General features: G+C 43.2%; 1 protein-coding gene across 2 annotated transcripts; it reads right to left on the bottom strand.

Annotated features, from left to right (window-relative positions):
- Positions 1-27,349: 27,349 nt before the first annotated feature.
- REEP2 (receptor accessory protein 2) lies at positions 27,350-71,601 on the bottom strand. Of its 2 annotated transcripts, none has more exons than XM_073651440.1 (8): positions 71,407-71,601; positions 55,571-55,643; positions 49,732-49,808; positions 46,436-46,556; positions 44,184-44,297; positions 40,475-40,622; positions 34,047-34,204; positions 27,350-32,909 (listed from the first exon to the last, which is right to left on the bottom strand). In XM_073651440.1, the coding sequence occupies exons 1-8, from the start codon at positions 71,436-71,438 to the stop codon at positions 32,835-32,837; spliced, it is 798 nt and encodes a 265-aa protein (XP_073507541.1). In that variant the 5' UTR covers positions 71,439-71,601; the 3' UTR covers positions 27,350-32,834. The 2 variants fall into 2 exon arrangements, with proteins under 2 accessions (XP_073507541.1, XP_073507542.1); XM_073651441.1 differs by having other exon boundaries at positions 34,047-34,186; positions 71,407-71,598.
- Positions 71,602-72,089: the final 488 nt, after the last annotated feature.

Genomic DNA, 72,089 nt, shown 5'->3' with positions numbered 1-72,089 from the left:
TCATGCTAGCAGGCAGGTAGCAGAGGAGCGCTCCCAGGTGAGCGGGCAATCTGGTCCTTAGACAGACTGACAGGAGTCGGTAGGCAGACCGTCGGACCTCAGGCTAGCAGGCAGGTAAGCAGAATATCAGGCAGGAATCAGATAGCAAACTGGCAGGAATTTGGCAGGTAACTGGCAACGGGACCTGAGGGCTGAAGCAGAGTAGTGAACAGTGCAACAACATTGCTCGGGCACCTCCATTTTGGAGGAGGTACCTTATATATGGTGAAGTCCTTGGCCGGGGACTCCTTAGGACGGCGCGCGCGGCCCCTTTAAGAGGGAGGGAGCGTGCGCGTGCGCGCGCGCCCTAAGCACAGTGGCCGGGAAGGAGCGCGCGCTGCCAGCAGAGCGGGAGGAGGACGCCGGGCTCGGAGCAGAGGGGTGAGGGGAACAGCGTCCCTGCCTAGCAGAGGGCAGGGACGCCGGCGCTACAGTACCCCCCCCTTTAGGCCCCCCCTTTTTTAGGCCAGAGAGAAATTTAGCTAGGATGAGAGGGGCATGGATGTTCTCCCGGGGCTCCCACGTTCTCTCTTCAGGACCAAACCCCTTCCAATCTACTAGAAAAAAGGTCTTCCCTCTTACCCTTTTGGTGGCCAGAATGTTCTCTACCTCAAATTCGTTTTCAGCTGAAACCGGAGCAGGAGGCGTACCTGTAGACTTGGAAAAAGAGTTAAGTACCACAGGTTTGAGGAGAGATACATGGAAGGAGTTAGGGATCCGCAAGTTGGCCGGGAGTTTCAATTTATAGGCCACCGGGTTGATCTGACTGATGACCTCCAGAGGACCGATGAACTGAGGCCCTAACTTATAGGAAGGAATCTTGAGCCGGACATACTTGGACGAGAGCCAGACCTTATCCCCTGGACAGAATTGAGGAGGATCCAGACGTTTTTTGTCAGCATGTCTTTTCATACGCTCGGATGACAGAAGGAGTGCGGATCGGGTACTCTCCCATATGGAGGAAAATTTGTTAACAAGAGATTCCGCAGCCGGATTGTCCACCGAGGTGGAGACGGGAAATGGGATCCGAGGATGCTGACCGAAGACAACAAAAAACGGGGATTTGGAGGAAGATTCACTCTGATTGTTGTAAGAAAATTCGACCCATGGCAGGAGATCCACCCAGTCTGAATGGTGGGCATTAACGAAGTGCCGGAGGTAACTGGTCAGGTTCTGATTGATCCGCTCCACTTGACCATTAGACTGTGGGTGGTAAGCGGAGGAGAAGTCCAGGGTGACGTCTAGCAGTTTACAAGTGGCTCTCCAGAAGCGTGAGGTGAACTGTACCCCACGATCCGACACGATGTGGAGGGGCAGGCCATGAAGACGGAAGATGTGGCGGATAAAGTCTTTAGCCAGCTCGGGTGCAGACGGGAGGCCTGGCAGGGGAACGAAATGAACCATCTTGGAAAAGCGGTCAGCGACCACCCAAATGACCGTACAACCGGCAGAGACGGGGAGATCAGTTATAAAGTCCATTGCTATATGCTGCCAGGGGGCAGCAGGTACTGGGAGCGGAAGGAGGCGACCGGCTGGCAGATGTCTCGGAACCTTGTTGCGGGCGCAGGACACACAGGCAGAAACAAAGTCTATTACGTCCTTGTGCAGGGTAGGCCACCAGTAGTGCCGGGTAATAAGCTGGAGGGTCTTCTTCTGACCGGCGTGGCCAGCTAGTTTAGACGAGTGACCCCAGTGTCGGATCTTCTCCCGATCAGGTACTGATACGAACGTCTTACCGGGAGGGAGACGATTTAGACTCACGGGAGCCACCTGCATTACTCTGGCGGGATCGATGATGTGTTTCGGTTCTTCCTCGAGATCAGACACCAGAAAGGATCGGGATAAGGCGTCCGCCTTGATGTTTTTGTCAGCCGGGCGAAAATGAAGAATAAAATCAAAGCGAGCAAAAAACAAGGACCACCGAGCTTGGCGCGGGTTAAGTCTCTGGGCATGCTGGAGGTAAGCCAAGTTCTTGTGGTCAGTGTAAATTATTACCGGGTGAAGAGCCCCTTCGAGCAGGTAACGCCACTCCTCCAATGCCAGCTTGATGGCCAATAACTCTCGATCTCCTATGGAATAGTTGCGCTCAGAAGAGGAGAAGAGTTTGGAGAAGAAGCCACAAGTTACCATTCTCCCGGAAGATGATTTTTGGGTAAGTACCGCTCCGGCTCCAGAGGAGGCGTCAACCTCCAGGAAGAACTGCTTGTTGCCATCTGGGCGATGCAGCACCGCAGCGGAAGAGAAGGCCTGTTTTAAGGAAAGAAAGGCCTCCTCTGCTTCGGGTGGCCACTCTCTGGGATTAGTGCCCTTACGGGTGAGCGCGGAAATTGGGGCAGTCCGGGAAGAGAAGTGCGGTATGAAGAGGCGATAGTAGTTGGCGAAGCCCAGGAACCGCTGAATGGCCTTCAACCCCTCCGATCGGGGCCATTTCTCGATGCAGACAGTTTCTCTGGATCCATTCGAAGGCCGGTCTGAGAAATAATGTAGCCCAAAAACGGAAGCGAGGTCTGCTCAAAGAGGCACTTCTCATAGTTAGCGAAGAGGTGATTCTGCCTGAGCCTGAGCAGGACCTGACGAACGTCTCTCCGGTGAGTCTGGAGATCCGGAGAGAAGACCAAGATGTCGTCCAGGTACACCACTACGCAGGAGTAGAGAAGATCCCGGAAGATGTCATTGACCAACTCTTGAAAGACGGCAGGAGCGTTACAGAGACCAAAAGGCATTACCAGATATTCATAGTGGCCGTCCCGGGTGTTGAATGCAGTCTTCCATTCATCCCCTTGATGGATACGGACCAGGTTGTACGCCCCATGGAGGTCCAGTTTGGTAAAGATTCTAGCCCCCCTCAGACGATCAAATGATTCTGGAATGAGCGGAAGGGGGTACTTATTCTTCACCGTGATCTGGTTAAGGCCTCTATAGTCTATGCAGGGACTGAGAGAGCCATCCTTCTTTTTTACGAAAAAGAAGCCTGCTCCCGCCGGGGAGGTAGATTTCCGGATGAATCCACTGGCCAAATTCTCCTCAATATATTCGGACATCGACCGGGTCTCAGCAGCGGACAATGGGTAAATACGCCCACGGGGAGGCGTAGTACCGGGTAACAGGTCGATAGGACAGTCTTATGGTCTATGAGGGGGTAATGTCTCTGCCTCCTTTTTATTAAAGACATCAGCAAATGACCAATAGGGAATCGGAAGTCCAGGTAGATTAGTTGGGGTAGGAGAAGGACGGGCGGGATGAACAGGAACCAAACAAGTCTTATGACAGTCCTGTCCCCAGCGAAGGACTTCTCCGGTCTGCCAGTCAAGCACGGGTGCATGTCTCTGGAGCCAAGGTAGACCTAGTAAGAGGGCGTGAGAGAGTCCAGGCAGAACATGAAAAGAGATGCTCTCAGAATGCAGCATTCCCACCTGCAGAGTTACGGATTCGGTGATGAGTTGGATGGGACGTGGTAAGAGGCCCCCATCCACAGCAGCGACAGATAATGGTATAGCCAGAGATTTGGTGGGAATGCGGTATTTTTCTACCAGGGCCTGTGAAATAAGATTCCCGGCCGCTCCAGAGTCAAGTTGGGCTAGTTCGAAATAACGATTCTCCCCGCAGATAATTGAGACTGACAGCAGCAGAGATGGAGAGGATTTATTCTTGTCTAGGTCGACCTCTCTGAGCGAACCTAGACACAGGCGTTTCCCGACCTCTCCGGGCAGGTACGGATCCGGTGCTCCTTACTGCCACAGTAGAAGCAGCTCTCCTCGGCACGGCGTAAGTCCTGACGGGTTTTGACCATCTTGGTCTGGTCGACCTGCATAGGCTCAGGAGAGTGTACCTGGGGAGAAACGGAGGGAGTGACGGATTTCTGAAAAGTAGGAGCTAGACGTGGAAACCTCCTCTCACGGGTGACTTCTTTGGCACGCTCCTGGAACCGTAGGTCAATCCGGGTGGCAAGAGTTATTAGGTCATCGAGAGTGGTAGGAATGTCTCGACCGGCAAGTTCATCTTTGATACGGCCGGACAGACCCTCCCAGAAGACAGATACCAGAGCGTCGTTATCCCAGGCCAGCTCCGAGGCAAGGGTACGGAACCGTATGGCATATTGGCCCACGGTGAGACTTCCCTGACGGAGGCGTAGCAGAGATGATGCGGATGAGGACTTCCGTCCAGGTTCGTCAAAGACTTTCCGGAAAGCCGTGAGAAAGGCAGGCAAGTCGGACACCAGGGGGTCTCCTCTCTCCCATAGAGGATTTAGCCAGGCCAGGGCCTCCCCGGTGAGATGGGACATGATGAAGGCAATCTTGGCCCGGTCGGAGTTAAACTGGTGGGACAGGAGTTCAAAGTGCAGGGTGCACTGATTTATAAAGCCCCGAGCCTGAGCGGAGTCGCCTCCGAAGCGAGGAGGTGCAGAAAGCCGGGGTCCGGGGTAGGATACCATAGTATTGGTGGGCAGCGGAGCTGCCGGATTGCGAGTCATGGCTCTGGCGGTGGTTGCTGGTGGAGCAGTCAGAGTGTCCAGGCGAGTATTGACATTCCGCAGGTGACCCAGGATGGACTCCTGTTGGGACCTCTGACGGGACAGTTCATGACACAGGTCCGAGAGTGAGGGAGCTTGGGTGCCACCGGGTTCCATGGCCCGAGCAAACTGTAACGGGTCTGGGAGGCGGAACCTCTGAGCTACTATACAAGGGCGCGGTCCTTGTAAGGGAGCGGGTGGCGACCAGGGAAGACGGGCAGGCAGTCACAGCAGGTGACCGGGACAGTCTCTGAGTGAACGGGCTGGAGGTCACGGCAAGTGACCGGGGCAGTCTCTGGATGAACGGGCAGGAGGTCACGGCAAGTGACCGGGGCAGTCTCTGGATGAACGGGCAGGAGATCACGGCAAGTGACCGGGGCAGTCTCTGGATGAACGGGCAGGAGGTCACGGCAAGTGACCGGGGCAGTCTCTGGGTAAAGGGTAGGTACGACCTGTGATGGCAGAGCCTCCAGGTAGGCTAGCAGGCAGATGGTAGATGTGAGCTCCCAGGTGAGCAAGCGAGAGTCTCTGGAATGGCAGGTGGTCACAGCACGTGACGGCGGAGCCTCCAGGTAGGCTAGCAGGCAGGTAACAGGTGTGCGCTCCCAGGTGAGCGGGCAGGAGTCTCTGGAATGGCAGGTGGTCACAGCACGTGACGGCGGAGCCTCCAGGTAGGCTAGCAGGCAGGTAGCAGGTGTGCGCTCCCAGGTGAGCGGGCAGGAGTCTCTGGAATGGCAGGTGGTCACAGCACGTGACGGCGGAGTCTCCAGGTAGGCTAGCAGGCAGGTAGCAGATGTGCGCTCCCAGGTGAGCGGGCAAGCTGGTCCATAGACAGACTGACAGGAGTTGGAGGGCAGACCGTCGGACCTCAGGCTAGCAGGCAGGTAGCAGAGGAGCGCTCCCAGGTGAGCGGGCAAGCTGGTCCTTAGACAGACTGACAGGAGTCGGTAGGCAGACCGTCGGACCTCAGGCTAGCAGGCAGGTAAGCAGAATATCAGGCAGGAATCAGATAGCAAACTGGCAGGAATCTGGCAGGTAACTGGCAACGGGACCTGAGGGCTGAAGCAGAGTAGTGAACAGTGCAACAACATTGCTCGGGCACCTCCATTTTGGAGTAGGTGCCTTATATATGGTGAAGTCCTCCGGCCATTGGCCGGGGACTCCTTAGGACGGCGCGCGCGGCCCCTTTAAGAGGGAGGGAGCACGCGCGCGCCCTAAGCACAGTGGCCGGGAAGGAGCACGCGCTGCCAGCAGAGCGGGAGGAGGACGCCGGGCTCGGAGCAGAGGGGTGAGGGGAACAGCGTCCCTGCCTAGCAGAGGGCAGGGACGCCGGCGCTACACTAACTTGTCAGTATGTGCACTAGATTCACTTGTAAAATGTCCAGCATTCCACTAATCTGAATCTCAGGACATCTTTATCTCAGGAGTCCATTGTTTCAACAGCCAATAATCTCATTAGTTGAGTGTAGATTGTAGACACAGTGGAGCCGTCATCACAGGGGGTCTTACAGGCAGTCTCAGATGCAGACTTCTAGAATATTCTTCATTGTTTTAGCGAACAGTAAATGCTTAAGGGAAAGGGTATCATGACTTCTGGGCTGGTGGGGGACTGTCCCCAGAGAAGGAGAGGAGAGACATGTTTTAGTTTTGGTTTTGTGTGGAAGGATTGAAGGACGAGGATAGAGACCGTGTACTTGGAAGGATGGATGGATAAACATGTTACCATTATGGATTATGTCGTTTGGATTTAAACTTTCTTAAAAGGAATGCTGCTACTGGATACCTGTGCTTTCATCGTTTTATCTGCCGTCTAGAGGATCATGGACTGTGGCTACAGACTATACTGACTGGAGATACGAAATCTGTGGGCCAACCAAAAGTTGGCAGACAGTGAGTATGGCCTTATACAAAGCCAGTGGAACTACTGAACCCAGATTGGGAACTTGTGGACTGAGAGAACTGTATGTTGGCCATTTACCTGGAATTGCTTTATTACCATGGCTGTGATCAATAAAATATTGTTGCATCGTTAACCTGCCTAAGTGATTACTTACAACCTACAACCTCAGATCTCTACAGAGCGAGATGCAGAAAACTTCTCTCCCGGGTCGTCTCCTTAGCATGTTCCAGAAAATGGATGTCAATCCGGGTAGCTAAAGACACCAGGTCGTCCAGGGTGAAAGGGATGTCACGACCGGCTAGCTCATCCTTGATCCGTCCGGAAAGGCCCTCCGAAAAGGTGGACACCAGGGCTTCATTGTTCCAGGCAAGTTCAGATGCGAAGGTTCAGAAACATCCAAAGCCGGGTGCCTCAGCGCGACTGGGTTTTGGTGCCACCGGGGCGGGTGCCGCTCGGTTAGAGCCGAACACAGTCGGGTGGACAACGCATCCAGGCGTGAGTTGACTGTCCGCAGATAGAACAGGATAGTATCCTGTTGGGATCTCTGGTGACAGACCTCTTGGTACAGGTCTGAGAGCGAAGGAGCCTGGGAGCCACCGGGTTCTATGGCCTGTGCAAACTGATACGGGACCGGGTAGTGGAACCTCTGTGCTTCAGTGCAAGGAGGGACCAGAGGCGCGTAACTAAGTGCCTTCTCGGACCGTCCCAGGTCACAGGGCGGCTTAGTCGACTCCGTGAACCAGGGAGGGACCGGGTAGGTGAACCAGGTGCCACTGCGGGACGACCTTGTGTGAGAGCAGGCGACTCCCACGGGTCAGATGACAGGAGCTGACCGGTACAGCGAATGAGCACGGCAGGAAGGCTGGCGGGTGATCGGGGTAGATAAGCAAGCAGGTATGGCTAATAGCCAGACAGGTGCTCCGGGTAGGCAAGCTGGTGACCTCGGCAGATAGCCAGATCGCTGCTCCTGTTAGGCAACCTTGCGGAAAACGGTAGGTAACTGGCAGGTGCTCCAGGTAGGCAGGCTGGCGGGCACGGCAGATAAATGGCAGGTGCTCCAGATAGGCAGGCTGGCAGGCACGGCATTTAACTGGCAGGTGCTCCAGGTAGGCAGCAGGCGGGCACGGCTGATAGACAGACTGGCGGGCAGGACTGTTAGACTGGAGGGCAGGACTGACAGGCAGCAGGACCTGAGGGCTGAAGAAAGTGTTAGCAAACAAAACAACAACCTTGCACAGACACCTCCATTTTGGAGGAGGTGCCTTATATAGGGGAAAGTCTTCCGGCCATTGGCCGGGGACTCTTTAGGACGGCTTGTGCGGCCCCTTTAAGAGGGAGGGAGCGCGCGCGTGCCCTAAGCACAGTGCCCGGGAAGCTGCGCATGGTGCGCGCCACAGCAGCAGCAGGAGGGGAGCAGGAAGACGCCGGATCGGGACCACGGCGGTGAGGGGAACGGCGTCTCTGCCCGGCAGGAGGCAGAGACGCCGATGCTACTCTGGCGACGCCAGAACGCTTTGTGTCCATCTATTTCTGTGTGTTTCTTGAAGTATATTTGGAATCATTGTCCTGCAGGAAGACCCATGATCTAGGATGCAAACCCAGCTTTCTGACCCTGGGCACTACATTGCAACACAAAATCCTTTGTGCATTGCATCATGAAATCTGAAGATTGCCACAGTCAAGGCACCCAGTGCCAGAGGCAGCAAAACAATCCTAAAGCATCATCTTTGAACCTCCACCATATTTGACTGTAGGTACTGTGTTCTTTTCTTTATAGACCTCATTCGTTTTTGGTGAACAGTAGAATGATGTGCTTTACCAAAAAGCTCTATCTTGGTCTCATCTGTCCACAAGACGCTTTCCCAGAAGGATTTTGGCTTACTCACGTACATTTTGGCAAACTGCAGTCTAGCTTTTTTATGTCTGTGTCAGCAGTGGGGACCTCCTGGGTCTCCTGCCATAGAGTTTCATTTAATTCAAATGTCGATGGATAGTTCTCGTTGACACTGATGCACCCTGAGCCAGCAGGACAGTTGGAATTTGATTGGGGCTACTTATCCACCATCCAGACTATCCTGAGTTGCAACCTTTCATCAATTTTTCTCTGCCGTCCACATCCAGGGAGATTAGCTACAGTGCCATGGGTTGTAAATGTCTAGATTATGTTGCGCACCGTGGATAAAGGAACATCAAGATCTTAAAAAATTGACTTGTAACCTTGAGATTATTGAAATTATATATCATTTGGTTCGGAAGTCCTCGGACGGTTCTCTTCTCCTCTCTCTGTTCTCCATGGTTAGTGTGGCACACAATGCAAAGATTGAGTCAACGTTTACCCTTTTTATCTGGTTTCAGGTGTGATTTTCATATTGCTCACACCTGTCACTGTTTAGTTTGACAGGAGCAATCCCTCATAAACCCATATTGATGCTGGGTTATGAGGTTATGTTTAGGGCAATACTCCAGGATTGCATCTCTCAGAAAACACTCAAAGATTTTGCTATAATTTACAGGCTCAGAATTTGTCCCCTTTTTGAATATTGGCACTACATTTTCTATGTGCCAGCCCTGTTGTACAGACCCTGTCATTATTGAATCCTTAATTATTAGAAATAATTGTCTGTCTATCTCCGTATTTATTTTCTGAAGTACCCTGGGGTGTATGCTGGGTAATTTGTCTACTTCAGTGTCTTTTGAGGCGCTGCTATACTTCCTGCTGGGTTAAACAGGAGACATATAATTGAGAATTTATGGTATCCCTAATCATGTCATCTGTCATTGGATTTTCTTATATAAATACGGTCTTACTTTTTATGTAGTTGAAGAATATTTTTGGATTATTTTTACTTTCTTTGGCAATGAATGTCTCTGTCTCAATGTTTGCTGTATTGTTTTATACACAACTTGTCTGTTTTTCTATAATTATAAATGCCTTGTCACTACCCTCTTGCTTTAACTCTCTAAACTATTTGTTTGTCATTTATTGTAACCTTGACAGCTCTTTTCAAAGTGGTTTTCTCCTATTTCTAGCTTGTTTTATATTGTGCACAAGTCCTGTTCATGATACTTATAAAAGTGTCCAATTTGTTTTGTGTACTTTAATTTTTAAGGACATTGTCCCAGTTTATGGCACTCAAGATCATCTCTAGGCCAATGGAAATTCACGCTCCTGAAGTTTAGTGTCCTTGTAGCAACTGTGCTGTACATCTTATTATAAGTGAAAACGTATTTTTTATTTTTTCTGTCCGACCAATTGGTGAAAATTAGGTCTAAATGTGCCCCCTATTGTTGAGCCCTGCACTGGTTGTGATTGGTAATTGTATTTTATTATTGTATACAACCTGTTTCCTATGCTGGACCTGCAAGTTTTTGCCCTCAATGTATATCAGGGTAGTTGAAGTCCCCCATAATAATTAAATATCCATGATTTACTTCTTCATTCAATTTTCTTTGTTAAGGTATTTTCTGCTTCTTCAATTATATTTGGAGACTTATAACAAACCTCTATCAGTATTTTATTATTCTTTCTTTCTCCCCTTATCTCCACCCACAGGGACTCTACATTTTTATTTGCCTCACATAAATTATCATATAGGATGGGTTTTAGGGAAGATTTCACATACAAACAACCCACCCCCCCCCATCCTCGCTTATTTGTACGGTCATTCCTAAACAGACTACAGTATAGCCCTGTGAATTAACAGCCCAGTCATAGCTGTTCTCCAAATTCCTCCATCTTGTTGGTAAGGCTTCTGGCATTACTGTACATACATCCTCTCTGTATGAATAGTTCTGGTCCCCACCACCACCACTACTTTGATTACTTTGGCCTAGGTCACTGACTAGACTTCCTTCCCTTCACGAACAGTAATTGCCCTCCCAGTCCTTCGTTTAAACAATCCTCGTACCTTCTAGCCATTCTTTTCCCCAGCACAGCTGTAGCCTACCCATTTAAGGGCAGCACCTAGAGCCGGTAACCAACAGAGAAGTCTGCCAAGTTGTCCAGGAACCCAAAACCCTCCTTCTGACCCCAATTCCTGAGCTTATTCACCTCCCTAATCTCCTGCTGTGGCACAGGTAGTATTTCAGAGAGTATTATCTTTGAGGTCCTTGACTTAAGCTCTTACGATTAAAATCCCAGAAAAAAAATAAGGACCTTCCACCACCGGCGAACCCCCCCCCCTCGATCTGCTGTTCTCTGATAGTGTCTTCTGATAGTGGCCATGGCAGGGTGCTGCACATCTGCCTCCTAGTCAAATCAATAGGAGGCGGATGTGCAGTTCCCTGCCGCGGCCACTATCAGAAGACGGAGCAACTCAGCAATCGAGCACTTCTGGCTGACGGCCGCCGCCACCGAGAATAGGTTGATCAGCGGTGCCGGTTGTCGGACCCTGACCGATCAGACATTGATGACCTATCCTAAGGATAATAATCTTTTTATTTATATAGCGCCAACACATTAAGTAATAATAAACACTAAGTAATAAAAATGCCTTAAAACATTCTCTCTCTCATTATTCTGGCATTTGACAAATATTAAAAATTATGGTAATCCTAATTGACCTAAAATGGGAAAGGTTAATTTTGATTTCATGTCAGATATTGAGAAAAACATATATATGTGTCTTTTTATATAGTGTATGTAAACTTCTGGTTTCAACTGTAGGAGCAAAGTAATGGCACCTCAGTAACTGGCATTTTTGTTCCCCAGCTATGACATGATAATGCAAGATAACTTCACACTGCCCCAGTTCACCCTATCGTATAGAGCCAGGGCTAGTGCGTACAGTAGTGTGTATATATATCTATATAGCTGGGCGGGGGGCAGGGTGACATTTGCCTCACGAGCCGGACCCCCAGGGGTATTGATATCGTAAAAAATCAACAGTAAACCGTAAATTAAGGGTATTGTTGAGAAAAGAGATCTAAGGGGTAACGTTCCTCCATGAGACAAGAGAGAAATTTTGATTGTACGCATGTATTGGTGTTGTCAGACCAAATGATAGATGACTTGATTGGATTTGTTGGCAGGTATAGAACCGTCTCCTCCCACCAAGTCATGTATAGGTTAGCCAGCAAGGGTGAGAAACTTGCGCCCATGGGGCAACTTAATACCTGAAAATAAAAATCATTGTCAAAGGAAAAAAAGTTATTATCGAGTAGAAAGGACACAGCCTTAAGAATGAAATCTTTATGTGGACCAGTACAGACACCATATTTTTGCAGATGGTATGAGATGGTTAGAATTGCTTGAGTGGGGGGATGCTCGAATAAAGTGCCATTACATCACTTGTCATCCAACTGTAATTGGGTTCCCACAAGTGTGATGCACTGAATTAGACCTGAGTTTAATACTATATATACAGACTGCATCTTGTCATTTTGAGTGGGTGCTTGTGATCCAAATTCCAGAACGACTCAAGTATACTGTGGTCTGTGCTCCCTGTGTGCAGCAGGATAGGTCATCAATGATAAAGTAGTGGACAACCTCTTAAAAGGGAACCTGTCACTAGTTTTTTCATGTGTGTATTAAGACTAGCACCTTATTCAGTGTCATTGCTGCATTCCATAAAGAGGCATATAACCACCTGACCAGTGGCGTACCACCAATGGCGGCAGGCCACGCCACTGCTATGGGGCCCATGACCCTGGGGGGCCCGTGAGCGGGGAGGGCCCCAAAGCAGCGGGGGAACGAGTAGGATAGGTGAGTATTGGGGGGGAGGGAGGTTGCTGTGCCGAAGGAGCGGTGCACACGCAGTAGCTGCTACTGCAGCTACCATGTGTGCCCGCTGCTAAAGGGACATGAACATTTCCTCTTCTTCACTCCCATGGGGGTGGAGAACAGGGAATATTCATTCTCTTTAATAGCTGGCACGGAGGAGCGCTGAGCCGCGGCTCCTGCTGACAATGCCCGCTACTAAAGAGAATGCATATTCGCTCCTCTCCACGCACATAGTCCCGGCGTGGAGAGGAGTGAATATGCTGGCAGCAGCAGCTCACCTCGGCATCTGAGAGTGCGCGCTGCTCAGATGCCGACATGTGCTGCCTGGTAGACAGGACACACCAGCGCTGGAGCAGAGGTGAGGAAGGAATGTGAGTATAAGTGTTTATTTTTTTTTGTGTGTGCAGTGATGGGGCCACACATACCAGGATTGGGGGATGATGAGGCCACACATACCAGGATTGGGGGGGGTGAGGGGGCCACGCATACCAGGATTGGGGGGGGTGAGGGGGCCACGCATACCAGGATTGGGGGATGAGGGATGCCACGCATACCAGGAATGGGGGATGAGGAGGCCATGCATACCAGGATTGGGGGATGAGGAGGCCATGCATACCAGGATTGGGGGATGAGGAGTGCCATACATACCAGGATTGGGGGATGAGGGGTGCCATACGTACCAGGATTGGGGGATGAGGGGTGCCATATGTACCAGGATTGGGGGATGAGGGGTGCCATACATACCAGGATTGGGGGATAAGGAGTGCCATACATACCAGGATTGAGGGATGAGGGGTGCCATACATTTCAGGATTGAGGGATGAGGGGTGCCATATATACCAGGAGGGGAAAATTTACCAGTAGCTGCTGCATTTCCCACCCTAGGCTTATACTCGAGTCAATACGTTTTCCCAGTTTTTTTGTGGTAAAATTAGGGGCCTCGGCTTATACTCGGGTCGGCTTATTTAAAATATACGGTATTTTAAAATCAGTGAGTATGTGGTGCCCATAATACTGCAGGACTGTGGGGGGCATTATACTAAATGAGGGGGGCATTTTACCCTATGGCAGGGGCATACATAGTAATCATGGGGCCCCATAGCAGAAGCTCTAATTGGGCCCCCCCCCCAAAAAAAAAATGTAAATAATTGTCGGGGTCACCAAAGATCAGATCTCACAACTTTCCATCCTTTACATAGTAATTTTCCTCCTGCTGACGTCCTAGATCTCTCTTTCATTGCCCCATAAAGGGCCCCCCAAACACAGTATGAAACCCCCATGGTGAATTCCTCCACATGCACAGTATAATGACCCTACTGTACCCCACCTCAACTCCCAGGGTAAAGTATGCTGACCCCAACACAGTATGATCCCCCAACTGTGAGCCGCTAGAGAGGATGGTACATAATAAGGGACGGCGCTATACATGATAAAAGAGGAAACTATATAGCTAAGGATGGCGCTATACATAATAAGTGAGTACACTATATACTAAGGGATTGTGCTATACATAATGTGGCTACATTCCTGCATCTGTGTGCAGTGTCGGTGTGCTGCCCTGTTTTACTGACGCATTGAGCATGTCCTATTCTAATCCTCAAAATCGGATCAGAACAGGCCATTCTCTGACCCTCTTAGATCTCATTCTCAGATCCGTGATTTTCATGGATGTGTGAATGGATCTATAAAACTGTACGAGTCCGTGGACCATCCGATAAAAAGATCTGGCAGCACACGGACATTTCACACAAATGTGAGAATGTGGCCTAAGGGATTTTACAGATAACATTATCACTTCAAGTCACACAGTGCAGATACAGAATAATATTTACATTCAGGCACTTACCGCTGACGTCTCATCTGATCAGAGTCGGTTTCTGCTGCTTCTTCTCCATCTGGTCAGACCTTCATGTCGACATCTCCCAGCCACGACTCGTCTTGTCACGATGATCTCCAGCCTAGAAAATAACAAGGTCATACATTGTATGCATACATGTGTCTCCCCCACACTGCGTCCTCGAATACAGATATGTAACCCCCCCCATTAATATACTATTAGCCACTTAGTAATCAAAATATAAAGTGATAAGCAGCACTGTGCCCCCCATTAACTATAATCTGCACTGGCCAATAATATAAATTATTCAGTCTCTGTGACTCTCCCCAATTAACTGTAAGGCTATGTGCACACGGAAAACGTACAAGGCTTCACAGTACAAGCAAAGTGAAACCCCCATAATTGCTCTCTCCCAGCACCCCCATCATTGCTCTCTCCCAGCACCCTCGTCATTGCTCTCTCCCAGCACCCTCATCGTTGCTCTCTTCCAGCACCCCCATCATTGCTCTCTCCCAGCACCCCCATCATTGATCTCTCTCAGCACCCGCATCATTGCTCTGTCCCACCACCCCCATCATTGCTCTCTCCCAGCCCCCATCATTGCTCTGTCAAAGCACCCCCATCATTGCTCTGTCCCAGCACCTCCATCAATGCTCTCTCCCAGCCTTCCCATCATTGCTCTCTCCCAGCACCCCCATCATTGCGCTCTCCCAGCACCCCCATCATTTCCTCTCAGCACCCCCATCATTACTCTGTCCCAGCACCTCCATCATTACTCTCTCCCAGCCCCACATAATTGCTCTCTCCCAGCAACACGTCATTGCTCTCCTCTTCCCCACTATCCCCATCATTGCTCTCCCCAGCCCTATCAGCCCCATTATTGCTCTTTCCTGCCCCATCATTCCTCTCCCCAGCCCCATCAGCTCCATTATTGCTCTTCCCAGCCCCATCAGCCCCATTATTGCTCTTCCCAGCCCCATCATTTCTCTCCCCAGCCCCATCAGCCCCATTATTGCTCTCCCCAGCCCCATCATCCCATCATTCCTCTCCCCAGCCCCATCACCCCCATTATTCCTCTCCCTAGCCCCATCAGCCCCATTATTGCTCACCCCAGCCCCACCATCCCATCATTGCTCTCCCCAGCCCCATCATTGCTCTCCCCAGCCCCATCATTCCTCTCCCCAGCCCCACCATCCCATTATTCCTCTCCCCAGCCCCATCAACCCCATGATTCCTCTCCCCAGCCCCATTATTGCTCTTCCCAGCCCCATTAGTCCCATTATTCCTATCCCAAGCCCCATCACTCCTCTCCCCAGCCCCATCAGCCCCATTATTGCTCTCCACAGCCCCATCAACCCCATTATTCCTCTCCCCAGCCCCATCAACCCCATTATTGCTCTCCCCAGCCCCATCAACCCCATTACTCCTCTCCCCAGCCCCATCAGCCCTCTCCCCAGCCCCAATATTTCTCTCCCCAGTTCCATCAGCCCCATTATTGCTCTTCCCAGCCCCATCATTCCTCTCCCCAGCCCCACCATTCCACCATTGCTCTCCCCCCACCTCCCCTCCCCAGCATTTCAGTAAAAAAAAAAAAAAAAAACAACAACTTACCTCAGCTCGCTCCCCTGCAGCAGCATCCTCCTGGTTTCTTCCTGACCCAGGCGCGCGCTGCATGATGACGTCACGCCTGGGTCAGGGAGGAAGCAGAGGACGAACCCTCCAGCTCCGCTGCTATTCTCCTCCTGACAGCAGCGGAGCTGCAGGGATTGCTCCCTGACCGCTGCGTACAGGGAGCAGCTGCACCTTGCGGGCCCCTTGGTGCAGCTGCATGGTGGGGACCCGGCGCAGGTGCACCGGCGTCGGTATGTCCACCCCTGGACTGCTATGGGGCCCCCCCGGCTCACGGGCCCCATAGCAGTCGCGTGGTCTGCCGCAATTGGCGGTACGCCACTGCCCTATGGGGTGTGTAGTATACTGTATGAAGGACTATGGGGAGTGCATTATATTCTATGGAGGACCATGGGAAGTTCATTATACTGTATGGAGGATTATGAGGGACGCATTATACTATATTGAGGACTAGCTATTGAGCCCGTTCTACGCCCGGGTGGCGAGCATTTTTATTGGTATATGATCTCCCATGCTGGTATTGGTGCTGCCCCCATCCTGGTATTTGTGCTCCCCAATCCTGTTCCCCCATCCTGTTATGTGCTGCCCTCATCTCTATACTGGTATGCATGGCACGCCTCATCCCTATCCTGGTACGCATGGCACCCCTCATCCCCAATCCTGGTATGCATGGCACCCCTCACCCCCAATCCTGGTACGCATGGCACCTGTCACCACTAATCCTGGTATGCATGGCCCCTCATCCCCCAATCCTGGTATGCACGGCACCCCTCACACCCAATCCTGTATGCATGGCACCCCTCACCCCCAATCCTGGTGTGCATGGCACCCCTCATCCCCAATCCTGGTATGCATGGCACCCCTCATCCCCAATCCTGGCATGCATGGCACCCCTCATCCCAATCATAGCATGCATGGTGCCCCTCATCCAGGTATGCATGGCTCCCTCATCCCTATCCTGGTATGCATGGCACCCCATCCCTCATCTTGGTATGCATGGTACCCCTCATCCCTATACTGGTATGCATGGCACCCCTCACCCCCAATCCTGGTATGCATGGCACCCCTCACCCCCAATCCTGGTATGCATGGTACCCCTCATCCCCAATCCTGGCATGCATGGCGCCCCTCATCCTGGTATGCATGGCTCCCTCATACCCAATCCTGGTATGCATGGTGCCCCATGCCTCATCTGTATCCTGGTATGTATGGTACCCCTCATCCTGGTATGCATGGTACCCCTCATCCTGGTATACATGGTACCCCTCATCCCTATCCTGGTATGCATGGCCCCCACAGATCCCTATCCTGGTATGCATGGTACCCCTCATCCCCCAATCCTGGTATGCATGGTACCCCTCATCCCCCAATCCTGGTATGCATGGTAACCCTCACCCCTCAATCTTGGTATGCATGGCACCCCTCATCCCCCAATCCTGGTATGCATGACACCCCTCATCCCCCAATCCTGGTATGCATGGCACTCCTCATCCCCCAATCCTGGTATGCATGGCACCCCTCATCCCAATCCTGGTATGCACGGCACCCCATCTCTCATTCTGGTATGCATGGCACCACTCATCCCAAATTTGATATACATGGCACGCCTCATCCCCCAATCCTGGTATGTATGGTACCCAATCCCTCATCCTGGTATGCAAGGCTTTCTCATCCCCAATCCTGGTATGTATGGCCTCCTCATCCCTATCCTGGTATGCATGGCACTCCTCATCCCCCAATCCTGGTATGCATGGTACCCCTCATCCCTTTCACGCTGCACACATACAAAAAAAAATAAACACTTATACTCACCTTTCTTCCCTGTGCTCCTGCGCTGCGGTGTCCTGTTCTGTCGGAGGCTGGGTGTAATAATTATAATGGATCCCACAGGAGTCTCTTTGCGTGGAACAAAGATACTACAGAACACAGTTTATAGGTGTCAAAGTTTATATTATAAACACACAGTGTTTCAAACAAGTGCAGACGAAAACTCAAAGTCCATAAACACTCAGGGGAAAATGCAATCAGCAGAGCAGTCTGTAAAGCATAATTCACACTAGAGGATGCTAGAAAACAAGTAAGTCTTTATCAAGTCCATACACAAATGTATATATAGATGCAAGGAAGTCCATACAATATATATTAGATAATCCAGGGAGGCCTGGGTAGGAAGTCCCTGATAGTGCAGCACAGACCCGTGCTCTGCAACTATCTAATGAAGGTGAGTCAGAGCAGAAACCAGCTTACATGTTAGCAAAATGCAGGTGAGGACTGAGGCTCAGAGGAAGCAGCAGGAGCAGCCAGGAGAATGAGGAATGCTGGTAACAAGTGAATGCAGCAGAATCTCTGAGAGCAGGTAACAGGAGATCCACACAGGTCTGCAGGGGAGAGCAGGAAACTAGGAAACCACCAGGAACAGGTCACAGGCAGAATACTCTAGCACGGACTAGAGGCTGGGGTGGAGATATAAAGCAGGAAGACAAGGGGCACATGAGACAAAAGACACCATCTTGAAAGATGGCAAAATGGCCAAAATGTAATCAAAAATATTCAAAGTCCTGACACTGGGGCAGGAGTGCGGCGCCGGAGTACATGCGTGCCCATACCACGCTGTCCGGCGACATTTTTCTGAAGACACACTGCAAATGTGTCTTCAGTAAAATGGCGCCGGATAGCGCTATGCGCATGCGCCGATTCCGACGCCTTCACTCCGCCGCCGGTCTCCAGCCAGAAAAGAGGCGTCGTGGCAACACTTCTCCCGATCAGGTAAGTATGTAAGTATGGCACCGGAGATCGCGGTATGTGTTGAGTGTCTACGCATACCGCGATCTCCGGCGCCATACACTCCTCTTACCTGTAACGGCTCCATGCGTTCTTCTGCCTGGAGCCAGACTGCGCAGGCGTGTCATGCTTGCCTTTCTATAAAGGCTTCAGACAGAGGGACACTCGTCATATTATAGATTATGGGTGGCGCATTATACTATATGGAGGATTATGGGTGGCGTATTATACTATATGGAAGGCTATGTGGGGCCATTATAATATTTTGAGGGCTATGTGGGGGGCCATTATACTGTATGGAAGCAATTATACGGTGTGAAGGTTTATGTGGGGTCCATCATACTGTTTGGAGGGCTATGTGGGGGCCATTATACTGTATGGAGGGTTGTGTGGGGGTCACAGTTGAGGGATCATACTGTGTTGGGGTCACCATACTTTGCCCTGAGAGTTGAGGTGGGGCACAGTAGGGTCATTATACTGTGCATGTGGAGGCCAAGGTGGGGGAATGCACCATGGGGGTATCATACTGTGTTTGGGGGGCACTTTTATTGACATACTTTATGGGGGCAATAAAAGAGGAATCTAGGACTTCAGCAGGAGGAAAATTACTATGTAAAGGCTGGAAAGTTGTGAGATCTGCTCTTCTGTGACACAGACAAATATTTATTTATTTTTTCGTGGGGGGGGGGGCAATTAGAGCTTCTGCTATGGGGCCCCATGATTTCTATGTACGCCCCTGCACCTGACTCCTCCTGTATACCACCCAAAAATCTTTTGAAACTCTCCAGCGCTCTATGTAAATCCACCCGGTCTGGACTGATAGGCGTCCTTGCTGAGGCATCTTTCCCTCCCCCCGACTTCTAATCATCGCCTCCTATGATGAATCAGGAATGTCAGGATAACTGTGCCAGTATCACCTCTACACGATGCAATTGATACCAACATACATTATTTGGAGTAGATGGCCACATTTTTCCATTCAAATAATAATGGATGTCCTGAATGTCAGTAACATGCTAAAGTATAATGAGTGCACATATATCTGTCTGTATGCATTAATAACTTTCACATAGCAGGAACACCATTAGCCGGATTTTACTTTTCCCAATACCAGACTAGTCTATGCAATCACCCTCACTCTGTGCTGGCTCTGTGGCAGGATTCTTCCCTGTCCATGGTACTGAAGCATATAAAACTACTGTCTATTGCCATTGTATCATGGGTTTGTATCATTCTGGCACAGTTAACTCTCAATAAAATACTAAAAATAAATCTAACTATTGTGCAATTTCCTCTAAAGAGAATCAGGGTTAAAAGGGAACTTGCTGGGCGATTCATATTGTTTGAACCATGGTGAACATGAATCAGGGACAGGCTCCCTCTTTTTGGCACCCATCTTTTACTCTAAAACACTACAATATATCACAAATAGGGCAAGATCTTAACTGAGCTAGGCACAGGGAGGCAGGGAGGGAACGTGCCCAGATGACTATTCCCCTCCCCCCTTTCCTGATCCCTTGTAAACTATATTTTCCCAGAAATGTCAAAGCATTCCAGAATAAAAAATTGTATGTTGCATATGGAAGGGTTAATTTTGATTCTCCATTTTGAATTCTGACTCATATGGTGCGTATTCGATATTTTTTTTTTCAATTTCACTGATAGCACTTTTCATAGCCTGTACCTGGTAGAGATGGACACCAGGTCACATATTATTGCCGTGCACACTTAATAGGAGCTTAGGTTATTTATGGAAACTTGGTACGAGTGCATAGAGATCAACAACAACAACAAAGAAAGTCCAAAGTAATATTTAGGTGTTCAAACCACCAATAACATAGCGCCAACTCAAAAAATCTGGACAAACACCATTATGATATTAAAAAATATAATTTTTATTGATACATGATAAAAAACTAAAAACATGGGATAATAAATGGAAGAGACCTCAGGGATAACAATAAATTTCCCAGAATAATAATGGGGTATAGCATATGTCTGACTACATGAATTTCCTTAAAGTACACTGTGTGCAGAATTATTAGGCAAGTTGTATTTTAGAGGATTATTTTTATTATTGATCAACAACTATGTTCTCAATCAACCGAAAAGACTCCAAGGTTAATATTTTTGGAAGTTGGAGTGTTTTTTTTTTTTAGATTTGGCTATCTTAGGAGGATATCTGTTTGTGCGGGTAACTATTACTGTGCTGAATTATTAGGCAATTTAATAAAAACCAAATATAATTCCATCTCACTTGTTTATTTTCACCAGGTAAACCAATATCAGTGCACAAAATTTAGAAATAAACATTTCTGACATGCAAAAACAAAATACAAAAAAATTAGTGATCAATATAGCCACCTTTCTTTATGATGACACTCAACAGCCTTCCATACATAGATTCTGTCATTTGCTTGATCTATTTTCGATCAACATTGCGTGCAGCAGCCACCACAGCCTCCCAGACACTGTTCCGAGAGGTGTACTGTTTTCCCGCCCTGTAGATCTCACATTTTATAATGGACCACAGGTTCTCTATGGGGTTCAGATCAGGTGAACAAGGGCGCCATGTCATTATTTTTCTTCTTTTAGACCTTTACTGGCCAGCCACACTGTGGAGTAGTAGGATGCATGTGATGGAGCATTGTCCTGCATGAAAATCATGTTTTTCTTGAACGATACCGACTTCTTACTGTACCACTCCTTGAAGAAGTTGTCTTCCAGAAACTGGCAGTAGGTCTGGGAGTTGAGCTTCACCCCATCCTCAACCCGAAAAGGTCCCACAAGTTCATCTTTGATGATACCAGCCCATACCAGTACCCCACCTCCACCTTGCTGGCATCTGAGTCGGAGTGGAGCTCTCTGTCCTTTACTGATCCAGCCTTTGGCACATCCATCTGGCCCATCAAGAGTCACGCTCATTTCATCAGTCCATAAAACCTTTGAAAAATCTGTCTTAAGATATTTCTTGACCCATTCTTGACGTTTTATCTTATGTTTCTTGTTCAAAGGTGGTCATTTTTCAGCCTTCCTTACCTTGGCCATGTCCCTGAGTATCGCACACCTTGTGCTTTTTGATACTCCAGTAACGTTGCAGCTCTGAAATATGGCAAAACTGGTGGCGAATGGCATCTTGGCAGCTTCATGCTTGATTTTCCTCAATTCATGGGCAGTTATTTTGCATCTTTTTTGGCCAACACGCTTCTTGCGACCCTGTTGGCTATTTGCCATGAAACGCTTGATTGTTCGGTGATCACGCTTCAAAAGTTTGGAAATTTCAAGACTGCTGCATCCCTCTGCAAGACATCTCACAATTTTGAACTTTTCAGAGCCCGTCAAATCTCTCTTCTGACCCATTTTGCCAAAGGAAAGGAAGTTGCCTAATAATTAAGCACACCGTATATAGGGTGTTGATGTCATTAGTCAACACCCCTCCTCATTACAGAGATGCACATCACCAGATTTACTTAATTGGTAGTTGGCTCTCAAGCCTATGCAGCTTGGAGTAGGACAACATGTATAAAAAGTATCAAAGTGATCAAAATACGCATTTGCCTAATAATTCTGCACGCGGTGTATATATAATATTACACAAATGACATAATAATGGCAGTTCAATGATATAATGTATAAATCAATGGTAAAATACCAAGTAAGTATATAATCAAAAGAAGTGCCAAAGAAATAGATGTCAAATAGAAATAAATATACATATAAGCATGCTGACAAAGGAAATAAATGAGTGAATAAATACCATGTAGTCAGGGCCCCAACACCTCCAAGCCATTTCGCCAGATGGCTTTTTCAAGGATTATGTTCCTAGTCAGGGCCCCAACACCTCCAACGCCGTTTCGCCGGATGGCTTTTTCAAGGAGTATGCGCCTTGAAAAAGCCATCCAGCGAAACGGCATTGGAGGTGTTGGGGCCCTGACTACATGGTATTTATTCATTCATTTATTTCCTTTGTCAGTATGCTTATATGTATATTTATTTCTATTTGACATCTATTTCTTTTGATTATATACTTAATTGGTATTTTACCATTGATTTATACATTATATCATTGAACTGCAATTATTATGTCATTTGTGTAATATTATACATACTTTAAGGAAATTCATGTAGTCAGACATATGCTATACCCCATTATTATTATGGGAAATTTATTGTTATCCCTGAGGTCTCTTCCATTTATTATCCCATGTTTTTAGCTTTTTATCATGTATCAAAAAAAATTATATTTTTTAATATCATAATGGTGTTTGTCCAGATTTTTTGAGTTGGCGGAGTGCATAGAGATGCATGATGTTCCAAGGGGTATGAAAGCTTGATGCATGTCATCACAGGAGGCTCGTATGACTTAGACTTCTAAAGGATCCCTACGATTATTGATCTTATTGGGTGCATACGATATTAGGATATTGGGATAGGGGCTACGTTCTTCTGCCTCTCTGAAGAGATGGATATCGCCCCAGAGGAGCACAAACGGAGTCCATTTGAACTGCATTTCTCAGTTTAATGAATGGCTCCGTCAAGGATATGTCCAAATTCAGTTTTTCAGGGACTCAAATGTACGCTCCAGACAAAAGCCATCAAACTACTACTGAATGCAGTATGTACCAAGCCTTAGAGGTTGTGAACCAGAACAGACCCTGCAGGACACTAATTAGGAAAATAAAGACCTTACCATACAGCCTAATCTTCTCTATACTTCATCCACAGAAAGCTCTCCAAATTGGCTTAATCCACTTACTTCAAACTGGCTAAAAGCCTGACAAGCATCTATCGGCGAAACTGAGAGCAAAAACAAAGGTTAAATATAGTTCATTCCTTTAGATCCAATATTGGATCTTCCACTTCAAAATCGCATTAAAAGTTCTCAACTCTTCACTAATTTTATAGCTTCCTATACAGACTTTCTAAAATCATTGAATCTTCCGCAACTTACCACAACTCAAAAACATGGAGATGCCCATTAAAAATCTAAATTTAGGAAAAGCTCAGAAACCTGATGGACTAATTACCTTTGTACTACAGAAAAAAAAATGTTTATCTACACTGGCCTATCCCCAGAATGTTTTCTGTAATGAAATTTTAACTAACAAGATAATAGCAAAGTAATTTGTAAGTGCCCCCAAACCAAAAAAAGGTCATAAAAATTACACTGTTCTACAGCCAAATTGGTTCAGAGACGAAAACAGTTGAACATAACATAATTTTGTGGTGCTGAAAACAAATATGATGCTTAAGTTTGCTGATTGGCCCTAATTTTCAAGATCCAGAGGAGGTTGTAATTACTTGACACATTTCATGCAGGCTTATAGAAAAATTGTGTCTTTATTATTTCATCATCGTTATTGCATTGCTAGTAGCTCGTCTATTACAGCATCTATTTAGTCTATTGAGCCTTCAGTATTCTATCATCTTAGGGTGACCAATCAAAAAATGCCAACTCAGCTAAAATGACTTAATCCTAATTACAGTTGCATCACCTACTTTTATAAATGCTCTCTGTGTAAGGTATACAGTTTTAGGAATTCTTAGCTTTGTTTCTTAGCATACTGACATGTTCCTATATGTTTTACAGATATGCCTCGTTAAAAAAGGGGATAGTTTTTGCTACATATGTGGAGAAGTCACTTTTGCGTCACAAAGGCTAAACTTGACTACTCTGATAGGGAAAGCCTACAACCTGTATTTTGGCTGCATAATAGGGAATCAAGACAAGAGTTGGGCTCCATACATGTGCGGCAATAGATGTGCATCACATGTTACCCAGTGGTTGCATGGAAAGAGGCAATCTATGTATTTTGCAATCCCAATGATCTGGAGAGAGCCAATTGATCACACTACCAATTGCTATTTTTGCATGGTGTCCCGATTAGGAAAGGAGTTTCAAGGAAGAAGTGGAATTTACAGTATTCAAACATTCCATCTGCAATATGCCCCACTACCACATACAGAACTACCGGTTCCAAAAGCACCAGAAACCTTTTCAGTCGAGTCAGGTGTGGAAGAACAGGCTGCTTGGTGTCATGAAGCATCTTCCACTCACGACCCAGACTTTCTGTCAGCAACCTCAACTGAACCACACCTTATAAGCACAAAGTGTGCTGAATGATCTTGTTAGAGATTTTGATCTACCCAAGAGTAAGGCTGAGCTCTTGAGTTTCAGGCTATAGCAGTGGAATCTCCTACCGAGCGATGTTGGGATTTCTTTATTCCGCAACCGTAAGAAAGATATTGTCCAATACTTCTTCATAGAGGGCGTTCTTGTGGCATGCAACAATATCAACAGTTGAATGGAAGCTCTGAAGATAAAAGTCATAATCCAGAGGAAAGGGAGGTTCTTCATCGATTTGTCCAAAACAAGCCTAAAAGCCATCTTGCTGCATAATGGCAGTGCGCGACCTTCAATTTGAGGTGGTTATGTAGTCCACATGAAAGAAACCTATGACAACATGCTCCTTTTAATTAAGTATTCAAATACACAGGCTCAAAAATATGCAGATCATGAATACGGAGTGTGTTGGTTTTCTTAGAATCTACTGCACCAATATTTTGACATGTGGTAATATAATTTATAACAAAAACAGGGATTAATCTGGTTAGTCATATTGGACTGCTATTATTTTGAATACTACTGTATCTGCTCTCATTGGCAATTCAGGGAGGGGAGGACAAATTGGGTAACAAAGGGTCCTCCCTCCTTCTGACTGCTTAAGTGCCAAGGACTTTACTTGGCATTCTAAGTTCTCTCTGATTGAGACAGTTGCAAGCAGGTTTCGGCTGTATAATAATATTCCTTCATATACTCTTTATGTACATGGAAGTCACATGTTGGGAAGCAATCATGTTGTTCCGCAAAAATGGTAGGTAGAACGCCAATCACTATTATCAGCATTTCCTAGTGGCCCAGCTGTGACAAATGCCACCGCATTGTCAGCGCAGTCTGACGCTCTATTATAGTAGAATTGGAATCCACCGTCCTCTCACCTCCAAATATGGCTGCGTTATTCTGGGTTAACCCGCCTCTAGCCTGCTTGCCTCTCCCGTGGCTCAATATATTTTCTTAATTTGAAGAAAATCACAATTCACATATACAATACTGCCCACATTCCATCTGTTACTACCTATAATTCATTATCATGTGTTCCCCCAAATCTTCAATCCTGGCAAATTTACCTATTTGTAAAGTCAACCTCCTTGCAAGGACAATCTCGGTGTTATGTGCCCCCATTAATTAATTGATCCCCATCTGCTCTACGCTACCATTCATGCAAGGATGGGAACAGTACTGGAACATAAATGTATCCCTCTCCAGAAGGCACCATTGCTGCACAATTATTACTAAAGGAAGGAGTCAAGTAACCATGGTAGAAGCTTCCATTAAAATTCTTCATAGGACCTACCTAGTTCCCATGAGAATACACTAATACTTACCGAACGCCTCTCACAATTGCATTAGGGGTGTGTAGATACAAGCGCCATGGTGTATGCGTGGTGGTTATAACCCAAAGACACATGTTACAAAAGACCTAGGAGGCTCTTGTTGGAAGATTAGAAAAAAACTGTTACCTTTTTAACATCTGAAAAGTATTTGAATCTAAAGCTTAGGTGAATTAGAATCTGAAAGGCTCATATAATAGAAGCAGTAACCAGCAATAATGTGCTGTAAAGGCAGAATAGAAGTAACTTATGGAATATTTATAATCAGTAACATTAAAAGTCTGTTGGAAAAAAAAAAGTTCTTGGCCATTTAATTTTTTCACTGTCCCTACAGAATTAAAATGTGATGGCAGAAAATATGAAATATCTGCTATATTAATATATAGGAGGTAAAGTATAACTATTGTATGTGACTCGTCATTGATGTCAAAAGTGCCTAATAAACAGCTGGAAAGCAAATGCATTAATGAGATTTCAAAGTTCAACTTGTATCACCTACCCATAGGAGAGATGATAATGTCTGATCACTGAGGGTCCGGCTTCTGAGACCCTCACTGATTATGAGTATGGAGTGGTAGTGAGCATGTGCAGCCACCACTTTTATGAACAATGAATGGTGCAGTGGCCTCACATGCTCAATAACATCCTGTTCACACAAGGGACTTTGGGGACCATGTTCTCATGATCTGTGGGATTCCCAGTAGTTGGGCACATTTGAGCATATTGTAAATTTATCACCTATTCTGTGGATAAGCAATATATGTTGTTTAGGCTGAGGAAGCTGAAGAAAAAGGGGAGGACAACTAGCATTAAAGAAATCATTTAGACATGAAGACTCAAATTCTCCTGATCTATAATATACATAATCTACTACGTTTTAGCACTGGATAATATTTTTTGTAATTTCTCTAGTTTTAAATAATAAAAGAACACTCTGATCAAAATTCATATTACACTTAATGCAGGGTCTGGGAAATTGGACTTTCGCTCGTGAAGATTACAAGGCTGTACCTGAAACCTCGACCATAATGTATATCTGACCAACAATTCCATTACACCATACTTTAGAAGCTTATCTCTCCAGAGGGATATGGAGGTAAGAGTTAGAACTGGATAATAAGCAAATAATATCTTGGAAATAGGAACAAACAAGCTATGATGCAGCCAGATTCAAAAACAGAATACTGTGCCATATGTGCATAACCTATAGAGGTTCTAGAACCAAAAAGCAGTGGGAGACCTTGGTTGTAAAGATGCTTTAAGGTGGGAAAGGTTATGTGAGATAGGAATCTAATAGGTAAATACTGCTGTGACATTGTGGTGGTCCCTTCCAAGTACGACCTGGAAGTAAGGAAAATGTGCCAAATATCAATGGCTGAATACAAGAGTGCTGTCCCAACTTCCATGTGGCCAACGGAGACATAGCGCAGTGACATATAGCATGCGGACACAATTATGAAACACATTGATACTAAAATGTAACAGTTGTTCATCGTTTTATTGTTTACATTCTTCAGTTTTTTCACTTCTGATTGCTCATAATGCATTCAATATGCACAAATTCCTTTATTATACAAAGAAATTATTGGAATCACCAAAAGGAAGAAAGTATCATTTTCACAGTTAACATCAGTGCATCAAAAGAGCTCTGTGTTCATAGCATTTCAGTGACTGCAGACAGTGATATCAGTGTCACCATATATTATATCCACCCCGGCGAATCATCTCTTATACATGCATCAATAACACGTGAAATACTGTAATCTCTTCAGTAGTGCTGAAGTTACAATCAAGTAACGTGAGAAAATAAAAAAAATCAGTGTGATGCTTTTAGGAGTCACAAAATACATTAAGTGATGGTTGGGAGAGTGACCCCATAATACCACAGGTCTTGGCACAATACCCAATATGACAATGTCTGCTTGGAAAATATCCAATTTTCTATAGATGGATTCTTGTGACTCCCTGATGTGTATTGTGTTACTCCATAGTAGGCTATTGTTAGATCATCTACTTAACCTAGTGCACAATAGACAATTATATATCAGTTCTCTACCATCCGTTTCTGTAACTCTTTGTCACCATGAACTCTCTTCGTCCAGTTTTTTAGGCACCAGCTTGACGCAGATAAGAAAGGTTTTCCAGCATTCCTTATGTGTTTTATCATTATTCATGCCAATACATTTCACTGGCCTAAGTAAAAGAATAAAATACACTGAAGATGCAGTTAGTGAACCTTTCTTTTTTTGTTCTGATCTTTCACATACATGTGTGTGTTACTGTACATGCTGTAGGATTCAGAAAGCTGCAGTACTTGTTGGAAATTTCCCTAGGCAGGACAATCTCTTTAAAGTTAACTTTAATATATACGTACATATATTTTATTATGTTATTTTTTGTTGCGATATTATATAGTAAAACAAACAAACATAGCACACACCGCAAATTACCAATGAAGAGTCATGTCAATGGGGCAGTGCCACTCGTCTGAAGAGTCCCATTATAGGCCCTTAAACAAGGAATGCTGGCTTTTGCAGTCACCCAAAAGGAGTGTAATTAGGACCAGCCAGCGTAAGTCTTCAGGACAAGAGCACCATTCCAATGTTCCTTTAGTGGTAATTTGCATACAGCGAATGTTATGTTACCTCTATAAAGGAGTTATCTCAAATCCTGGCCATTAGAGCGGAGTATCAGCGGGATAATTCAGCCAGCACACAAGTGAAGGCACAAGTAAAAGTACACCAGCTCATGAGAACCATGTAGTTCTCCCAACATACTGTGGCCAACACCTTTGGTGGGCAGAGTTCTGGCCATGTGGCTGCACCCTATAATACAGGGTGTTACATCTTTTTGTATACGGTGCAGTAACAAAGAAAATAGAGGGAAGTGTTTAGAGATCTATTTCTAGTAGAAGACATTTAGGGGTGGACATTTCCTGACATGTTCTCTCTCTGATGATCTGGATGTATAAAAGCCTGGGATTTGCTCACTGCACATGTGGCTGAGATAGTGATCTCATGACTCTGTTCATTCAATACATGAAGTCTTGTTTCTTCAGGACCTACTTTCCCTGGTAATGAGTCACAAGACGTTACAGTGGAGGTGACATCAGTTGCTTAGAAATGTTCATCCAGGGGGACCAGTGTGATCAGCTTACCGTTAGTAGTAGTAGCTGGAAGAAAGTTCTAACTCAGAAGTGGTCTCTCAACGAGAGTAGGCATCAACAGCTAATAGTCATATCATACCAAGTGTCATGGCAGATGTCTTCATTGGAATGGTGGTGACGTACATAAAGCATGGGTTGCATCATTGGTATATCTTTAGTATAGTTAGATACTTACAATGTGTCATCACCATATATTCAGGCAATGACTGCATCATAAATACAGCATGTTTTAATTTCATTCTGTATATGTAATAAAGTATGTGAAGAATGCTGAGAAAAGTTTCCTATCGCCTCCTCCCTGACCTTTAATAACCTGCAAAGTAAATCAGAATGATAATAAAAGATGACATAAGAGCCCTATCATCCAGCCCTGGGCACTAGAAGGCCTCTTCCTCTGCAGGTGCACAGCAGTGTTGGTCATATATAACAATAATGACCAGCAGCTCTTTTGCTGAATAATAAATGTCACTGCTTGTCTTTGCTGGAGTTACATTATAGACGCATCATATGTTTGTTTGCTACAAAGCAAAAAAAAAAAAAAGTATGTCATAGGGAATCTGTAATAAATCATTACAATGGGAAACTGTTTGCAAGTTCACTTTAAGAAATTACAGAAACACTGGAATGGAGCTAAGCTGCAATACCTAACACTGGCCATAAGTGGTGCCGTTTCTGGAAAAAGAAGAGCTTTTTTTCATCCCCATAGATAAAAAAAAAAATCATTAACTGGAGTTACAGGGTTTTTGTCATTTATCAAGACCCCATCATTCATGGTCCCCCATCACTCGAATACTAAATGTAAACTAGAAAATCAAATTGCTAGCCACAATGCAGTGAATAATAGTCATTTAGTCAATCCTTTCTATATAAAAGAAAAATAAAAATTAGGAAAAAAATTCTGTAATGTTAAAAAGAATGAATGAGTGTGGACCTACTCTAGAAACACAAATAAGAATTCCCCATCTACCCATGTTAATGCCTAATGTATAATGACAATATAATAAACCAAAACTCAGTCAAAATAAAAAAAAGTGTTAATAAAAAATACTCAGAATAAATACACCGTAAAATTATTTTATACAATCAAAAGTGCAACTAAGCAAATCAAATCTTGTCATCCAGTTACTGAATCCAGTAAACATCTTGAGAGCAAATTTACAGAACAGAGGAATCAGCAGCAGGTCTGCTCCAAGGAGCTTAACAATCAATTGGCTTACAGGCCCTCGTTACTCATGTAAGACTATATGTGTGATTGCACAATCTCTATGAGAACAGAAGTGATCGTACTCAGCATCCGTGTGGTGGATTGTACAAGTGAAGTGTGAGCGGTCAGTGTGGAAGGACTGGCTAGGTCATGCATTAAGGCTTTTATATATGTACATATGAAATGTTACACAACTGTGTGCTGGGCTGTGTGTACATTCGTGACTAGGGAAGAGAGGGGACCTTCAGCTTCCAAGATATTCTGATAAAATCCAAAAAGAATTCTTATAGAAAAAACAAAAACGGTCGCAGCTATACAACACCGCAATAAAGGAGGCAAACACTTTTCAGACAGGGTCTTTACTCATTGCAATATATGTTGTATAGCTGAGACAGCTTTTTAGGTTTTTTCTACAATAAACGTTTTTGGATTTTATCAGCATATCTTGGAAGCTGGATTTCCCCTCTCCTCCTCCTTCATTGTTTCTCGCTGCACCGCAAGTATCCATGCTTCCCGATAGTCTAGTGAGTGAGCAGATTTTCCTCTTCTTATATACATTTGTGAATAGTGAACAGTACGGACAATCGGTTTACATGTTCCATTTCAGGAACAAACAGAATAAGTGATGCATTGGGTCAAATATGCAAACAGGAGCAGAGGGGCAGCATTGATTATTAACAGTTCTACTTGGAGTCTATTTTTTTACAAGGGGAAAAAAAAAAAAACGTCATCCACGCAGAACTTTTTCTTCCATTCTAAAAGATGGACCCCATAATAATCAACAAGGCCGCTATTTTGTTTGGATAATTGACCCAACACATCACTTATTCTGTTTGTGAGCACAGACTAAGTAGTATCACCTCTACTCCATCTTATTTTCCCGAACAAAGTGGCGAGATTACGGGGCATGACAATTATACATGTGTGTATACTGTGCCCCAGTCTCTTTCAACTCACAATTTACAGAATAATGAAGCATGGCCAAGCATCTTGTACACTAGGAACAGGTATGGACATAAAGCGGTGACCTCCTCTTTTCAATGCTCGACTGTTCCATCTCCCACTATTATACCATAAGAATGTGGTACTTGAGAATACCACAGCCTGGATTATTCCAGGAGTAACAAAAGCAAAGTATGGCTCATAAGTATTGATCCTTTGTCATTATCCACACTACATATTCAGGGTTTTTTTTTGCTTTATCTTTCGGTATAATGTAGCTTTTAATTGCAATCCGGTTGAATATGAAGGCTACATCAGAGGCAGTCTGTCATTTCTAACCACGCATACCTACAATCTAACAACTATTTTAGGAATATAAGTGTCGGTTCTGCTTTACAAATGTTACGGTTGGTGGCAGCATTATTTTAAGCAATGTGGAAAATGGAGAAGTGCTGGATGTTTTATACACAGTATAAAGTGAATGTAAACACTAATGCAATTGTCAAGGATCAGTGAAAGACTTCAAGTGCAGTTCTCCATGAATTCTGGAAAAACCTGTTCTTTGAAGAATGAACATCAGCAACCTTTGAACAGTACCATCCCCTATAGGCCTATTCACCTCCTGAAAATCACCTTATCATAGGATATTATCTAGTCCAAGAGGAGTAAAAATATTTATATTTACACTTTTTTTTTATATTAAGTTCTCTCAATATTCATAGGTTTCCCTCCACCAAAAACCAAGGATTCCATAGACCTTCAACCTTGTAGTGTTTAGGGCTTTCAAGCCATATGCCCCTATGTTCTCACAGGTTGTCACTGTAATATATGTACCTGTGGTTTCCCAACGTTGGATGCCGATACAGCCATCCTTGTTGACCTGCAATGTAGTCATTTATTGTAATTATTCCATTTTCTGACCTCAATATTGAGTCTTCTATAAATCACCAACCTTGTGGTACCTGCCATGTTGGTAGGAAATAGACCCCGATTCTGTCACATGCTATAATCCAGCATAAAAGCATTCCAGTTCATTGAAAATTATTAAGTATTTATGTATAAATGACTGCCAGGGTCATTTGGCCTCATCTATACTCTTCTCGCTATTTCCTGTGCAAGAACAAACTAAAAGCTTTTAGGATAGGTAAGCTTTAGAGACAAAAATGGCTATCAATTCTAGAAAAAAAAGTGACTACTTATTATTTGCGCTATTGAGGCCTCTGTAAACTGTTAGCAGAATACTGAGCACCTATTGTAGTAGTTCACACAAGTCCCATAGAGAATTCAGCAGCCTGGTGAGACATAGTTAGATGTTTGTCTTTTATAGGATTCATTATTACATTACTATTGTTCTAGGTTTTTTTTTTCTCGCTTATTTTTATGTACAGATTTTTGTCCCTTGAGAACAGTCAGTACTGGATGAGGATCTCAGCACCATTGGAATATCTCAAGACTTGCACATTTTAGGGTGGCTTGATCAAAATATATAATTATACGATTTTAATAAACAACCCACGTTGTCTTTTGCAAAATACTGACCCCTGGATGTGGAGTGTTCCTAAAAGTAGTAGTTGTTGCTATTGAAACAAACAGTCCTCCAAAGAGTTTTAAATCAGCAGCGTTAAATGTAAAATCTGGACAGAGACAGGTTTTCATGCCGACTCTCCAGGCACAGTGGTTCCTGTAGTTTTCTTCTTGGGGCGTACCTTTACATTCTTGGCTTGTGGCTGTTTCAGAAACACAAATGTTTGACATATAACAATCCATCATTTCAACTAATACATTCAATACATCACACAAGATGTCCAAAAACATACAAGGCGTGTATAGATTTTATTTCTATTGTTCATTTGCTTCCTAAATGCAAAGTTACCCAATTTCTAAATAATCTTCACTAAAAGGTTCGTTGTTTTTTTTTTACAATTTTACTACTAGAGTTTATGGTACTTTATTTAGCTGAGTGGTTTACAAAAATGTTACAGATCTGTCAGCGCTCCTGACGACTCAATGTGCTCTTCCTCTCCTTTATCTCAGTGTTTAAGATAGCAGCAGAGAGAGGGAAGAAAGTATCTACAGACTTAGGGAGGGCGGGGAAAATAGGCTACAGAAAAGAGGAAATCACATGAAGAGGAAATTGCATGCTAGAAGCTGTAATGATATATTTTCGCTACCGAAAACCTCAATACTCTTAAGACAGAGACTTCATATCCAGCCTATATTACTGGGAGAAACACTCCAGTAAGAGAGAAATTTCACACCGAGTCAGGCTGCAAACTGCAGATTAGGGGGGGTCTGAAAATGCATGAAGGAATGAAGATTGCAGACTTGAGCTTAGTGATAACCTTCAGTTAATAAAATTGCACTAACCTAAAAATTATTTTTCTCTTGTCAAAAGGTGCTCAGTCTTTAAGGCTTGAAAAATTGAGTAGATAACCTTTGATTCTTTCAACCAGTTTCCAGACGCCTTCCTATCTTTCCCTACAGCATACTAATACCTATAGCAGGAAAAAACACTGATCTAAAAATGGTCCTCAGAAATTACGTTTAGGGGCAGCAAGCCAAAAGCAAATTTTTACTGCCTTCTTCATAAAAATATGTACACTAAGATTGACAAAGCACACATCCTTACTGCTAAAGGGCAATGGGGTAAAAGAGTGCACCTTGGGAGCAAGAAATTGAACAGGGAAAAATGCAATCAGGCTCACCCTTCTTTCTCCTCGTGAGAGATGTATAAGGGATTATTGGACAGTTAAAAATATGTCTTCTCTAAAAAAAAAAAAAAAAAACACCAAAGCCTTTACTTTGTCCAGTGGGTAGCTATAAGATCTAGGAATGCACAGGAATACAAGTTTTGCAACACACACCTCAACTTTTGTAACTTTCTTGACATTTTTGACGCTTGCAGTACGTTTTGGTGCTTTTTCAACAGGATCTTCATCTGACGGTTCTGATTTCACATCTGGATGGTCTACATCTGACTTTGCTTGTCGTTGTTCCTCAGTAACTAAACAGGAGGATGAGGCTGCACACAAACAGAAAAAGTCAGGTCTGGCACATAGTAGGTGTAAAACACAACTTTGAAGATATGAATGACTTCGGGGATGGAACTACATGGAACACAGCTGCTGAGACTTTAAGGAAGCAAAAGGGAAATGACAGAACTGAAAATGTAAATCTTTGGTCTCTAAACGGGGTTTACAGACCATAAGTAACAGTCACAATGTACTATACATGACTAAGTGTTATGCTATAGATAGCATCTAACTTACATCTCTGTTCAGCCTGTGATACATTATGGTGTAGGACACAGAGTGGTAAAGTGTTAAAACAACTGGAACAGAAGCTTCAAAGGAAATGAAAATGTCAATAAAAGGCAAAACAATTGTTCCTAGAAGAAAAATATTTGAGCTTTGAAGAAGGGACTAAAAGTAAGCAGAATATCTATTTTCTAAACTATAAGCTCTGCTATGAGGGTACAATGGTGTGAAAAAGTGTTTCCCCCTTCCTGTTTTCTTATCCTTTTGCAGGTTTGTCACACTTAAAATGTTCAGAACACAGAACAAATTTTAATATTAGACAAAGATAATACAAGTAAAACACAAAATGCAGTTTTTAAATGAAGGTCTTTATTATTAACGAAAAAGAAATCCAAACCTAGAGGGTCCTTTGTGAAAAAGCGGTTGCCCCCTAAACCCAATAACTGGTTGAACCACCCTTAGCAGCAACAACTGCAATCAAATGTTTGCAATAACTGGCAATGAGTATTTTACAACGCTCTGAAGGAATTTTCGCCTACTCATCTTTGCAAAATTGTTGTAATTCAGTCACACTGGAGGGTTTCCGAGCATGATCCGCCTTTTTAAAAGGTTATGCTACAGCACCTCAGCCGGATTAAGGTCAGGACTTTGACTAGGCCACTCCAAGGTCTTCATTTTGTTTTTCTTAAGCCATTCAGAGGTGGACTTGCTGGTGTGTTTCAGATCATTGCCCTGCTACATAACCCAAGTGCGCTTCAGCTTGAGGTCACGAACAGATGGCCAGACATTCTCCTTCAGAATTTTTTGGTAGACAGCAGAATTTAGGATTCCATTTACCACAGCAAGTCTTCCAGGTCATGCAGCAGCAAAGTAGCCCCAAACCATCACACTGCAAAAACATATTTTACTGTTGGTATGATGTTCCTTTTCTGAAATGCTGTGTTACTTCTATGTCAGATGTAATGGGACATACACCTTCCAAAAAGTTCTAAGTTTGTCTTGTGAGTCCACAAAGTACTCTCCCAAAAGTCTTGACAATCATCAAGACGTTTTCTGGCAAAACTGAGACTAGCCTTTATGTTCTTTTTGCTCAGCAGTGGTTTTCATCTTGGAACTCGGCCATGCATGCCATTTTTTGCCCAGTGCCTTTCTTACAGTGGAGTCATGAACACGGACCTTAACTGAGGCAAGTGAGCCCTGCAGTTCTTTGGATGTTGTGGGGTCTTTTGTGACCTCTCGGATGAGTCGTCGCTGTGCTCTTGGGGTAATTTTGGTCGGCCGGCTGGCCACTCCTGGGAGGGTTCACCACTGTTCCATGTTTTTGCCATTTGTGGATAATGGCTCCTTAATGTGGTTCGCTGGAGTGCCAAAGCTTTAGAAATGGCTTTATAACTTTTTCCAGACTGATAGATCTCAATTACTTTGTTTCTCATTTGTTCCTGAATTTCTTAGGATTGCAGCATGATGTCTAGCTGTTGATGATCTTTTGGTCTACTCCACTTTGTCAGGCAAGTCTTATTTAAGTGATTTCTTGAATGAGAACAGGCATGGCAGTAATCAGACCTGTTTGTGGCTAGGGAAATTGAACTCAGCTTCCCAAAGATGTGATGAACCACAGTTAAAACATAAATTAAGGGGTGATGGGGGGGGCAAGCACTTTCGCACAGGGCCCTGTAGGTGTGGATTTTTTCCCTTAATAATAAAGACTTATTTAAAAACTGCACTTTTTGTTTACTTGTGTTCTCTTTGTCTTATATTTAAATTTGTTTTGTGATCTGAAACATTTAAGTGTGACAAACATGCAAAAGAAAAAGAAATCAGGAAGGGGGAAAACACTTTTTCACATTACTATGTCAATGGTGGTAATAGGGAGAGGAGATGATTACATCTCTAAATTATTTGAAAGGTCATTTAACTCCCTCCCTCCATAGGAAAGGAGTTATTGGCTGCTTTTCTGGCAATAAAAAAATATTTTCAGCTGTGGACTTCCTGTGATCACCTAGTAGTTGATAATATTTATTTGGAATTATATTAAAGTAAAACTTGAAAATTTTTTATTGCCTCATCCTTTAGCCATAGATCATAAGTGCATAAAAATACTTACCCATTGCTGCCTTCTCCCGTTTCCAGCGCTGCTCCGGTCCTTTTCTGCACTTTGTAACCACAGTTCTGACCAGTCAGCTCACACAGCGTCTTCAGGGTGGCCTGGATGTCACTGTCAATGAAAGCCTGCAAGTCTGACAGGCTTTCATAGAATTACATTGTGAAAGCAACTAACAAGAACTATGTGTGAGCCAGCTAGTCAGAACTGCGGTCACATGATGCAGAAGAGGACCACAAAAGGTGATGGAAGTGGTAGAAGACCGCAAGCAAGTATGTATGGGTATTGTAATGCAACAGCTTGCTAGCATTACTGTAAATGGTCCAGGATGTGTTTTACCTGACCATGTACCTTCCCCTTTAACTGACTGGTCACATGACCGTGACATCACACAGGTCCTTATGCACACAGTTAAGGTCCTGTCAGTATGTGTGTGTGTGTGTGTGTGTGTGTGTGTGTGTGTGTGTGTGTGTGTGCACAGGATATATAAACCCTGGTAATTTGAGACAGGTGTGTTCTGTGAGAGAGGCATGAGGCCTGTTCCCGTGTGTGTGGGACACCGACCGTGTAAGGCCTAGAGAGGCCGAGTGGAGGCTGGCAGCCTGAAAGGTCGAGGCTGGATCTTGTGTAGATACCAGTGGCCTTGGAAGGCAGCGGCTTTGGAGTGAAGCCTGGTACCTGAAAGGTCGAGACTGGATCCTGTGTGGATGCTAGTGGCCTTGGAAGGCAGGGGCTTGGTGAAGAGTCCGGAAAGGCGCAGACTGGATGTGTGTGTGAAACATTCCAGTAGCCTTAGACGGGACGACGGCTGGAGACTCCTACCTGGGAAGCCGCAAAGCCACAGTGGTGGCGGAGTAATGGACTGCAGCAGCTAAACCCGGCAAAGGTAATACACTGTGTTATATGGACATTGTGATATGAACATTGCTATTTTATTACCTTGCTGAAGGCTGTCACTTAGACCACTTGGGCCTGTCTGCTACTTGAGAGACTCCCGGATGTTAAGTGTGTAAACATGCCGGTGATAAGCTAAGATGGACTGTGTGAACTGCGGTTTATGATATTAATAAACGGGCGTATTGTAAAATACCGGAAGGACATTGCACGTGTGCTTAATTTACCCGGTGCAGCGAGTATCCCCCAGTATGATGACTAGCGCTGCCTTACAGTATTTTCTATGCATGCACTGTGCACATATTACCTATGGCTAAAGGAGTAGATAAAAAAAAGCAATGCTGTAGTGCTACTCTAATTATTTTCTGCATTATGTGGCACCAGGATTGTTGACCATCGCTACATGTTACATTACAAGGTAAATTTTCTTAAATTAAAAAAAAACAAAACAAAAACAAAACACTAAAGACTCCCATAAACATTAGAATAAAGGTGGCCAGACCCACGGATGTTGGCTGTATCGGCCGATGTGTGTGAGGAGTTCCAAACTCTTCGCTGACAGATGAAGCCAAGGGACAGAAGGGTCGTCGGGCAGTTTGAATTTTAAAGCTTATTGTTATTCAGGAGATAAGTCGCCCTCCACTTTATAAACACATGAACAGTCGGCCAAGAAGAACAATCATGTGTATAGGGGAGTTGGGAGAGATTGCTGATGGCAGAATGAGCGCTTGGCCGTCAACTACCGTATGTGTATGCCCAGCTAGTGTGCATAGTCCTGTTGTGGGGACACGTGCTGTTGTATTGCTTCTTCATGGCCAGATTTTCATTCCTAGAAGGAATTCCCCCTTTCATTTTTGTTTGTTTACTATAATGCTTGTTCTCAATTAAGAATAGGTAATGAATTATTCATGACTAGTTTAAATATTCAAAGAGAATAAATCAGATTAGATCAAACAGATTAACAAATAAACTTACACAGATTCCAAGGATGCGGAGAAGACAAAGAAAAGGGTAATGTTGCATCTGTTCAATAAATGTTCACACACCACAACTAGTATATAAATATGCACCTTTCAAAAAGTCTTCATATGTTAAAGCACTTCAAAGTCATACATGTGATCATTAAGATGTATGGGGACAGCAAAGCAAGATATTAAAAGGGGTATGCCCATCTCCAAGATCCTATCCCAATATTTAGTAGGTGTAATCATATTAGCAAATACCTCCAATTAGAAATGTAGTATAGTTCTTCTGATAAGCTATGTGGCTTACCTCATGTGCAAGGCATTGCAGTAGCTTAGATATGTCACTTACCGAAATGCCCTGCACATTGGGCAAGCGACATAGCGAATCAGAAGAACTATGCTACATTTCTAATTGGAGGTATTTGCTAATATTAAATTATTATTATTATTATTACACCATCTACATATTGGGATAAGATCCTGGAGATGGGAATACCCCTTTAATGGTTCATTGTCCCAGCTGCAAGACAAAATATATAGGTGCCCAAAACAGAGATAGCAAAATTCATCATGAACCTTTTTCAGCACGAATGCGTTGCATTCATATACTTAGATATTTGGGAAATGCATATGCAGCAATTCCCTTGTATATACTGTATTTCTACCACTATAATTAGTCAATTTTCAACCCAGTGTGATGAAGTAAACTCTACACTTAGTACACTAGACTTTTTCAAAGATCGGCAGAACATCAATCTGGCAATAGACAAAGCTCCACACACACAAAATCCATAGTGTCATGCAAAGGGCAACAACATTTAATTTTACACATTCACTATTTATTGTTGTACAGAAATTCTTTACTCACTATTGAAATATTGAAAGCAGAACGGCTAACACCAGATTTTATAACATAGGGAATGCTCAATACATGATGAGAAAACTCCACGCACGCACGCACTCTTCAACATTGAAATTGGCACAATAAAAAGCAATAGTTGAAGAACTTTGGGAATTACAGGACCGAGAGACAAGTTAATAATATGCAATTAGTGAAAAAAAAATGGAAACAATATTTTCAAAGCATCTTGATTTATTCAATACGGAGTAGGAGTGCCACGTACAGAAATACATGCACTTACATGCCTCAGCTGCTAAGAGAGGTTATTAATGGTTGTCTGATGAATACACATCATTTTTTTAATTTTACTCGGTTATATAACGCCAATAATTTACACATCACTTTACTGACTTCATCATCACTGTCCTCATTGTTGATCACAACGTAAATTCCCTACCAGTATGTCTTTGGAATGTATGAGGAACCCAACACAAACACGGCTAAAACATACAAACTCCTTGCAGATATTGTCCTTGGTGGGATTTAAACCCAGGACCCCAGTACTGCAAAGCAACAGTGCTAACCACTGAGCCACCATATTATCTATCAATATCCACTGCTAGCAGCTCCCTTTGCAACTGAGGACTCATGATGATCCAGATGTGCTTGATGGGAGACAAGTCCATAGACGCTGTAGGTCATGGAAGTTTAGGCTAGGCAAGCTGCCCACAGTAGGCCTGGTGTTGAAAAATGAAAAATAGACCCTGGAACACTATCAGGTTCCCTCTGTGAAGGTTCTTCATGTTGTTGCCCATATGGTCGAAATTTTTAAAAATGTTATTTCCATTTTTTATATCAAGATGTCTTTTGATCATGTGACTTCCATAATTTCACGACTTTTCCTTTTTGGTGTTGCAATTTCAATGGTGAGGAACGTATAAGTACACAAATGTATACATTTTTCTTTAGTTAAGGCATTATATATTATTTAATCTTATTTCTTAATGTACAACAGCACTCTCAAGGATTCCTGTATCATTGGAGCAACACTATAGGATAATTTAAGCAAACCACCATCAAGTGACATTCACACTGCATATTCTGTAAGCTTCAGTTCTATGTTGTGAAGGTAAAAATGATGACTACCAGAAGCTTCCTTTTCCTAGCAAAACAAGGAGGAGTCCTGCATTTCTCAAACAACTCTTGTATTTCAGTTAACCCATTAGGTTTCTACCTTGATCCATAATGGTCTCCACTAGTCCGCTGGAAGCACTGCGCAACCGAGGCTCTGGACTCTGCAAGTGCACAGCATCATCATCTTGTATCAGAGTTAAATCCTGCATGCTGAAACTCCGCAACTTCTCTGACAACACCCCTTGACCCTGGGAAGAAATCACAGAAGTCCAACCAATCAACTTCCATGTACAAACTATTACCTATAGCGATGGGGGTTATGTATTACAAGTGTCTCAACGTGTAATTTAGAAACAGAAAAACAGTAATTTTCCTAAAGTCATTAACATGCAGATTATGTCTGACCCCTTCCAACTATACTGTACCACAATTATTAGGCATGTGAGTATTTTGACCTTAGAATTTTCATGCAAATTTTCCAACTCCAAGCTGTAAAAACGTGAATGCATATTGGCTGAAGCAGATCAGGTGATGTGTATTTGTGTTATGATGGACAGTAAGGCCTAAGGAGATCATCACTCTTTATCAAGGAGTGAGGAATTATTAGATAGCTTGTTTTCCTCAAGCAAAAGGGCCTCAAAAAAGAGATTTCAGGAGAACCTATTACTACAAATTTTCGTGTTGAAGTAAAGGCATGGCCACAATGGCGATGTGATACAGATTCAATAGATACTTTCAGGGAAGAAATCCACATCTAAGTTGTTGATTAATCAGCATTTGAAGTTTGGATGAAATAAACTTTCAGTGCATAGGGTGGGACTGAGTAGGGTCTTCGGCTCCTGCCCCAGACTCTCCGCCTGCCTCTGGTGTCTATATCTTCCTCATGTTTTAAAGTTCATGTCGGTGGTGTCCTCGGTGTGGGTGGCACTTGCGCAGATTGATCTCCGGCAGTCTTTAGTAAAATGGCAACAGTGGCAGCACATGCATAGATTGACCTCCCAGTGGTCCTCAGTAAAATGGCAGCAGTGGTGGCGCATGTGCAGATGGAGATCTTGGCTCATCATGGAGTCGACATCTAAAGCTGTGCATGCGCTGCCACATTACTGAAGACTGCTGGGAGATCAATCTGTGCATGGACCACCCACGACAAGGACAGCGATGTAGCGAACTTTAAAAACATGAGAAAGAAAAATACCAGAGGCAGGCGGAGGAGCTGAAGACCACAGTCCCACCCCAATCCAATGAACGTTTATTTTGCCCAAACGTCAAATGCAGAATAAACAACCAGGCTGCGGATTTCTTCAATAAAGATATCTATTGAATCAGTATAACAGCACCATTATGGCTAGGACTTTACTTTAAGATGCAAAATTGTGATGACAGGTTCTCTTTAACTGATTCTGAAAAGTCAAAAATTACTACAAGTGTAACAGAAATTGCTAAGATATTGGGCTTGATCACAGAACCATTAGAAGTTTTGATAGTTCGGTGGCAAAGATCTGAGAAGAATTAACCGTGAAGCGATCAGGAACCCATTATCCTCCAGTTATATTGTCATATTCCAGAGCTGGAACTTCCCCCTGGAGGGCCCAGAAGTACAAGATGTTCAGTGGTCAGAGACATGGAAAAGGTAAGGAAGACAAACCCGGACACTACTGAACAAGACACACAAGCTGAAACGTCCAGACTGGGCCAAAATTATCTGAAGACAGATTTTTGAAAGGTTTTATGGACTGATAAGATAAGAATGACTCTTGACGTAACAGATTGATGGGCCCGTAGCAGGCTGGATCACTGTTCCCGGTGACTGTAGCGGTGAGCTGTGATGAGTTACACAACACAGCTCCGTCAACTGCATATCAGCCACAGCCGGATAATGCACATCTGCCTAGTATAGATTTGAACAAGGGGCAGACGGGTAGTACCCAGCCGTGGCCACTATACAGTTAACAAAGATGTGATGTGCAGCTGTGCAACTCGACACAACCAGCACCAAGAACAGCTGATCTGCGGGAGTGCAGCACACCCACCAATCAAGGAGATAAGTTTGATTCACTTGAACCATGGCTATTATACACTCATTAAAGGGAACCCATCACCTCCCAAAATGCTATTTATCTTAGTGGTAATCTGCAAGTATATAGCACTTAAATAATTTTATACTGGAGCAGCAGTTACATTTTCCCTGCTACCACTCCCTTTCAGTCATCGGGGTGGTGCAGAAGGCTTTTTCACACACTACTTCTACATTTTGGCCTAGTTTTTGTTAAATAAATAATAAAAACACAGATTTAAAATGTGCTGTTTATCTGAGGTTGTATTTAACCAATTTTAAGACCTTCTAAGTGACAGATATTTGTTTATGATCCGATACGTAAAAGCAAAGAGGGTATCCTTAGTTTTTGTAATGAAAGCATATTGTTAACATGGTAAGGGACAGGGACGAGTAATGCACAAGGCAGGATTACAGCTCAGTTTCTTTTAGAGCCTTCTAACACGACTGCAAAAAAAAAGGAAGAAGGTCAATTATTACCTTATTTCTCTTCATTCTGTGTCATACATTGATCCTAGCACCTGTCTATGTAGTAATAGCAATTTGTGTCCTTACTAAATATAGTGTTGGTATAAGTATTTCATTATGTGGATACCTCGTATGGCATTTAGCCATTTACCGGTAATATCTGGACATACAGTATATACTGATTCAACATTCATGAAGTAAAAGATAGATTTGTTCCTGCATTATTGAGTGAACTTTGGTATTTGTTACATATCGCTGGGAAGGTGCAGCTATTATAACTGTAGACAGGTGAACTGGCACTTGACTCACACATTTTTTGATAGTATATTTGGGTAATGCTACCTGGGAACTGTATCTGTGTATGTAGAAAATAAACGATTGCATTATACTTAATTTGTTACTATGTTTCTTTAATTGTGTATATATTAAAGTGAACCTGACAGCTGAAACATGCTGCCCGACGCATAGGATAAGGTGGATGGACACTTGCTGTATGATCTCAGCCCAGTATGTTTGACTTTGAAACGCTGTGACTGGGACCAAGCTGCGCCTTACACAAGTCAGACAGGCGGATCCCTGGCGGCTTCTCCCTTTGCAGTGTTTTTATCTTTGAATTTGCAGAGAGCTCCGTTTACTCTGTTGTGGGGTTTTGCAAAGATTATGTACTTTGCGGTGCTGCCATATGCCTCTGAAGTCATACGTAGGTTTGTTCTTTCAGATTCCTAGATGCAATGCTTGTACAGGAGAACATCTCCAGAAGTGTGGAGTCTGACAGCCTTTAAGGCAGTGCACCAAACTTCTATAGGCCTCGATACGATGGAGCCATGCTATGCACTGCACTACTGCAGTGCACAGAACTCTGTTATATGCAATGAGCCTCAAGGCTGTATAATTCTTTTAAATGTGTGATACACTATTTCTTGTTTTTATAGCCCTTTCTCATCCACAGTTTTACTCACCATCGTCATATTCTCTCTTGATAGCTAGCGCAAATCTTCCTAGCTTTTTCAACATTGGTACAGACCTTTCTACATAAACCATAAATTTGCATCATTTTCTGTAGATTATTCTTATATTTCAACTATAAAGTGATGATAGAAGGTGAATACAGTCATTACCAATTTTTATTTTCTAAACCTATTGTTTTCTCACTAAAAAACTGCCAAAAATGAGGAGGCTCTATCAAAAATTCTAGAATACAGATAATGTTATTATGGAAGGGACAGAGCAAAATAATGAAATCCATTTCAAATAAGTGATGTATTTCTGTAACAAACTGTTATTTTACCTTTGTAGCTGCCGTCACAGCGGCATTCGCAGCAAGATTTAGGCCTCTTTTGCCAACACGCATCATTGTTTCATAGCTCTTGTCTCTCGCCTGAGCTATGTACTCATCAATCTCCTGTAGGTGCACATACAAGAATTTTAATCAATCATTTCAAACCAAATATCCAAAAACTAGCAAACATGATTTTAAGGTACCATACAGCCTTATTTGATGTGGAACAATAGGTCTTCTTTCTCAATTCAGTGATATATGATAGCTTAAAGGGAATGTGTCACCCCCTGGGAGAGATCAGACCTCTACTATAGCCATACAGGGTATAGAAAAGTAAATCTATACATACCTGTATGGCCCATAGTAGAGGTCTGCTTGCAGAGAAATGTAGCTTTATAAAATCTGTTTTCACACGCTTGACGTCCTCCGGACGCCAAGAAATCCCCTCCTATCTAATTAGTAAGGCAAGAAATCCCCTCCTATCTGGATGCCTTAGTCATTAGTTGGACTATCGGAATATTTTGATGATACTTCTTTAAGACTGGTGTAATGAACCCAAATGTCTGTAAGTTCACAGAGGGGAGGAGACCAGGACCTCCGGTCACTGGATGTCCACACGGATCCCGGCGCTCATGGGTCACTGAGCGCTCATGCCGCTAACATCAGGAGCAGCTGATGGTGGCAGGACGGTATTATTGTGCGGCGCCTCTGTAGCTCATCTTGGCCATGGAGGCTCTCTGAGGATCACAGGAGATCAGCATCTCTGCCCTTTGTGCCCCGGACCATATGAATTAATCCCGAGGAAGTGCTGCTGGCAAATGCCCTGTGGATCTGTGACGTGCAGGGGAGGGGGGGGGGGGGGGGGAGTGGATGTTAATGCAAAATAAACAGATAGGCGGGGGGGGGGGTTCTGGCCTTACTAAGCAGATAGGCGGGGGGGGGGGGATTTCTGGCCTTACTAAGCAGATAGGAGGGGGGGGGGGGGGATTTCTGGCCTTACTAAGCAGATAGGAGGGGGATTTCTTGTTATCCGGGGGACGGATTTTATAAAACTACATTTCTCTGCAATCAGACCGCTAATATGAGTCATACAGGCAAGTATAGATTTACTTCTCTATAACTGGTATGCCCATAGTAGAGGTCAGATTCCCTTTAAAACTGCAGCAGCCTCAAAATGATGGTCATGGTTGCATTTTGTGGTAATCAGTAATTTGCTCCCATAAAAAGTGAATTTGTAGTTAAGAATAATGGGAATGATATCAATGCAACAGCATAGCCGTGTATTACATGTTCACCTTTTTATTCAATGGCCTTTATGCAATTCCATTTTTTGGCCACTACTCCTTTGATCCATACTATGATCAACACAATTTAAAGAGGTATTTTCAAGGTTGGGATAGGGCTAGAGGACAAATTCCCAATCGCTTGGAGCTCAACCGCGGGGACCTTGGCTGATTCCAAGAACCGGGGCTCTGAAGAGACCCATGTTAATGGAGTGGAGGTTAATCATGTCTGCTACCACTCCATTCTTAAGGTAGTGCCAAAGACCAGTCGGGTACTGCCCTCTGCTATCTAACGAGGTCATGTAAAGAATGAATGGAACCTTAGTGCACATGATCAACCACTGCTCTATTCAAAAGGGGCTCTTAAGAGCCCTGGTTCTCAGAATCAGCCGGGGTCACAGACGTTGGACCCCAAGCAAATGGGAAGTTATTCCTTAGCCCTATTTTCGGGAATGGTAAGGGTCCGAGGGGTCTTATCCCCAGCAATTAGGAAGCTATGCACTATCCAATGAATAAGAAAAAACTTCCAAACTTGTGAATACCCCTTCAACTCCACACACACACACACACACACACACACACACACTAAAAAAAAACTCAGTCCAATGTTAAGCCAAAGGAAGAATTTTATCTATACTTGGCCAGTTTTCCGATAAGGCTTCCAATTACTCTTCTCTGGACAACACTTATGGATCTACTTCAAATCAAGTACTAAAAGCAGGTCCTGGCTCTTAGCCACTGACAGTGTCCAAAAGATATAAGGCAATAATCCTTTTCCATGGACAACCTGGTAGTTATCATAGGCCTTTTCTCATTTGTGTATTTATTTTAACGTAATTTTTATTGCACGTTACATTTTTTGAAGTGTCAAATATATAGTGCTCCATGAACTGATGCAGACACAAAAACGAATATTGATAGCTCCAAAAAAAAAAAAAAAAATCAATAAAAAATGTACAGGATAGCTAGTAAACATACCTTTTCCTTACTAGACAGTGTTGGATGCACAAACTTCCTATACAACACACTAGAGCCTTTGGTGTAAGGTGAAAGAAGCCAAATCACAAATGCAATTTTTAGCTCAAAATAAAAAGGAAACCTGAAAAGAGAAATAACTAAATTTAGCACTGAATAAACAAGTTTTTGTTAATTAGTCAAAGGAAAAAAACTTATAAAGGCTCACGCCTAACGCAAGAACTTGTTCAAAGAAAAGGGACTTTTTAATATATGAAAAGACCAGGTGTAGAACAGTAAAATAAGGAGGAGAAAAAAAATATATATAAATTCTCTTACTTTGAAATAATAGAATGGGGTGATTTTTGAAGTCCATGATATATTTTCAAGCTTACGGCTTTGACAAAAATAACAGAATCTTAGAATCTGTGTCTAGTAGTGGCACAGTATCATAACAAATTGCCCTGTGTGGGTTATATCCAGGAGTTGGGGCATACTGCACCCCAGCTATAAAAATCAAAGGATGCTTAACATTAAATTACACACAAGTAAAATTATTTTGCTAAACCTGAAAGCATTTTCAACCAGGAGAGATCATGACAGTAGTGTCATAACCATGATGGATCTTGTTAAAAAACAAAAGCCATGGTGTCTGTGTGAACAGAGACTAACTATGTATCTTTAACACAATGTTTAGCTATACTTTACAGTTAATAATTATACTCTTCATAACCCATATATTATTTATTTTCCAATCCAATATTTGCAGAGGGTATAATGACTAGAAGACTCAAGACTTTACTTTATTTCCTTATATAGCGCTTTACAGACATCAGCACTGTTACCATTGGGGCTCACAACCTAAATTTGGAGTGTGTGAGAAAACCCATGAGAACAAGGGGAGAACATACAAGCTCCTAGCAGATGTTGGCCATGCCCCTTTGAACCCAGAACCGCAGTGCTGCAAGACTATTATAGGGTGTGTTGCCCTTGATTTATTTTAAACATGCAGCAAATTCCCTTTGATCATGTGACCAGTGCAGTCAATCAAGGGCTGCAATGGTAGCCATCTAGAAGAGTGGTGGGCATTGGTAAGATGACTTCTTTTTTGGGAGGACGTAGGAGGGATTAATGCATAGTATTAAAAAGAAAATAAAAATTAGGAACACAGGGGTGGGAAACTATTTTAACCCTTTATGGACCAAAGGACATATTGGTCCCATAGTTTTAAACTGCCCATCAATGCAACTGAATAAACTTATGGCCCTTAAAGAGTTAGCTGCTTCTTCAGATAGGAACACATATTCAAGCATTCCACCTGTAAAATTACTCATTGCTTAAATCAGGTTTGTGAGTCAAATGCATTTTTGCCATTTTTTTTACCTATCACAATCTGCATTAAAAATATAAAAATACAAATCTTGCAACTTTTCCATTTGCCACTGGGGATTTTTTTTTAAAGACTTTAACTTCATGTTGTTTCAGGAAACAACACATGAACAGAGTCAGGATCCGCCCATTGTGGCTAGCTTTTGTATATTAAAATCTAATGAGCCTGTCTAGAGGTCATTATGAAGGGAGAGGAGCAGGGTCAGCTGTGACATCAGCTATTGTGATTGGTGGCTTCTGTATATCAACTGTGTATAGAAGTTTTTTGTAATAGTATAGAGGCTGTCATTGTAATCCTGTCTCTGATAATATGGAGCCCTTCTGAAAACTATTACTAAAAGCACAGGAAGAAGTCTACAAAAGCCCCAGTGCTTAATCTGAAAATTTCAAGATAACAATTTTGTTAGATATAATTATATAAAAAGAAAAAGTAACTTTTTTTTATTTTTTTAAATACATGTAACAAGATCATGATTTAAACAATTGGTCATTTTCTGATGCTACCTTTCCTTTAAACAGATCTTTGCAGGTTCTGGTTGAGTTCTTCACAGTAGTGTTCGCACACCCTGCCTATCATTAAAAAGGTGTATCCCCTTTGTTCGAATGTCCACGTCCAACTGAACTAAGGTTAATGATGAGAATGCAATTATCATTAAAGCACCACTCTGGCGTTTTGCTTTTGTTTTATTTCACCGCCAAAGTAGTATCACTAATGCATGTTCCTTACCTCTAGTAATATTCTTACCAGCCGCAGTGTTGTCCTCTTAATGGCGCCACTCTGGTCCCGCTTGGCCATCTTGTGACCGCAGCTTCTTACTGACTGGAATTCAGAGGCGACAGTCACAAGCTCTCAATGTAGGTCTATGGTAGTCTGGTTTTGGCCTTGTTCTGACTCCCATAGACTTCCATTTAGAAGTGACTTCTGGCTGGCCCAGCAAACACTGGAGTGACAAACTGCAGAAGACAACCGGAGCAGCACCAAGAACATAAGAAGACAGCGGTTGGTAACAATTTTACTAGGGTCAAAGAACATGCATTAATAATACCACTCCGGGGGTGAAATATAAAAAATGCTGAAGTAGTACTTTAAAATTATGCACAGTTCTGCGCCAGTGCTCTTTTGCCAAAGATTATGGGAAACCCCTTTAAATAAAAATAAATGTCAGTCAATGGTAGACATATGCAACTGTATATGGAATTTTGCTTTCATCCTTTTCCTTCAGACTATTTGGGCTTCATTTCTTGACTTACCATAACAGCCAGTTAGACCAGGCTTTTTGGCTCAGGAAGAATACACTACTATTATTATACAAGTCATAGAGAGTTATAGTTTACTACAACCAAACATTTGGAGTATGGCACAATCGGGAGAAATTGTGTCCTGTCCTGATTTAACACATACAATTTACGTGTACCAAGGACTAAAATCTGCTTTATGTGCTGATATGGTTAATGCCTTGGTTGTGGAATATTCTAGGAGACGTCTTTAGCTGTTTACTTCTGGATGTCAGTTTTTCAGTAATAAAAGCATCTTCAATGATCCATGGAGTGGTAACACGACCTTGTGTACATATCTTACCACGGAGAATTCATTTTCCACCTGCTCTCGGAAAATATCAGCCTGTTACATTCATTTATGCAGTCAGAAATAGTGCACTTTCCCATCAAGATAATGCACCACACTGGCTTGCCATTTTCCCAGAACTCACTATCAGAGAAAAGGCTAGCAATATAGCAAAAAAACAAGCAGAGAAAAAAAGGGACCAAAGCTCATACTTATATTTTTTTTGTGTATTATATTAGTTTTAGCTATTAGTCAAAATTGCATCCCCTTTTGATAAATGTGTATGAAGGTAAATATGCATGTGAACGGTATAAATACTGGCAATGCTGACATCCCCATTGTAGCTATAAGGCTTTCTGCTACTTACCAGGAAAGGATAATGTCAGTTAAAGTTTCTGCAGTGGAGAAAAAGGCAAACACAATCCAATACATCATCCATTTTACCTGCAAGAAGCCATACATTATTCGTCAGCTTCCATTTAATGCTCAGTAACCTAACTGATCAATGCAAAAAGTATTGGCATGACAAGACAAAAGTTAAAAAGACTAGGGACACTTTTACAGCACATTCCCATAGGGCATTTCTGTGAATATCGTTATGTAGGGGTGTGGACATGATGCATATTTCAATTAGCACTGTGGTTATTTTCCGCAGCATGTGGATCACATTTCTTAAAATCTCGAACATTCACATACTGTAGAGACACTTCGCCACATATCTTTATCAATCAATACCTTGGATTAAGGTCTCTGGGGTAAATTTACAGACATTGGGGTTCATTACACCAGTCTTAAAGAAGTATCATAATAATATTCCGAAATCCATCATAATTATGCATGCAATGGTATGCAAGTGTATTAAAATAATTACCAATCTCCATCTTCCCCAGTTTCCACCATCGCTTCGGTCACTTTCTCACTGTAAATCTATGGAAATTGGTTCGGAGTCTTATAGATTTACATGTTAGTAAATCTTACAAAGTTATATTTGTAAAGCGGTAGCTGTTTTCCTATGTACATGCTGTCTGCAAAAGCTGCAGAGCGGTCACATGGGAGCGGAGTAGCACTGGAAACCAGAGAATACTGCGTAAGTAGACTGCGTATAAAAGTTAACAAAAGCTGCAGATTAGTCACATGGGAGCGGAGTAGCACTGGAAACTAAAGAAGACTGCGTAAGTAGATGGCGTGCGAGTTAGCAAAAGCCGCAGAGTGGTCACAAGGGAGCAGAGTGGCACTGGAAACCAAATAAGGCCAAGTGCCCACGATGCAGAAATGCTGCAGAGCGTTTCTGCATCTCCCTGGCAGAAAAAACGCATGGGGATTTTACATGCGTTTTTTCTGCCAGGAAGAAGCGTTTGTGAAGTGTTTTTCACATGCGGGTTGTCAAGCGCTTTTCCAAGCGATTTTAGCATCACTTGGAAACGTGCTTGACAACTTGGTCACACAACATTATAAATCCATGCAACCGGTGTGACCAAGTTACGATGCTGCAAATGCAGCATCAATAGTAAAAAAAAAGAAAAAAAAATGTTGAAAAGTTTAAAAAAAACATTATGCTCACCTTCCAATGGTCCCCGGTCTCCTTCTCCGGTGCGTCCTGTGTCTTCGGCGGCTTGCGGTGCTCTAAAAAGGACCTTCCATGAAGTCATTTAGTCATGTGACAGGTCGCGTGACCTGTCACATGACTAAATGACGTCATGGAAGGTCCTTTTTAGAGCACCGCAAGCAGCCGAAGAGCCAGCAGTGCCGCCGGGAGAAGACAGGGGGCCATCAGAAGGTAAGCAGATGTTTGTTTGTTTGTTGTTTTTTTTTTTAATTCTTTTTTAACTACAGGTACTATGGTGCCCGGATCTGGAGGAGAGTCTCCTCTTCATGTGGATTATCATTGGGAAACATGGCAGACAACTCAACATGCGTTTTTAATGCGTTTTCGCGGCGGAAATGCAGCAGCGGAAACGCATTAAATCCGCATCGTGGGCACACAGCCTTATACTGCGTAAGTAGACTGCGTGTGAGTTAGCAAAAGATGCAGAGCGGTCACATGGGAGTGGAGTGAAAAGGGAAACTGGAGAAGACTGCGTAAGTATTCCAAAACATTTACACTACATTATGTACAGTAGATAAGGAGGACAGTTTAAGGAATAAAAATTCAGACTAGGTGGCCCAAATCTTCCCAGTCTGTTTCATCATTCATGACAAGAAGCTGAAACTACTGCAAATATAAAGAGGTGTTCCCATCTCCAAGATCCTATCCCAATATGTAATAGGTGTAATAATGATATTAGCAAATACCTCCAGTTAGAAATGTAGTATAGTTCTTCTGATTCGCTGTGTCTCTTTCCTCATGTGCAGGCATTGCAGGACCTTAGGTAACCATGGTTACGACCACTGATATAGTGACAGCTAGTTGCTCGTGGTTGTAACCATGGATACCTAAGATCCTGCAATGCCTGCACATGAGAAAAGAGACATAGCGAATCAGAAAAACTATACTACATATGTAATTGGAGATATTTGGTATTATTACACCTACTACATATTGGGATGAGATCTGGGAGATGGGAATACCCCTTTAAGTGCAGGTATGGTGTGCATCAAAGTTTGTGAATATTTTATGCCACAAAACTGGCACAAAGGCAATAATAAATCTCCCCTATGTATGAAAACTAAGGTCTTAGACTTCCAGTTACCACAGATCGTCACATATCCGTTTATTTTTTTATTGACTGGGTGTCCGCAAAAAAAAAAAAGAAAAAAGGACACTACACTCTTCCATTTTTAATCATAGATCAAGCCAATATCAAGCTAATCCACACAAGTCTATGGGTCTATAATAACCACTGACAGCACGAAGAGGTCATCCATGTGTAATACATGCGCTGCACTTTAACAAACTTTACAAAACATTTTTTCTTGACATTCAAGAAAATTACTGATGGTGAAAATGAACAGATTGACCAACACGAATTAAAATCTGGTCCAGCAAACTGGAAAAAAAAACAATTGGTCTGTTTTTTTGAAGTATGAGTAAATAAACAGACTTCTGAATGAGCGATTAGAAGTGGTTATTATTGTATCCAGTCTAGACAGTCATCTAGGGGATAAATACACCTGCAGAAATTATTATAGCGTCATTTATTCCATGGCGCTTTACATGTGAAAAAGGGGGTATACATAGCAAAAACACTTACAATAATCTTACCAAACGAGTCGGCGACTGGTACAGGAGGAGAGAGGACCCTGCCCCCGAGGACTCACAATCTACAATGGATTGGTGAGGATACAGTAGGTGAGGGTAGAGCTGGTCATGCAGAGATATGGTGGAGCGGTGGTTACTGCAGGTTGTAGGCTTGCCGGAAGAGGTGGGTCTTCAGGCTTCTTTTGAAGGTTTCCATGGCGAGAGTCTGATATGTTGGGGTAGGGAGTTCCAGAGTAGTGGGGTATGCACGGGAGAAATCTTGTATGCGATTATGGGAAGATGAGATAAGAGGGGAGTAGAGAAGTAGGTCTTGTGAGGATCGGAGGTTTCGTGCAGGTAAGTACCGGGAGACTAGGTCACAGATGTATGCGGGAGACAGGTTGTGGGTGGCTTTTTATGCCAGGGTTAGGGTTTTGAACTGGAGTCTCTGGTTAATGGGGAGTCAATGAAGGGATGGACAGAGGGGAGAGACTGGGGAATAGCGGGGAGACAGGTGGATTACTCAGGCAGCAGAGTTTAGGATAGATTGGAGGGCGCGAGAGTGTTGGAAGGGAGGCCACAAAGCAGGAGGTTGCAGTAGTCAAGGCAGGAGATGAGGAGGGCAAGCACTAGTGTTTTTGCAGAGTCTTTGCTGAGGAATGAGCGGATGCGGGAGATATTTTTGAGTTGGAGTCGGCAGGAAGTGGAAAGGGCTTGGATATGTGGTTTGAAGGAGAGATCAGAGTTCAGGGTTACCACAAGGCAGCGAGCTTGCGGGACTGGGGAGAGAATAGCCATTGACGTTGATGGATAGGTCAGATGGGGGGGGGATGAATGAGAAGGTAGAAAGATGATGAATTCTGTTTTATCCATGTTAAGTTTTAGAAATCTGGCAGAGAAAAAGGATGAGATAGCGGACAGACATTGTGGGATTTTGGTTAGTAGGGAGGAGATATCGGGTCCAGAGAGGTAGATCTGTGTGTGTCATCAGCAAGTCTGTGATACCAAGAGATGAGAGAGTCTGTAGTAAGAGGGAATGGTCCACCGTGTCGAAGGCAGATGACAGGTCCAGGAGGAGGAGGACGGAGTAGTGTCACTTGGATTTGGCAGTTAGTAGGTCGTTGGTGACTTTAGTCAGGGCAGTTTCAGTGGAGTGATGCGGTCGGAAGCCAGATTGTAAGCGGTCAAAGAGGGAGCAGGAGGAGAGGTGGGAGGAAATTACTGCTATAAATTCTATACAAATATTGCTATGATGGATCCATGTTCAATGTTCACTTGCTGCCATATATCTCATCCCTTGGCAAATACCATTGTACCAAAATATTGTATTTACTTAACTTGTCAGTGGTTTTAATATTATGGCTGATTGTTATCTTCTATATATATAAAAATGTAAATGTTTGTTCAAAATCGTAAATCTCCGAAAGTTCTTCACAGATTGCATTTGAATACACACATGTTTTTACATACCTACTATGTTTCTATATACCAGCTGCTGGACGTAAAAGCAACAGTGAGAGGGGTATGTTACGAGCTCAGTCCCAGGTTGACTCTCCCCGTTAGAGACATCTCATTCATAAACCCTTCTCATTCTCTTTTAATCACCCCAGCCGCTGCCTGTGCTCTGCTCCTTTTGTGTCCCCCGTGGGGACTGGATGGGTGGGGAATATGACGAGACTGTCTGTTCGAGGTCGAAAGACGCTGCTGCTTATCACCACCACCTGAAAGGTGGCCGTCTTTGCTCTCCAGCACCGCTGCTGCGGCTTCTTCTTCGGCAGGTGAGTCTTACTTACGACTGCGCAACGACAAGTGGGGGAGGGAGGGAAGGAGAGAGGGGCCGCACAACCCTCCATGTGCTCACTAGAGGTAGCCTGACTGCCATTAGGTACCAAATTGAGATCCTCAGACCCCTTGTGAGACCATATGCTGGTGCGGTTGGCCCTGGGTTCCTCCTAATGCAGGACAATGCCAGACCTCATGTGGCTGGAGTGTGTCAGCAGTTCCTGAAAGATGAAGGCATTAAAGCTATGGACTGGCCCGCCTGTTCCCCAGACCTGAATCCGATTGAGCACATCTGGGACATCATGTGTCGCTCCATCCACCAACAGACCACACCACAGACTGTCCAGGAGTTGGCGGATGCTTTAGTCCAGGTCTGGGAGGAGATCCCACAGGAGACCATCCGCAACCTCATCAGGAGCATGCCCAGGCGATGTAGGGAGGTAATACAGGCACGTGGAGGCAACACACAATACTGAACCTCATTTTGACTTGTTTTAATGACATTACATGAAAGTTGGATCAGCCTGTAGTGTGTTTTTCCACTTTAATTTTGGGGGTGACTCCAAATCCAAGCCTCCATTGGTTAATAAATTTGATTTATATTGATGATTTTTGTGTGATTTTGTTGTCAGCACATTCAACTTTGTACAGAACAAAGTATTCAATGAGAATATTTCATTCATTCAGATCTAGGATGTGTAATTGAGCGATATAGATATCTATCTATATCTATATTATTATCATGTTGCGAAATATCAACCAGCCAAAGCTTTGCAACAGCACGCAGCTTGCAGTAAAACAATTAATGAGCAAAGTCGTTGAAGCAACAATCTTGAGAGGACCTTTCAAAGGTGAAGATGTCCTCATTCTTCGCATTCCTATGAAATAAGCAATTTCAATTTAAGAGATTGCAAACGCCAATCGAATTGGGAATTGCAATCACCATCAGCAAAGCTCAGGGCCAATCTTTAGAATTGTGCGGTTTAAATGTAGACATGCATTGCTTGTCACATGGACAATTTTATGTTGCGTGTTCTAGAGTCGGCAAACCAGACAGAGAATAGAACAAAAAATATTGTATACCCACAAGCATTGTGAAATTAAATATTTTAGAAATGTGCACTTTCACTTTTCTTTCTTTTCCATTTAACCAGACTGAGTCACAGCGACGCATGGCCAGGTACAACTAGTAACTTATAAATAATTGTTCATCATCAAACAGGTAGCATCACATACAAAAACTTACATATTCTTTAACATTTTTTGTCTTGACAGCCTTATATGATGAGTATGCTGGATATAACGTGCCAAATAGCAACCTGCACAATGAAAAAAACAAAAATATAGATAAGAGGAGAGTGTGGCAGAATATATCAATCACCACTCATCAGAAATGACTCCGATTTCATTATTAAGGTAAGCTTGTTGCATAATATTTCTCACTAAACACAGAAACAACTAAATGTACAAATACCAAATATTTATTCATTACAATTACATAACTGACCGACTATATTATTCTATTGAAAAGTAATTACTAAAGTCATAAAGTTGAGAACAAATTTTATATATACAGATATTGTGCAGAGAATCATTAGTCGTCTTCAATTAGACATTTTCTGAACATTTTACACACTTCACTTGATTCTAGACTGTGCACAGTACAGAATGTTCTTGTATTTACTAGCCCAGGGTCCAATCTAAATCTGGAATATAATCTGGCAAATCAAATTAGGTAAAATACATTTAAGGACTGTCACTAACAAGGAAGTATCAGCCTAATCTTCCTTCTGTTTCTGGAATAGATTCATTTTTGGAATCAAGCAATATTTTCTGCTGATAGGACAAACACACTACTGCAGAAAATCTATTTTTTTATGTAATACACATACAGAGAAACACACTATAGAATGTGCTTACTACTAAATCAACAAGTTAAATATATTTTAGGGGAAGTTCGGATATGCAGTGGAATTCAGACAGAAACCCAGACAGATTGCTGAGTAACGACACGGTGTGGTCCAAACCCTAGCCCTACTTAGTTCTTAGACCTCATTCACACAGGTTTTTTTGCCATCAGTGTGTCACCAGCGTGTCCGTTTTTTACCATCAGTGTATTCCATGGATACATAAATTACAAAGCTTCTTCTATCTTTTGCAATGTTAAATACTGACAGCATACTGGTGGCACGCTGATGCCATCCTGGTGCTGTACATGGTTTTCACGGACCCATAGATTTTTACTAGCCTTTTTCATCCGTGCTGCTGGAAAAACAAAAACAGATATTTCGTCATGAGTTTTGCTCGCACACACGGTTCGTGAAAAAGGGACACGTGAATCACACTGTAGATTAGAATGGGTACATGTGAAAAAAAAAATGAATAAGACACATACGTGAAACACAGACGTGTGAATGAGGCCTTAGGCTATGTACCCACGATGAGTTTTTGGTGCATTTGACGTTGTGCACTATCGCTGAATTAAAAAAGTAAGCTTCTTAGGCTATGTGCCCACGATGCAGAAATGCTCCGGATTTTTCCCGAGCGTTTCTGCATCTCCTTGGCAGAAAAAACGCATGCGGATTGTACATGTATTTTTCCTGCCACAAGCGCTTTCCAAGCGATTTTAGCATCACTTGGAAAGTGCTTGACAACTTGGTCACACTATATAAATCCATGCAAACAGCATGGATTTATATAGTGTGACCCCAAAGAATGGTTAAAAATAAAAAAATAAATCTATACTTACCTTCCGGTGGCCCCCGCAGTCTTGCTTCGCTCGGTCCCAGCTGCCGGCAGATCGCGGTACACTGAAGGACCTGCCGATGTCAGCATCGCGTGACCCGTCACATGACTATGACGTCAGCGCAGGTCCTTCAGTCCATCGCGAGCTGCCAGCAAGTGAAGACAAGGAGACCGGGGGTCATCAGAAGGTAAATATAATATTTATTTTATTCTTTTCTTCACAGGTTCTATGGTACCCGGGTACCATCCGCACATTGGAATGCGCATCTACACATACAGTGATGTGGAATGCATGCGTTCCAATGCAAGTCAATGGCGGCGAAAACGCAGCCCTTCCGCAAAATAATTGGTAGTGCTGCAGATTTTTCAGCAATGATAATCTGCAGCGGAAATTTCCGCAGCATGTGCACAGCACATGCGGATTATCATTGGGGGACATGGCAGGCCTTCTACCATGCGTTTTTTAAGCGTTTCTGCAGCGTTTTTGCCGCTGTGGAAACGCATAGTGGGCACACAGCCTAACAGTGCCAGCAAAGTGTATGGGATTTTTAAAAATCTCATACCCGCTGCGCTTTTTTTTAGCCCTGTGTAAACTGACCTACAGTGCATGTTTCAAATCCGCAGCATGTCAATTTCTCTTGCGATGACGCTGAGTTTTATGTGCGGATTTTTCCCATAGACTTGAATTAGATGCGGAAATTCTGCCGGTAAAAGAACACGTGCTTTTAGGGCATTTCCGTGGCAGAAACGCACTAAAAACGCACGTAATCCGCACCAGACTATTTAAAGTTGTGTCAAAGCAAAAAAACAGGACGTATCAAAAACAAAAGCAGCTTTATTTAAAGCATGACACTGCAAACAGACAAAAAAAAAAAAGCAATGAAAAACCGCAAGTAACATAATTTACTTAATAGGTGCAGAAATTCTGTGGCATCAAAAATGAATTCCGAGGGAACGGAGGACAGGTGAGAAGAATCTTTTTTTTTTTTTTTTTCTCTTTCGTGAGTGTGTGTGTGAAGAACAGCGCAGGGGACATATCTACAATAGGGGGACCTGGATGGGGCACATTACTGCAAGATGGAGGCCACATTACTAGATGTTTGACAGAATTACTATATGGTGCAAATTGTAAAACAATATTACTGTATGTGGCCAATTGGAGGAAACAAAATTGTAAAAATTATAAAAAATAAAAAAGTTAAATAAATAAAGCATGAAAAAATATTTTGCCGCTAAAAATGCTGTTTTATATATAAACTAAAGTAAACACAAAAAAAGTGCACGTTTATTATCGCCACATCCATAACGGCCCAAGCTATAAAAAAATAAAGACAGCAAAAATGTTCAGACGGTGTATACAAAAAAAAATGGTATCACTAAAAATGTCACCTTGACCAGCAAAGAATGCGGCCCCCCAAATTCAATTTTTTTCTATGTGCGGCCCATATACCCAGCAGAGTTTGAGACCCCTGAAGTAAAATAAGTTACTTGCATTTTTTTTTAAAAAAATACAGTGTAATAAAATAACAAAAACCATCAAAATCTCATTGTGTGAATGTAGCCTTAAAGAGGTTTTCCCACGAACAAAAGTTCATTTTAAAAATAGTCTCTGTCTGTCCGTGTACGGAACATACCATATCTCCTGGGCAGGGGAGGACAAGAAAGACAATACAGACATTACAGCAGGGGAGCGCAGAGGATTCATTTTGTGAGGTAAAATATTGTTTAAAAACAGGCAGTGAAATATTTTACCTCACAAAATGAATCTTCTGCGCTCCCCTGCTGTAATGTCTGTATTGTCTTTTGCTTCCTCCCCTGCCCAGGAGCTGTGGTATGTTCCGTACACTGTCAGACACAGACATTTTTTAAAATGAACTTTTGATCTGGGAAAACCCCTTTACTACCCAAGGTGGTTTGCACATTAATGACTAGGCCAATGTTTACAATTCTGACCACTGTCACTTTATGAGGTAATTACTCTGGAACGCTTCAACAGATTCCCCTGATTCTGAGATTGTTTTTTTCGGGACATATTGTACTTCATGATTGTGGTAAAATTTCTTCAATATCACTTGTGTTTATTTGTGGGAAAAAAAATGGAAATTTGGCAAAAATTTTGAAATTTTCAAAATTTGAATTTTTATGCCCATAAATCAGAGAGATATGTTACACAAAATAGTTAATAAATAACATTTCCCACATGTCTACTTTACATCAGCACAATTTTGGAACTTTTTTTTTTTTTTTTTTTTTGGGACCACATCACATTTGAAGTCACTTTGAGGGGTCTTTATGACAGAAAATACCCCAAAGTGACTCCAATCTAAAAACTGCACCCCTCAAGGTGCTCAAAACCACATTCAAGAAGATTATTAACCCTTCAGGTGCTTCACAGGAAATTTTGGGATGTGGAAGAAAAAAAAAAAAAAAAATGAACATTTAACTTTTTACACAAAAATGTTACTTTAGACCCAAATTTTTTTAATTTTGCAGGGGTAACAGGAAAAAAATAGACCCCAAAATTTGTTGTGCAATTTCCCCCGAGCACGCAGATACCCCATACGTGGGGAAAAAACACTGTTTGGGCACACGGCAGGGTTTGGAAGGGAAGGAGCGACATTTGACTTTTTGAATGTAAAATTTGCTTGAATAATTAGCGGACGCCATGTTGCGTTTGGAGAGCTCCTGATGTGCCTAAACAGTGAAAAACCCCCACAAGTGACAATTTTGGAAACTAGACCCCTCAGGGAACTTATCTAGATGTGTGGTGAGCACCCTGAACCCCCAAGGTGCTTTACAAGAGTTTATAACATGGAGTCGTGAAAATAAAAAAAATCAAACTTTTTCCACAAAAATTATGTTTTAGCCCCAATTTTTTTTTTTATTTTCACAGGGGTAAGAGGAGAAAATGGACCCCAAAAACTTTTGTGCAATTTCTCCAGAGTACGCCAATACCCCATATGTGGGGAAAATACAGTGTTTGGGGGCACGACAGTTCAGAAGGGAAGGAGCACTGTGTGACTTTTTGAACGCAATATTGGCTGGAATTCAGAGCGGACGCCATGTCGCGTTTGGAGAGCCCCTGATGTGGGGGGTTTCCATTATTTAGGCACAAGTGACCCCATTTTGGAAACTACACCCCTCTAGGATTTTATCAAGGGGTATAGTGAACATTTTGAACCCAGAGGTACGACACAGAATTTGATAACATTAGGTCATCATATTGAATAAGTTGTCATTAGTCTTGAGCGCAAGTGCTAGCTACTTGAGTTTGCATCGGGTACTCACGTATGCACCATGTATCGCAGGTGCTCGAGTGACATGCTCAAGTCCCCGCCCGCATGTTTCACGGTTAGACACTCAAAAAAAAAACATGCGGGGATCACTCGTGCATGGCAGGCAATCCACGCGAGTTTTTTTTGGCCGCGAAGCATATGGGGCGGAGACTCGAGCACCCGTGATACTCAGTGCATACCCGAGCACCCGATGCAAACTCAAGTAGCAAGCACTTGTGCTCAACACTAGTCGCCATATCGTCATCTTTTTTTTTTTACTTTTGAAAAAAATCCCAACTCTAGCACAACCATAACCCTAACCAGAGGGTTTATTTTTTGCGCCTTTCCTCGTGCGGCATAAGTGATTAGACGACTTTATTTTTCGGGTCTGTGCGATTACAGTGATACCAGAATCATATCGGGTTTTTATGATTGACAGCTTTCACACACTAAAAGACGCATTTTTTTGCAAAATCTAGTTTTTGCATCGCCATATTTTGAGAGCTATAATTTTTCCATATTTTGTCTGACAGAGTCATGTGATGGCTTGTTTTTTTGCGGGATGAGTTGACGTTTTTATTGGTACCATTTTCAGGCACGTAACATTTATTGATCGCTTTATATTCCGATTTTTGGGAGGCAGAATAAACAAAAACCAACAATTCAGGAATTGTTTTTTTTATTTTTTTTTATGCTGTACCGCGTGTGGTAAAACTAATAAGGTAGCTTTATTCTTCAGGTCAGTACGTTTACAACGGTACCACATTTATATAGTTTTTCTATGTTTTGGCGCTTTTTCACAATAAATCCATTTTAAAGAAAAACTTTTTTTTTGCACCGCTTTATTCTGAGATCTATAACTTTTTTATTTTTCAGCTGATAGAGCTGTATGGCAGCTTGTTAATTGCGAGACAAGATGATGTTTTCAGCGGAACCATTTTTATTTATATTTGTCTTTTTGATTGCGTTTTATTCCATTTTTTGTTTGGCGGTATGATAAAGCATAGTTTTTTGCTTCGTTCTTTTTTTTTTACCGCGTTCACTAAAGGGGCTAACTGGTGGGACAGTTTTATAGGTCAGGTCGTTCTGGACGTGGCGATACCAAATATGTGTACTTTTATTGTTTTGTTTTTTTTCATAATAATATTTATTGATGGGTACATTATATTTTTATTTTTGGTGGATTTTTTTTTTTAATATTTTTACAAACATTTTTTTATTTTTTCATTTTTTAACACTTTTTTTACTTTTATACTTTGTTCCACTATGGGACTTTCACTTTTTTTACTCTGATTGCCTGTATAGCATAGGGATGGAGCACCATCCCTGTGCTATACAGGCTGCCAGCTCTGCAGATGCAGAAGATAATTTGGTCATGCACTGCGCATGATCAAAGTACCTTCCTGCTGTCTGGTGACCCGGATGTTGTCATGACAACATCCGGGTCACCATGACAACCACGGAACCCGGCTTCAGACAGCGAGGGTACGGCGGGGAAGAGGCAAGTATGCAGCGCTTACCTCCACAATGTTGCGATCGACTTTGATCGCATTGCGGAGGTTAATGTGCCGGGAGCGGTGCGGGACAGCTCCCAGCACATAGCACCGGGTGTCAGCTGTCACAATCAGCTGACACCCAGCGGCGATCACGCCCACACACAGGGCGTGCTAATACATACCTGGCTCTTAAAGCCCAGGCCGCAGATACGTATTCGTATGCACTGGACTGTAAAGGGGTTAAAGGTTAGAGAAATATATAGTGATAGGACAAATACATTTTCTAAAAGAGAAATGTGGTTGCAGGTTATCCAGCTACGACAACCACTTTTCATTCATTTGCTTTCAGAGATGGATCTAGAATATATATATTATAATACAAATATATTGTGGTAGATTGACTCACTCGGCTTCTTAGAAGCAGACACAGGAACCATTTCTATTTAAAGTGCAGCTGGTTTATTGCAATCCTCAAATCACGTCACCAGAAAATGTAAATACAGCCTTTGTCCGGCAGAGGGTAAAACATAAAATAACAAGTCCATACAATAGTGCTGGTTAGCCCACCTGGCTTAGAGTCCAGCTTCAATGTCCTTTAATAAAGGCATTCAATCGAGGAGACCTGCAATCTCCATATATCCAGCATGTGTGAAACAAACAGCTCAGAGCTTTCACCTCCAGGCCCAACCCACACCAAATGCTCTAAAGGCTGTGAATTTTATCATCTGACTTCCTCCCTCTCTACAGGTGTTCAATCATCCTAGCACTAAAATTGGCTGATTAACCCCTTTGTGTGCTGGAACCTTGTTCCTATGTTTAATTGCTGGAGCTAACAATCTCAGCACTACATATCTCCCCTCCAATACTTTGACAGTGACTGTCACAATATATGCATGAATGTGAATGAATGCATATATTATATACACACACACACACACACACACACATCTCCTATATCTCCTATTGTGCCGTGTGCAATATAAAGTACATTGGCATATATGAGAATATAAATTACTAGCTATTGAACCCGTTCTACACCCGGGTGGCGAGCATTTTTATTGGTATATGGTCTCCCATGCTGGTATGTGCTGCCCCCTCCTGGTATTTGCGCTGCACCCATCCTGTCTCCACCATCCTATCCCGGTATGCGTGGCACCCCTCACCCCCAATCCCGGTATGCGTGGCACCCCTCACCCCCAATCCCGGTATGCGTGGCACCCCATCCCTCATCCTGGTATGCGTGGTGCCCCGCATTCCTATCTTGGTATGTATGGTACCCCCTGATCCCTATTCTGCTATGCATGGTCCCCCTCACCCTCCAATCCTGGTATGCATGATCCCCCTCACCTCCCAATCCCGGTATGTGTGGCACCCCTCATCCCTTTCACGTTGTACATACATACAAAAAAAATAAACACTTATACTCACCTTTCTTCCCTGTGCTCCAGCGCTGCTGTGTCCTGTTCTGCCGGAGACAGGGGGAGGAGTGCGGCGCCGGAGCACCTCGCTGTCCGGCACCATTTTGCTGAAGACACACTGCAAATGTGTCTTCAGTAAAATGCGCTGGATAGCGCTATACGCATGCGCCGATCCGACGCCTCACTCCTGCCCCGGTCTTCGGCGAAGAGAGGCGCCGCGGCAATGCTCCTCCCGGTCAGGTAAGTATGGCGCCGGAGATCGTGGTATGTGTTCAGTGTCTACGCATACTGCATTCTCTGGCGCCATACACTCATCTTACCTGTAACGGCTCAAAGCGTGCTTCTGTCTGGAGTCAGACTGCGCGTCACGCATGCGCAGTCTATAAAGGCTTCAGACAGAAACACGCATCCCCCATTATATTATAGATATATTAAAGCAGTATTCTTGAATTCAGTGCATTAACAGCCTGACTTAAAAGTGGGTCAGTTACAGTAAATTAATTTTCACAATCCAAGAAAGGAAGAAATACTTGACCCCATTTCAGTGTTTTTTAAATATTTATTGTGACATGTAAGCCTTTGACATTTGGTGAAACCAGCAGACAATATAGACCTGTATTAGAATAATGTTTTTCGAGGCACAAAACTAAATTCATATGATTAAAAGAAAACTAATTACATAAAAAAAAAGTATAATATTTTATCCAATGCATTGTTATAAATGGTACATAATTCTTAGTGTTATATATGCTTAGGAGTAGTCATTGTTAAGACTGTACACCTCATCCAATTGGAAGTGTTTCAAGTGGGGTACCACAAGGCTCGGTCCTGGCCCCAGTGTTGTTCAACATTTTTAGAAATGATCTAGATAAGGGAACTGAAGGTAAACTAATCAAATTTGCAGGTGATGCCAGGAGTGTACATATGAATTGTGGGACCCCATAGCAGAAGTTCAAATTGGTTCCCTCCCCCCGCTTAAAAAAAAATAAATAAATAGCTGTCTGGGTCACACAAGAGCAGATCTCACAACTTTCGAGCCTTTACATAGTTAACTCTTTCATTGCCACCATAACATATTATGCAAACAAAAGTGACCCCCTCCCCAAACACAGTATGATACACCCATGATAATTCCTCCACTTGCACAGTATAATGACCCTACTGTACAACACCTTAACTCCCAAGCAAAGTATGGTGACCCCAACACAGTATGATCCCCAGAATATAATGAACCCCGCCCCCAATGGTCCTCCACCACAATATAATGAACCCCGCCCCCAATGGTCCTCCACACAATATAATGCACTCTCCCCATGGTCCTCCACACAATATAACGCACTCTCCCCATGGTCCTCCACACAATATAACGCACTCTCCCCATGGTCCTCCACACAATATAATATAATGCACCACACATACTGTATTATGGCCACCGGTCACTGATTTAAAAAAATAAATAAAACAGTACTCACCTCTCCTGCTTCCAGCCAATGTTCCAGTCTCCTCAACATGTGGTGTGAAACGCCATACATCTCAGAGCAGCGGCCATCCTGTAATGACGTCATCGCGCTGACGATCAGCGTGAGCAATGTTGGTGGAGGAGGGAGCGTCAGACACTTCCACCCTCATCATTCTGTGGGTGCTAACGGGAGGAGTGCAGTGAAGGCCCTGTGCGGTGAGTACCTGCTAACGGACCAAATAGCAGTGGCGTTGCCACTAAAAGCTAGGAGGGATAGCTAACACTAGAGAAGACAGAGAAAGGATTCAGAAGGATCTAGATAATCTTGAACATTGGACAGAAACTAATAAAAATGGTATTTAACATGGAGAAATGCAATATTCTACATCTGTGCAAGAAAAACCAATAGGACATCTACAGAATGGGAGGAATAGAACTAAGCAACAGCACGTGTGAAAGAGACTTGGGTATACTAATAGATCACAGACTGCACGAGTCAACAGTGTGATGCCGCAGCAAAAAAGGCAAACATAGTTCCGGGACTGTATTGAGAAGCATGGAGTCTAGATCACATGAAGTAATTATCCCCCTCTACTCCTCCTTGGTCAGGCCTCATCTGGAATACTGTGTCCAGTTCTGGACACCACATTTTAAAAAAGAAATAAAAAACTGGAGGAAGTCCAGAGAAGAGCTATCAGGATTGTTAGCGGACTGCAAATTATGTACTACGAGGAACGGTTAAAGGATCTGGGAATGTTTAGCTTGTAAAAAATAAGGCTAAGAGGAGACTTAATAGCTGTATACAAATATCTGAAGGGCTGTCACAGTGTAGAGGGATCATTCTTATTCTCATTTGCACATGGAAACACGAGAAGCAATGGGATGAAACAAAGGGAGAAGATACAGATTAGATATTAGAAAAAGCTTTTTTGACAGTGAGGGTGATCAATGAGTGGAACAGGCTGCCACAAGAGGTGGCGAGTTCTCCTTCAATGGAAGTCTTCAAACAGAGGCTAGACAGACATCTGTCTGAGATGGTTTAGTGAATCCTGCATTGAGTTGAGGGTTGGACACGAAGACCCTGGAGGTCCCCTCCAACTCTAACATTCTTTGCATACTGGAGAGCAAATGGTTTTAAAAATTGTTAACCATTCAATATGTGCAGACAATTTTTTTGAGACGTGCCAAAACTGCTTCAGGAAACTTTTTTTGGAGGAGTTTTTCTTTCCTGAAAAGTTTCCTAAAGTTGTTCTGGAAAATGCCCCCCCCACCTCCTTTTTTGAGGCTTTTAATTGGACCGAGAAGAAACCGAGAAGAAACTCTTCATATCCTCCTAAAAAATGCAAATCTCCACAAAAACTCACAAGGTTCTGCTCAGTTTCCTCAACAACAAAAAAGCTGAGCAAAAAGACTCTGTGTGCACATAACCACTGCTTCAAAAACTCTGAGAAAAGAATTGAAATAATTTTCCATGGGAAATCCACTTCCATGTTCACCTTTTTGTTTACCAAAAACCTCAATGTGTAAATAGAATGTGTGCATATAAGGCTTTCTTTTGCACTAAGCGGCATTTCAAAGCCTTAAGTGGGAAAAAAAATAGCACACCTGTCAGTGGGATTGAGCTCAGTAAACTACATACACTGTCAGGTGGGCGACATTGCACTGATTAAAATGATACCTTGGTTGATTAAATCCGTCCTGTGGTTCTTGTGTAATCTTTAAGAGAAACCCCTCATATGAACAGCAAATTGGATTTCTCATAAAAAAAACAACATGATAAATGTTCCAACTGTTAGAGTACATTATGTGCACACATTTTTTCAAGGAGTTTTTGGAGCAGAAACTCTTCAAATCTCAAAACCGCTGTTGTCAGCAAAAAAATTCCATGTGCACATAGCCTTAAAGCAGTTTCTAAAGAATTTAAAAAAAAATTCCAAAAAAGAAACGCATTGTGAACAAAGCCTTAGGGTAGGAATATACAGCAACATGGTTGTTTTATAATTTGCAAAATCAATACTTGCTTTCAAGTAACTATTTTACAATGCTGGCAACATTGTGAGCAACCTGCAATCGGAAATCCATCAAATTTTAGTTTTTTTGTGGCTATCACTGTATATGCAATATTGGAATGTATCACTAAGATCCTCACGAGGAGCGACCAAACTGCTTTTGCAGCCTGAGGTCACGTTCACGGGATCAGTATTTTACCTCAGTATTTGTAAGCCAAAACCAGGAGTGGGTGATAAATACAGATGTGGTGACGTGTTTCTATTATGCTTTTCGAGACTGTTCCACTCCAGATTTTGGTTTACACATACCAAGGTAAAAAAAAAAAACTCACCAAAAGCTCATTGTGGGCACATAGCCTTACCCTAGAGATCTAATTTTCCCTTAAAGGATATAACCAATTTTCTAAGAGGACCAGCCACCAGGTAAAAGCGGCCAATTTTTGCTCTTATTTAATTCGCACTGCTCCACTGAGTATTCCATTTTGTTCTTTTATATTTTTTAACCCACCAGTCTTTATTCTACTCTGCAATATTATCCTCTGATCAATACTCCCTTGTAAAGATCATAAAAATTAGCTCAATAAAAAACAAAAACATATCTCTGGAACCGTATGTTAAAATAAAACACACCAAATGGAATAGTCAGGGGATCAACTGGAATAATATGTGAGCAAAAACTGGCCCCTTTTGACCTGTGACAGGTCCTATTTAAATGCCCGTATTTAGGGCCAGAACCCGTTTTTGCAATTGGGTTTCATTAAGAGTTTAGCATTATTTTGCTTCTATAGCCTCTGTGTTGCATCTATAGCTACCTTCAGAATGAGTTAACTGAGACTCCCATCAGCCAGCTAGTTCTAACACAGATCATAACTTTTGTATTTTTTAAGATCTTCTCAGCTTATTTAATAACACAAGCCACATTACAGGGGTTGTCCGGCCTTGTGTGACTGCAGACTTGTGAATCCTCACATCACGCACACTGCACAATGTGAGGATTCTCTGGTGTTGGGAGCGTGACTGCAAGTATATGATTTGAATACATGTGGTCATGTGCCGACTAGACGTGTACTGCCTTGCTCAATGCAAATGTATTGAGAACGAGGCTGGACACGTCTAGTGGGAATGTGGCCAGAAGTATGCAAATTGCATAATTGTGGTCACATGACCACCCGCTCCCGGCATCAGAGAATCCCTCAGAGAATGCAGTGTGCGAAATATGAGGATTCGCAAGTCTGCAGTTACAGAGTGACCCATGACTCGGATCAAAAACAGACGTTTCTATGATTTTGTGTAGACGACTTGGTCCACAAAAAACACAGACATGTGAACAGCCCCAAGGCTGGACAACCCCTTTAAAGTTGAGCTGATCTTTATGGTCATAAATCATGTGGGAGGAGCTCAGAAAAAAAAAACTGTTAAGGCTTGTAAATTCTCCATCAGAGCAAACTCACTGAAGGATTTGCATCGAAACCATTCGTGCAGGAAGACAAAGAGCTTGTAGCAGTGCAAAATTAGTAAAGAAACACAATTGTAAAAATTTTCTTTTAAGCCCAAAATTCATACATTTAAGTAAAAAGAACAAAAAATGTCCCAAACTGTGTTCATGTTTTTTAGGATTTAGTTATTAGGCTATGTGCACACAGCATTTTTTGGATGCAGATGCAGCCGGTGAGTTTTCCCTGGTGAAGCCACAATAGGAAAACGCCAACAATCGGCTTTGCTGGCAGTTTTACCTTCATTCTGGTGCCATTATTTACTCTATACTGTGAAGGATAAAGAGCTCGGAAGCCATCTGAACCCTGAAGTGGTTAAAGAAAGTGACATATCACAAAAAGTGTGCACAGCAGTGACGTTTTGCCATTGCTAAGCATTATGTTCATTTTATGGGGTGAATTTGTGGCATTTTTCAGGTCAATTCCAAGCAAAATCAACATACCCTTAAAGTGTTGTTTTTTTTTTCAATGTACACACTGTCAGGATTCTCATCCATTTCTCTCGTGTTGGAAACAGAGAGGAATCCTGACAGTGTGCATGCTGCGACAATTCAACAACCTACAGTCATATAGAGTGACTGCAGAAATTCCTCTTGAGCTCCCCTTTAACGCCTAGAAAGTCTGACGATGTACATGGAAAATTAGGAATTTTTAATAACTTCATTCTTATAAGTGTTTGGCTTCTTTAACACATTGTTCTCACAAAAACACTTCCTGGTCTGAGATCTGTAGATTCATACCTGGTACACCTAACAAAGCGTCCACTGTCCTAAACTCACATGTATATGTGTGTAAAGTAGTCAGTGTCCAGCTTGTATAACAGTGCAAATTTGGTGTGCTCTCTAACTCACACAGCTATTAATGTCTAAACCACTGGCAACAAAAGTGAGTACATCCCTAAGTGAAAATGGCTAAATAGTGCCCAAAGTGTCAATATTTTGTGTGGCCACCATTATTTTCAAGAACTGCCTTAACTCTATTGGGCATGGAGTTCACCAGAGCTTCACAGGTCGCAACTGGAATCCTCTTCCATTCCTCCATGACGACATCACGGAGCTGGTGCATGTTAGAGACCTCACGCTCCTCCACCTGGAAATATGCTTGGCCAGTCCAGCGCCTTTACCCTTAGTTTATTAAAGAAGGCAGTGGTCATCTTGGAGGTGGGCTTGGGGGTCATTCTGTTAGAATACTGCCCTGAGGCCCAGTTTCAGAAGAGAGAATCATACTCTGCCTCAGTATATGTTGGCATTAATGGTTCCCTCAATGAACTGTAACTCCCCACAGTCAGCAGCACTCATGCAGCCCCAAACCATGACACTCCCACCACCATGCTTGACTGTAGACAAGACACACTTGTCTTTCTGCTTCTCACCTGGTTGCCGCCACACATGCTTCACACCATCTGAACCAAATAAGTTTATATTGGTCTCACAGATGACAAAACACGGTCCCAGTAATCCATGTCCTTAGTCTGCTGGTCTTCAGCAAACTGTTTGCGGGCTTTCTTATGCATCATCTTTAGTAGAGGCTTTCTTCTGGGACAACAGCCATGCAGACCAATTTGGTGCAGTGTATGGTCTGAGCACTGACAGGCGGACCCTCCACCCGTGTAACCTCTGCAGCAATGCTGGCAGCACTCACACGTCTATTTTGAAAAGACAACCTCTGGATATGATGCATGCACTCAACTTCTTTGGTCAACCATGGCGAGGCCAGTTCTGAGTGGAACCAATCTTGTTAAACCGCTGTATGGTCTTGGCCACCGTGCTGCAGCTCAGTGTCAGGGTGTCGGCAATCTTCTTATAGCCTCGGCCATCTTTATGTAGAGAAACAATTCTTTTTCTCAAATCCTCAGAGTTCTTAGCCATGAGGAACCATGATGAACTTCCAGCGACCAATATGAGAGTGAGAGCGAGAACACCAAATATAACACCCCTGCTCCCAATTCCCACCTGAGACCTTGTAACATTAATGAGTCACATGACACCAGGGAGGGAAAATGGCTAATTGGGTACAATTTGGTCATTTCACTTAGGGGTGTACTCACCTTTGTTGCCAGCGTTTTAGACATTAATGGTTATGTGAGTTATTTAGAGAGCACACCATATTTACACTGTTATACAAGCTGTACACGGACTACTTTACATTGTATCAAAGTGTCAAATGTTCAGTGTTGTTCCATGAAAATATATAAAATATTCACAAAAAATGCGAGGGGTGTACTCACTTTTGTGAGATACTGTATCTAGCAAAGACATACGGACCAGATGTATCTGGCGCGGACATACATATCAGATGTATCTAGTGTGGACACATGGACCACCTGAGACCTTTTACCACCTCCACTACTTCTAGTACACCACAGATGAATGCATAGCAGTATAGTGTCCTCTAATGAAGACTGGACATGAGACATTACCTCTACATGACTTACTGTCATACGTGAATAGTACCCATGTTATAGCAGCAGCACATGTCCTGTGTGATATCGCCATGTGTGATAAGCAGGAGCACTGGGAATTCTGGGAGATCACAAGGTCATCAAACCGATTACAGGCAATATAGTTATACATGAAGTGGATGCTGTGACAATGGCGGACGTTGGTGCAACCTGGCAGGACACACAGGGGCCCAATAGGTGAAGGGGCCACCACTAACTCCAAAGCAGGTGGGATTGAGCATTATGATGAGCTATTGTACAAGGGCCCATATACGGTGCTTGGACAGGGCCCTCTTCTGTCTGTGTCCAACAGTGGGATGTCAATTCTAGCTGAGGCTCGCAAAGTATAAAGGATGCAAGGAGGTCCAAACAGGATCAGTGACAGAAAACTTAAGGAGCCACATCCATGTGTAAGAAGATTTCTGAGACATTATATATATATATATATATATATACATATGTGGGATATATATACATACTCACATGTATGGGGTAATGGATCAATAAATATATACATACACACACTCATATGGCATGCATATATATATATATATATATATATATATATACCTGGGACATAGAAATAGACACACAGCTGTGGGCTATATATGGATAATATATACACACGATGATGAATCTGGCCCCTGTATGAGCACTCCCTGTCTCCTCCACCACATCACCTCCCAGTACATGGCTAATATGCGAGCTGTCACCCATCCACCCCTCCCCCATGGCCGGGCTACTTACACCACCAGTCTGGAGATGATCCAGGACACCATCCTGCCTGTGCCCAGCGGGGGGTCCCGGGGCAGAGCTCAGCACAGGATGCCCGGGAAGTCTCCCGTTCAGGGATGCTGGGATCACAATCCCGGACCCAATCTGTAAAGGCAAAGTCTCTGCAGCAATCCGGGAGGCGTGTCTATGTGATAAAAGGCGCGGTGCGATGAGGTACTTCTTGTCGGAGGGCAGAAAACCCCGGATGCTGCTGCTAGCTGACTCAGAGCAGGAGTAGGACCAGTGTCTATAGGATTGGACGGCACCTGGCTGCTTTGCGGCTATATAGGCTGCACAGTGTATTCTGTGAATGAACCCTCTGAAAATCAGAGAGGAAGCTTTATTGTAGGGATCTAGTAATATGGGCAGGTAGGCAACAAATAGCCCTGGAGTCCATGGAAGCGACCTACATCTATCCCTATGTCTGTCCTTTGGTCAGTATCATTATTGGGTCAGTATTTTACCTCAGTATATGTAAGCCAAAATCAGGAGTGGGACAATCAGAGGAAAAGTATAATAGAAACACGTCACCACTTCTGTATTTATCACCCACTCCTGGTTTTGGCTTACTGGCTTACATACTGAGGTAAAAAATCACCAAATACTGAACATGTGAACGTGGCCTTACTGGCAGTAGAATTCTTCAGGTCGGGACC

This window comes from Phyllobates terribilis, unplaced genomic scaffold (assembly GCF_046119375.1).
Source record: "Phyllobates terribilis strain yellow unplaced genomic scaffold, ASM4611937v1 Scaffold_11__3_contigs__length_659146591, whole genome shotgun sequence".
Classification (NCBI taxonomy): domain Eukaryota; kingdom Metazoa; phylum Chordata; class Amphibia; order Anura; family Dendrobatidae; genus Phyllobates; species Phyllobates terribilis.
Note: the sequence above shows the minus strand (reverse complement) of the source record. Positions and strands in the feature narration are given on the sequence as shown.

Coding starts and splice junctions, on each gene's coding strand:
- REEP2 (XM_073651440.1), bottom strand. CDS start 71,438: ATGGTGTCCTGGATCATCTCCAGACTGGTGGT. Junction 55,644..71,406: donor ATCATCTCCAGACTGGTGGT/GTAAGTAGCCCG, acceptor TTCATTGTGCAG/GTTGCTATTTGGCACGTTAT. Junction 34,205..40,474: donor GGAGACCATTATGGATCAAG/GTAGAAACCTAA, acceptor GTTTGTGTGCAG/CCTCATCCTCCTGTTTAGTT.